The 67989-nt window shown below is 53.3% G+C and overlaps 4 protein-coding genes across 6 annotated transcripts in view; 3 read left to right on the top strand and 1 right to left on the bottom strand.

The window, feature by feature from the left end:
- Window positions 1-10132, top strand: part of CREB3L3 (cAMP responsive element binding protein 3 like 3) — a 10580-nt gene extending 448 nt beyond the window's left edge. The window contains exons 2-10 of one of the 2 annotated variants that reach the window (XM_059697151.1): window positions 188-316; window positions 705-1002; window positions 1902-2011; window positions 4050-4187; window positions 4740-4846; window positions 7198-7266; window positions 8758-8842; window positions 9059-9155; window positions 9355-10132. In XM_059697151.1, coding sequence (XP_059553134.1) covers window positions 188-316; window positions 705-1002; window positions 1902-2011; window positions 4050-4187; window positions 4740-4846; window positions 7198-7266; window positions 8758-8842; window positions 9059-9155; window positions 9355-9668 — 1347 coding nt within the window. In that variant the 3' untranslated portion in view covers window positions 9669-10132. Of the gene's footprint in view, window positions 1-187; window positions 317-701; window positions 1003-1901; window positions 2012-4049; window positions 4188-4739; window positions 4847-7197; window positions 7267-8757; window positions 8843-9058; window positions 9156-9354 lie in introns of both variants that reach the window. The other variant, XM_059697152.1, reaches the window with a different exon arrangement.
- Window positions 10133-10763: 631 nt separating this feature from the next.
- SIRT6 (sirtuin 6) lies at window positions 10764-21234 on the bottom strand. Of its 2 annotated transcripts, XM_059697150.1 has the most exons (9): window positions 21106-21217; window positions 19219-19257; window positions 18583-18704; window positions 16423-16611; window positions 14401-14460; window positions 12589-12684; window positions 12425-12505; window positions 11748-11871; window positions 10764-11660 (listed from the first exon to the last, which is right to left on the bottom strand). In XM_059697150.1, exons 4-9 carry the CDS (start codon window positions 16581-16583, stop codon window positions 11319-11321), a joined length of 864 nt encoding a protein of 287 aa, XP_059553133.1. In that variant the 5' UTR covers window positions 16584-16611; window positions 18583-18704; window positions 19219-19257; window positions 21106-21217; the 3' UTR covers window positions 10764-11318. The 2 variants fall into 2 exon arrangements, with proteins under 2 accessions (XP_059553133.1, XP_059553132.1); XM_059697149.1 differs by lacking the exon at window positions 19219-19257 and having other exon boundaries at window positions 21106-21234.
- Window positions 21235-22230: 996 nt separating this feature from the next.
- Window positions 22231-49969, top strand: ANKRD24 (ankyrin repeat domain 24). Its single transcript, XM_059697148.1, has 22 exons — window positions 22231-22660; window positions 24506-24577; window positions 33305-33391; window positions 33503-33633; window positions 33715-33803; window positions 34775-34839; window positions 35360-35417; window positions 36906-36976; window positions 37174-37280; window positions 37413-37600; window positions 38089-38117; window positions 38692-38772; window positions 38911-39018; window positions 40663-40707; window positions 40796-40894; window positions 41985-42057; window positions 42273-42391; window positions 42562-44079; window positions 46320-46487; window positions 48976-49101; window positions 49501-49566; window positions 49668-49969. Exons 1-22 carry the CDS (start codon window positions 22415-22417, stop codon window positions 49743-49745), a joined length of 3624 nt encoding a protein of 1207 aa, XP_059553131.1. The 5' UTR covers window positions 22231-22414; the 3' UTR covers window positions 49746-49969.
- Window positions 49970-51236: 1267 nt separating this feature from the next.
- Window positions 51237-58854, top strand: EBI3 (Epstein-Barr virus induced 3). Its single transcript, XM_059695262.1, has 5 exons — window positions 51237-51767; window positions 52721-52841; window positions 53882-54060; window positions 55123-55280; window positions 58700-58854. The coding sequence occupies exons 1-5, from the start codon at window positions 51701-51703 to the stop codon at window positions 58850-58852; spliced, it is 678 nt and encodes a 225-aa protein (XP_059551245.1). The 5' UTR covers window positions 51237-51700; the 3' UTR covers window positions 58853-58854.
- The last annotated feature ends 9135 nt before the right edge of the window (window positions 58855-67989 follow it).

Genomic DNA, 67989 nt, shown 5'->3' with positions numbered 1-67989 from the left:
ACTGGCTCTCACCCCCGCCCCACCCCCCCAACTCTGGGTCAGCCCCTCAGCACTGATTTGGAGGTGGAAGCCAGCCTAGGGATTGAGTGGAGATTGAACTTGAGCTGGGCAGGCCCAGGTGGTATGCAGATGGGAGATGGGGAGGGGAGGGGCTGTGTGACCCTCATGCCTGCCTGTCCTTCCCCAGATGGCTTCCTCCACCTGCCTGGTGGGCCCCATCGACAGCCTGGAGCTCCTGGACCTCCTGTTTGATCGACAGGATGGAATCCTGAGACATGAAGATCTGGGCGAGGACTGGGGCCACGCTGGAGACCAGGTGAGGCCCCCACTGCAGACAGAACTTCCTTCAGCTCGGTAGCATTTCCTGCTCATGGTGTGTGATTTCAGCAAAGCACACTGTTGCACTGAACCTCGCAGCTGCCCCAGGGGGCGGGCAGCATCGGCGCCTGAGAAGTGATGACTACGAGGTCCAGTCGCTTGTCTGGGTCACACAGCCGTTTGGGTCCAAACTCAAACTCAGGGCTCGTGCCTTGACCAGGCTGGAGGGTGTTCTCACGGTACATGATTGTGTTCGAGCCCCACAAGCCTTCATTCTGGTCGGAAGGACAAGGGAGGCCCAGAGAGGGTCAGGGGCTTGCCCACAGCCACACAGCAATCCAGAGCAAAGCACAGACCTCCTCACTCGCGCCCCCTCCTCCCAGCAGGTCCTGCCAGCCCCGGACTCTGAGGAATTTCTCAACTGTATCTTGGGTTCTGGAGGCTCGGTGCCAAGCTCTCCTCTCTGGTCTCCAGCGGACAGCGACAGCGGTATCTCCGAAGATCTGCCCTCCGACCCCCAGGACACCCCTCCACACAATGTGCCCGCCCCCGCCCCGGGTGGCGGCCATTTCTCGGAGTCTGGCAAGGGGCTCTGCCCCTCCTACCTTCCTGTCCCCCACAGCCCCAACAGGCCTCTTGGGCCAGCGGCCCAAGTGCTCGAGGCCTCCGTGGCCATAGACCTGGGTGAGTTCTGTGTCTTTTCTCACTGCCCTTACCTCATTACGCACATACCCACCCTTTTGAGATGGATGCTCTCATGGGCCCATTTTCCAGATGGTGAAACTGAGTTCCCATGAGGTTAAGCAACAAGTCAAAGTCACAGAGCTGGGATGCACCCACGACAGGCTGGCCGTGGCACGAGGTGTCACGCCGCCAACCTCGTCTTTGTACCTCCCAGGCCTGGGTCATAGTAGATGCTCCGTGACAGTGAGAGAGGTCATGGATCCCAGTGGCGAAGGCCTCCTCTTGGGGGTGGGGGGGAGGCCTTATGCAGAAGACACCCCAGCAGGGCATCCTTTGTCCTCTGAGCCTTGCAATGGAGTGGGAGCTCTTGTGAGTCCCCTTGGAGAGCTGAAGAAATTGAGTCTCAGAGAGGTTTAGCTACTTACCCAAGGGCACACGTTTCACGCCTTGAGAATGAGACTCTAAGGTTTGTGTTCTGGAGAGCAGCTCACTCACAGTGGGCCGGGCACAGGTGGGAGGGAGCCAGAGGTGAGTCAGACCTGGTCCCTGCCCCAAAGGCAGATAAGGCCTGGCTGGCTGCAAATCTGGTCGAGAATCCTGGGCAATAAGAGCCTCTCTCTCCTGATTGGCTCTACCCCCAGCTCCTGAGAGGGTCCCTCGACTATGTCCTGATGGATTTGGGTTTCTACCTTCCAGAGAGGGGAGACTGAGGCACCAGCCGGCTGGTGCCTCAGTCTCCCCCCTTCACCCCAGGCCTCGGGGCCCCAAGTTGTACCAAAAATCCTTAGCACATTGAAGCCAATCCTGGAAGCCTTGGTGGAGGAGGCAGGTAGAAGCTGGGAGGTCAGAGCCCCCCACCTGACACTCTCCCTGTCTTTGTCCCCGTCTGCCCTGGTTAGAAATGTGGAACCCCGGCCTCTATCCCGAGGAGCAGGCTGAGCTGGCAGTGTCGCCCCCAAGCTGCAACCTCACGGTGAAAGACCTCCTCCTCTCCGGCAGTGGCGACCTGGTGAGCAGCTCTAACCCCAGCTCCCAAGCATCAGAGCTGGGAGGGCCGCTGGGGTGCACGGAGCCCCAACATTCCCATTTCAGAGACTGAAAAACTGAGTCACAGACAAAGGCTGGATTCGTCCAGGGTCACATCCAAAGCAAGTCTGTGGGTTCCAGTCCTGAGTTCTCTATCTCCTGAGCTGGGACATTTTCTACTATAGTGGTAGTAAAAAATATAAAAATAAAAAATCTAAAACTTACTGAGCACCTACTACAGGCCAGGCACTCTTCTACATGCTTTAAATGTATAATATTTTAATTCACAATAGCCCTGAAGATGGGGGATCATATTATATATTTTTAAAAATAGTTTTTATTGATTTCAGAGAGTAAGGGAGCGGGAGAAAGAGCTGAGAATCATCTATCGGCTGCCTCCTGCACTCCCCCTCCTGGGGATCGAGCCTAAAACCCAGGCCTGTCTGTGCTCTGAGCAGGAATCAAACGGTGACCTCCTGGTTTATAGGTTGACGCTCAACCACTGACCTACCCTGGCCAGGCAGGGACTCATATTATCTTAATTTTACATCTAAAGAAACGGGCATAGAGAAGTTCATTTGCCTTTAGCCACCCAGCTGCTGCAGGCTCTATCCCTGGGCTGGCCTGTTGGGCCTGTTGGGCCCATTGAATGCTGACTGAGGGCTTCAAGTACCTCTAAACCAGATCTAACAACCCAATTAGGGCCCTCATTCCTCAAGGCCCAGAGAAAGTCAGGGCCCAGAGAGCTTAAATCCAAGTGCCACAGCAAACAAGTAGCCCAGGAGGATTTGAACTCCAGTTTGTCTGATACCAAAAGTCATCCTGACAAGCTCTAGGCTAGACCAAAATGCCCCTCCCAACTTGAAAGATGTGGGGTGAGCACCGGCTGTGTGCTCAGCCTCTGGGGATCTCATGAAAGTGTACCAACAAGGGAGAGAGGCTGGAGGGTCACTGCAGGTCCTGGAGGGCATCCTAGAGGAGGTGGAATCCTAGCGGCCTTGAAGGATAGGAAAGGGGAATGATTGCGTTGGAAACGCTAACTGGGTTTGGTAAATGCATGAAGTTCAGTATCATTGTTCTTCATGTCAACAACCTTAAGATGTGGGAGACCTTATCCCCATTTCACTGATGAGCACACTGAGGCTTGGACCCCGGAGAGAAAATGGTTGGACTAGTCAATGAACTGGAGTTCTAGGTAGTGGAGTTTGATCCAAAGAATGACAGACTGCCCCCAAGCTCCACCTTTATGCCTGAGTCTCTCGTTCCTTAGAAATGTGACATTGCTAAGACTTGGACATTCTGATGACAAGATTCGTTCATTTTTAATGTTTATCTTGAATAATTTAAATTTAATTGAAACTATTCTGAGTAGGGAAATGCATTCACACAGTCCAAGTTCCAATGGAACAAATGCATAGATTGGGAGACCCACCTTCTCACCCCAGTTGCCCAGACACCCAGCTCCCCACACAGGTTCAATTTTTTTCCAAAGAGATACCTTAAAAAAAAGTTTAACATAAAAAGTAGTGGGCCACATGCAACAATGTTTTGCCACCCACCCCCCTTCTTTTAAGTTGACAGTTTATTATGGAGATTGCTCCATAGCATGACGTGGAGAGCCGGCTCTTTTCAGGGTTGTGTAAAACTCCATTGTGCAAACGGGTCATGCCTTATTTGCTGGATATTTTTATGCTTCCAATGCTTTGCCATTGCAGACAGTGGTACAATGAGTGTGCACAGCCCAGAATGGTGCTGGAATGTAGTAGGTGGCTATAAACAGCTGTCTCAAGGCTTTGTTAAGTGAATGAAAATCCTGTATGTCCCTGCTTTTGCATATGTGGGAGGGCATCTCTGTAAGATCAGTTCTTGAAAGTGGAGCTGCTGGGTCAAAGGGCTGTGTGCCGGCCAGTGGGGACTCTACAGCAGATGGATTGATTGTTGCTCAAATCTGATCCCTCTTTCATTTCCCAAAGGCTGTCCCTCTCTCTGCCCCCAACGCAATTCCCCTGGTTTTTCCATAGCAACAGCATGCCTTGGCCGCCCCCCACCTGCTGAGACCTGGGACTGGGCACTGCCAGGAACTAGTGCTGACCGAGGACGAGAAGAAACTGTTGGCCAAAGAAGGCATCTCACTGCCCACCCAGCTGCCCCTCACCAAGGTGAGTTGGTGAGACCCTTGGCTGAGTCTTTCCCCCTTCCTGCCGCCAGCTGCCTGTGAGTCTCACCTATAGGCCTCCCACACTAGAACGGTTGGGCGTGTCTACCACCGGAGTAAAAAGGTCATCCACAGAGCCAACTTAGTGGGACCTCTCTCTCTCGCCACAGTTCTCACCCAGCCCTTTCACGTCATGTCAAACACCCGGGTTTGCCCTTCCAATTGGAAGACATTAGTGTTGGCATCAGCTGGCCCCATGAAAAGCACTGGTCTCAGATATGACCAGAAGGTGGCGCAACTGCACCATACACAGAGTTTGGTAGCAAGTTACTAACTGGGAATAGGAGCTGGATAGATTCCAGGACCCAGGACTCTCCTAGAGACTCTGCAAGAATTTAGGGGGAGGAAAGCTGGACTTGAAATCATCAGGAGTCTGCCCCCACGTCCCCGGGCCTGGGATGGCTCCCCTGGGAAGAGAATGGGTGAAATTGTGGGGTCCAGACAGCAGAGTAGACCCTCTAGCCTGACTTGGCCTGTTCCCCATGTCACCTGGCAGTATGAGGAGCGAGTCCTGAAAAAAATCCGCCGGAAAATCCGGAACAAACAGTCAGCCCAAGAAAGCCGTAAAAAGAAGAAGGAATATATCGATGGCCTGGAGACTCGGTAAGGCTGGGTCCTGGGCACACTCGGGGGAAACTGAGGCCCAGAGAAAGGGATGCAATGGGCTTGAGGTCACAGTGTTTAAGGCCTGGCAAAATTAGAGTCGTCTTCCCTCTCCAAGAGAGACCTTTTTTCATGTGAGTTGCAAGGATGGGATATGCCTAGAGTTGGCTCAGGGCAAGGGTTTCAGGGCCCCTTTGTCCTCAGAATATGTGGTACCAAGAGAGAGGGAGGTATTACCCATCTTGTCTGGCTCCGTGCCAGAACATGGGGTATGGGATGTGTACGCCCCTGGTTGAGATCACTGGTCCCAGAGCTGTCGTGACGGCCAAGGATGACTTTATGGACTGTTACAGGTCTATTTGGGTCTCCTACTTACTCCTGGGTCCGTTTTGGGATGTTATATTTTTCTGTGAAGATGCCGATTTCAAATTTATTAAGATAAAATGGCTTCTCGTTCTCTCCCATTATTTTAAAACTAGGGGCCCGGTGCATGAAATTCGTGCACTGGGTGTGTGTGTGGGGGAGTGTCCCTCAGCCCAGCCTGCCCCCTCTCACATACTGGGAGCCCTCAGGCGTTGACCCCCATCACCCTCCAATCGCAGGATCGGCCCCTTGCCCAGGCCTGACGCCTCTGGCCTAGGAGTCCGGCCTGGGCAGCGGGGACCCACAGCTGCAGCGGCCCCACGATCGTGGGCTTCGCTTTAGGCCCAGGCAAGGGACCCCTAGCTCCTGGGACTGCCAGCTTCGACCGTGCCCAGCTCCCATCGCTGGCTCCACCCCTACTTCCTGCTATCACTGGCCAGGGCGGCAAAGGCGCCTGATTCTCCAATCATGGCTGGGGGGCAGGGCAAAGGCGGCCCCAGGGCCGCCTTTGCCCTGCCCCCCAGCTCTTAGCTCCCCCCTGGGTTTCTGATCACTGTCAGTGGCAGGGGGCTTCTTCCTGCTTTCCCTTTCGCCTCCCTGGATTGTGCCTACATATGCAAATTAACCGCCATCTTGTTGGCAGTTAACTGCCAATCTTAGTTGGCAGTTAATTTGCATATAGCCCTGATTAGCCAATGAAAAGGGTAGCTCGTACGCCAATTACCATTTTTCTCTTTTATTAGTGTTGATGTTTTTATTGATTTTAGAGGGAGAGGGAGAGAGAGAGAAACATCAACATCGATTGGCTGCCTCCTGCACGCCCCCCGCTGGGGATTGAGTCTGAAATCCGGGCCTGTTGCCCTGGCCAGGAATCAAACTGTGACCTCCTGGTTCATGGGTCGATGCTCAACCACTGAGCAACACTGGCCGGGCTATAATTCTGCCCTTCTTAATAATTCGTTGATTTGTGCCTTCTCTTCCTTTTTTATCTTTCTGATCAATCTTGTTAGAAGTTTGTGTATCTTATTATTCTTTGCAAAGAATGGGTTTCTGGCTTTCCCTCCCATCCAATTGTATTTTTCTCTTCCCGTTCTTTCATCTCTACTGCAAGCTTTGTTATGTCCTTAGACTGGCTTTTTGTGTGGGGGGTGGTGGTGGTGGATTTTATGCTGCTGTTTAGCTCATCGAGCTGAATGAAGCCTATAATTCCCCTCTCAGCACCACCTTAGCTGCGTCCCACACATTTGATTGCACTGCTGTCATTGCCATGTGGACCCTAGGTGTTCTCTGATTCTTCTTTATCTTGGGAGTTATTTAGAAAGAGGACCTTTCAGAGAGGGAGTTTCTTCTCTTCCCTGGTTGTGATGTGAGGACTGACACATCCTCCTGCTGTGATCTGAGGATTTAGACTCCACATCTGAGTGGTCTGGGCCACGACCACGTTCACAGATGGATGCAGAGGGAAAGGTGTTCCATCAGAACCCTAGATGGAACCATAGTCATTGTCTTGTTCCTCAAATGCAATCTGCCAAGCCCCTACTCAACTGTGCTTCATGCCATCCTCCCAGCCCCTCTGTGAACTAAGTAACTGTAACCCAACTTTACAAAGGAGAGGCCTGAGGTTCGTCAGAGAGCCGAGTGGCTCCAGGTCGCAGGGATGGTGAGCGGTGTCACTTGGTTCTCCTTGGACGCCCAGACTCCCTGCTATTTCATCCTCTGGAAGCATCACTGCCTGACTTCGGCATTCCGTTCCAATCAGGGGGCTCAGGCTTGAATGAAGCCCCCACACCAATGCAGAGATGGGGCCTAGGAACCTGGCAGACACGGGTTCACTCCTGGCCCTCGGACTTGCCAGGGTGACTTGGAATAAGTGACTCCCCTCTTTGGCCTCGGGTTCCCTGCCTGTGAAGGGGAGCCTCACAGGAAGAGGCGATGGGACCATTGGTGACCGGCATACGCTGAATGGCACTGTGACATTGTCCCTGCAGGATGTCGGCCTGCACTGCCCAGAACCAGGAGCTTCAGAGGAAGGTCTTGCATCTCGAGAAGCAGAACCAGTGAGTCTTGGTCCAGCCAGGGCAGAGGACAGGGGGAACCGGCCCCCAAATCCCTTGCAGGAGAGGTGAACATTGTGGGGGAGGGGGGCAACTTCTGTGATGGCAGGGCAGAGCCGAGGGCAGGGGTGTGGGGGTGGGGGGTAAGGATTCCACCTAGAAAGGAGGCAGGCTGCATAGCAGAGGAGATTTGGATCTGGGGTCTTAAAAGATGTATAAGAGTTCATGGGGGAAGCTACTCTCCGTAGAGGAAATGGCATATGAATGGCCTGAGGCTAGGAGCATGGTGTATTGGAGAACTATACATAATTCCACCTAAGGGGTGCATCCACTTAGTCGGTTTATTTAGCATCTATTCTGCATCAGACATAGTTCCGGGCACTGGGACCACAAATGAACAAAGACACAGTCTAGGGGGAGACATACTCAAGACAAACAAAAATATATAAAAGATCACACAAATAGTGATAGTTCTTAGGAAAAAAACAAAGTAGGGTGAAGGGCTATTTTATATTGATTTGAGAGAAACATTGATTTGTTGTTCTGCTTATTTATGCATTCATTGGTTGATTCTTTTTTAAAAAATATATGTTTATTGATTTCAGAGAGAAAGAAAGAGAGAGATAGAAACATATATATGAGAGAGAATCTTTGATCGGCTTCCTCCTGCACGCCCCCTACTGGGGATTGAGTCTGCAACCGGGGCCCTTGATTGGAATTGAACCTGGGACCCTTCAGTCCCCAGGCCGATGCTCTATCCACTGAGCCAAACTGGCTAGGGCCTTTGGTTGATTCTTGTATGTGCTCTGACCAGGGATCAAACCTACAACCTTGGAAAATCGGGACGGTGCTCTAACCGTCTGGTGCTTTGTTACCCAGCCAGGGCTGCGGGGCTATTTCAGATAGGAAGGTCAGATACAGTGTTATTTGAGATGAGGCCTAATGGGATGAGAAAAAAACCAGCTGCCAAGAGACCTGGGGGAACAGTGTGCTTAGAGGGAATAGCCTGTGCAAAGGTCCTGGGGCCAGCATGCTGGAGGCATGGTGAGGAGGCCAGTGTGGCTGGAGCAGAGTGAGTGAGGGCGAGGGAGGGAACAGGGGCAAGTTGTGCAGGGCTTCAGCTGCAGAGCGGGCTTGAGGGAGGTGGGAGCCCTGAGAGGGTTGGGAGAAGCTGTTTACATTTGGAAAGCATCCCCCAGTTGCTGAGTGGGGGCAGGAGAGGCAGCGGGGCAGGGGAGGTAGAGCTGAGGGGGACCAGAGAGGAGGCTTGGGTTGGCGTCCAGGTGAGCGATCCTGGAGGCCTGGATGGGGTTGCAGAGAAGTGGGTGGGATGCCTTTGGAGATTTACCAAAGCAAATCTGGGACTTGTAAGAGCAGGGGGACCTTGAGGGGTGGACAGAATCCAGACATCAGCCATGCTGGGGAACCCAAGAAATGGACAGAGAGCCAGGTTAAGGCCTGTAGGGCTCAGTCAAGGCTGCTCCTTCCACTAAGGTCCCTGTTGGAGCAGCTGAAGAAACTCCAGGCCATTGTAATCCAGTCCACCAGCAAGTCAGCCCAGGCAGGCACCTGCATAGCGGTGAGTCCTACCCCCTGCTCCGATGGCCCCCAGGATAAAGGGGTTCTTCCGCCTTGACAGACTGGCCTGTGGGAGGGGGAAAGGTGTGCGTAGCATGGCCCTGGCCCCAGTTCAAGCATAATCCAGTCTTCTGGGCATCAGTTTCCCTGCCCAAAAGATGGGTATGCTTGTAGGGATGGTGGAGGGATGGGGTGACCCCACCCCCATCTCTGGCAGGTCCTGCTGCTCTCTTTTGCCCTCATCGTCCTCCCCTCCATCAGCCCTTTTGCCCTCAACAAAGCCGAGAGCCCCGGAGACTTCACACCGGTGCGAGGTAGGTGGGCCAGAATCCCTTCGGGGTCCCCTCTGGGCTGCATCATGGACATCCCCATGGCTCCTCACGTCCCAATACTGGGCCTCTGGGGGAGGGGGGAGGAGCCCCCCATGCAGCTGCTCCCTGAAGCTGGGAGACAAGGAAAGAAGGAGCACCAGTCTCCCCACCCCACCCCTCATGAACCCCAACCCTCGCTCAGTCTTCTCCAGAACTTTGCACAACGACGCCGCTTCCCGTGTGGCCCCCGACACCACGCCAGGTTCCGAGGCCCCAGGACCTCAGGCCGAGGCTGGCGCACCTCAGGGAGGGTCTCCACGCAGCCCCAGGGTGCACTGGAAATCCCAGGACATACTGGCTCTGGAAAACTCGACAGAGGAGCTGAACAAGTCGACCCTGGTCCAGGGCAACTGGGCAGAGGAGCTGAGCCAGGCCACCCTGCTGGACTGGGCCTCATCTGAGCCAGCACTCAGCCCAGGTCTGGTGGGGCTGGAGGCGGTGGGGGAGGAGCTGTGAGTGCCACCTGGATGTGACTCCAGGCCCCTCTGCTCAGGGGCACTGTGGTGGGCGCTGCAGTGGAGGCAGGGGGTTGGAGGTGAGAGAGGCCCCTGTGGAGATGCCAGGATGGAGATGCACAAACACACAGCTACATACCCAGGGACCCAGACACAGGAGCAGAAACTGATGCTCAGACCCAGGGCAACCCTGAGGCCACAAAGCCTGAGAAGTACACACAGGCCCAGGCACAGACCGGACAGGCAGACACAGTGATCCATAGACCCTGACAGACAGACACACAGCATGCCTCAACAACTGCGCTGCCTGGGGACTCCTCCCCCTCCCTCACACACAGGGAGGAAGTGACTGAGACTGCAGAGGGCCTGGCCCCTAAGCCTGGCTGGGCTCTGAACTTGGGATGGCCATGGCCACCCTCCACCTTCTCTGACTGCCGTGATCCTTAATAAAATATTGTGACAGAACGCAGCTGGTCTGGGAGTGTAACTGGGTAGAAGCTGGAGTGTGGGGCTCCCCAACCCCCAGAAGGTGGGGCTGGGCGGGCCTGGGATGGGGGAGTAAAGAGGGGGGGGATCTCAGGCACCCAGGCTGGAGAGGCGGCCCGAGGCGCCAGGCATGTCTTCAGCACCGTGGAGAGCGGCAGCCGCCGGAGCGCGCGGTCCTGGTGTCGTTGGCGGCCTCCAGAGGCCCTGCCAGAGCATCCGCCTTCCTTCCGAGGGGGCCGGGCTGCCCACCCTGCTCGCCGCACCCCTGAGGGCCTAAGGTTACCGCTGGGTTGGGTTGGGGTGGAACCCAGTTTCACCTGAGCTCTTAGGGGTCACCCCAGCCCTGCCCCTTTGCGCAGGTGTCCCAGGGCTGCAATCGCAACCGAAGGATCTTTCCTTGCGCGGCTCGCAGCCTAGCAGCGAGGCCAATATTAAAACCACGCAGACAGGCGCACAATGACAAGCTGAACGTTTAAGAAGCGCCAGCAGCTACTGCCCTGCGTCTGGACTGCATGGAAGCCAGGCTGACGTCCTGGGGGCGGCGGGAGCCACACATTCCTTCCCGGCCCAGGACCTGGTGCAGGCTGTGGGTGTTACACACAGACCCAGATGCGAGAAATAATGCTTTTATTGCACTGAAGACTTTTCTGGAAGCCTGGAGGGAGCCGGGTGGGCCCTTCTCCCTTCAGTCCAAGGCAGTGCCACACTCTACTGCCTGTCCCACCAGGAAGTTTGGCTCTGAAATGGAGGGTCGGCCCCTCCCCCTCTGGAGGGACTGTGAAGGCCATTTGGGGGAGGCAGGGGTTGGGGGTGTGAGGGCTCAGGGAGCAGAGGAGTTAATTTCTGTTTAGGCTGGAAACTGAGGGAGGGCGTGGCCACATCTCCCAGAAAACGTCCTGAGTCGGGGGCTGGAGCAGAGAAGGTAGTGCGGTGTCAGCTCGAAGGTCAGGGTCCAGGGCGGGGTGGCTCCTCCCCAGGCCCCGACCACAGGCCCCTGGCGCTAAAGGAAGCCCCCGTGGAGGGCGAGTTTGCCCTGGGCCTGCAGCACAGCGCTCACTGCCCTGAGACCTCCTGCCCCAGGACAGAGGCAAGTCACAAAGTGAGTCGGTAAGAAAAAGACAAACGCACGGTTTCTACAAAAAGCCCGCCCGCCCGCGCCCCCTGGTCAGCTGGGAAGCAGCTCGGTCTTCACCCTTTTAGGGGTCCTGCGGGGGGCAGGACTGTCCAGCTGCTCCCTCTTGGGGCTGACGGGCCCGGAACCATTGTGCTGAGCGGGGGGTTCGGTTGTGGGCTCTCGCTTGGGGCCGGCCGGCGCTGGACCGTCGAACTGGGTGGGGGCCTCCTCCTTGGGCTCCAGCTTGGGGGCGGGCGGGCGGGGCAGGGGCGTCAGTGCCCTCTCCACCACGCGGGGCCCGTCCCAGGCGGGGATCTCCAGGCCCAGGTGTTTCATGAGCCGGGTCATGACCTCGTCTACGTAGCCGTGGATGCGGAGGTCAGCCTGGCGGTCCTGCTGGGGCAAGGACATGTGAGTGGAGGCAGAGGGGCCATCGGGTCCTGGGCTGGGGGAAAGGTCAGGGGCGGGCTCAACACATACGTGCTTGGTGGGCTGGAGGTTGACGATGACCAGCCTGCCTCCGCGGCGCTTGGTGGCCAGCGGCAGGTTCCCGCTCGGCCGGATTTGGAGGGAGGTGCCTAGTGTGACAGACAGGTCCGCGATCCTGGGGCCGGGAGGCGGGGTTAGGCTGACCTCTCTACACAGTTTCTGCAGCCCTCCTCCTGCCTCACCCTTGGGGGTGGGGGTCTCAAACTCTACCGCAACATGCCCAGGTGCACCCCAGGAGGCCCAGCTTCCCTGAATCCTGCCCCTGTCGCTTCCCTCCCACTGTTGGCAGAGGGGAGTTGCTGATGTGGGCCGGAGCTCCACACCTGGACTCCTGGGTTGAATCCTGGCTGGGTAGCAATGGACAGAGGAGTCACCTAGCTAAAGTCTCAGTTTCCTTGCCTGTGAAATGGGCCCGGTGTAGAACCCCCTGGGCTGTGGTGAGTACCGTGTCTGTGAAGCCCCTGGCCCAGGGTCAGGTATGTAAGAGGGCTAGTACCTAGCAGCTGCCATTATTAGGGGAAATCAATGCCCAAATAGGGTTCGAGCCGCCTCCTCCAGGAAGCCTCTCCTGACTCCACCTCTGAGCTGGAGCTTGCCCTGTGCGGAAGCTGGTTGTGCTTTTGCCCCTCTCCCTGCCTGCCCCACCCTGGGCTCATCTGGGGTCTGACCTGCTGGCTTCATCAGCAAGAGTGAGGTCCCGTTCGGGCAGGGCATCCTCCCAGTCCAGGATGGTGTCTCTCAGCTCCCCCCTGCGATGGTGAGGGTTAGGGGGAGTCAGTATGGAGACCTGCCACCTCCCCGGGAGCCCAAGGCGTGGACAGGGGTCACTCACCTGCAGGCCCGCAGGCCCCTTGCCTTGGCCATGGTGCAGAGCCGGCCAGTGGCTTTGAGGCCCATGGTGCCCACCACAGCGTCCCGGACATATTGCCTACATTGGAGAAGGAAAGAGGGATGGTGGGGCCTGGTCAAGCCCACCACCTTCCCACCTTAGGGCCCCACCCAGTGGTCCTTGTTCTCCCAGGGAAGTAGGGGCTACATGACTAGAATCTAAGCACAGGGAAACACCCAACACGCCCAGAATGCGGGGAGGGAGCCTTCCATGAACAGCTGCTTCGCAACATCAACAGCATGGGAACAGAGCAAGGCCAGGAACTTTCTAGACAAAGGAGACTAAAGAGAAGTGACAGTGACAGGCAAAGTGTGACCCGGCTTGGATCTTGGACGAGGAGAAAAATAGCAACAATGGGAGCACGGGGAATATTAAGTGGAGACGGAATCATCGTGTTACGTGGTTTTTACATTTCCCAACTTTAACAACTTCACTGTGGCTGGGGAAGAGAATACTGAAGCTTGAGGGAGATAAATGTCTTAAGGGTTTTGGGGCAAAGGATAAGGAAGCCTGCCACTTATTCTTGAACAGCACAGCAAACCCTGGTAACAGAGAAGGGAAGACAAATTGTGGCAAAACAGTAATATTGGGGAATCTATTCAGGGGTCAGCAACTATGGCCCCAGGAATCAAATCTGGCCCTCCTGTTATGTTTTTATAAATAAAGTTTTATTGGCACATGGCCATGCCGATTCCTTTATGTCATTTATGGTGGCTTTTGCACTACAACAGCGGAGCCGATGGTCATGAGAAAAACAGTCTGACCCACAAAGCTGAAAATATTTCCCATCTGGTCCTTTACAGGAAGGTTTAACTTCTGGTCTAGGTTAAGTATGAGTTCAGCATACATTCTTGTGAGTTCCCCATTGGTGTGAACATTTTTCAAATATGGAGGAAAAATTTTTTATAACAAGTGTAAGTGTGGGAAGGGGGGGTCTCAATTGTGCCCCAGTCCCCAAGAGCCCGCCTACAGGAGGTGGGCAGGGTCACGCTCCTGCCACTGACACCCACAGTTATCCATATCTGTGAGGCTCCCCCACAGAGCAAGACACGCCCAGAGCCCACCTATTCCAGGAAGGGCTCTGGCTCAGCCTTCTCGGACCTGGGGTCACGCCCGTCAACCCACAACCCTGTTATGGGTTGAATTGTGTGCCCCATATGATATGCAGGAGTCCTGATCCCGGTACTTTAGAATAGAATGTGACCATATTTGGAAAGAGGGTGGCTGCAGAGGTCATGAGTTAAGATGCAGTCACAGTGTAGTAGTGTGGCCCTGGTCCCACACTAGTATCCTTGTAGGAAAGGGGACACAGAGGAGACAGGCATGTGACAACAGAGGCAGAGGCTGGAGTGATGCATCTACAGCCAAGGGACACCCAGAAGGTCAGAAACCGCTAGAAGCCAGAGCAGTCGGAAGGATCCCCCTGCGGTTTCAGAGGGAGCATGGCCCTGCCAACACCTGGATTTTGGACTTCTAGCTTCCGGAACTGCGAGGACACACATTTCTGTTGTGTTAAACCACCTGGTTTGTGATTACATGTGGCAGCCACAGGAAATGAATACACCTCCCCAGCAGGAAGATGTGCCCTGCTGCCCCCCACCCCCAGGGTCACACCCCAGTCCTGTCCCCCCACCCTGGGTCTCTTGGTCTCAGATTCAACTCCTAAGGCCCTTTTGCAGAGCCCAACCTGGAAGGAACAAAAAACGGGCCTGGGTCACCATACCCTGCCTGCCCCCACGCCCCCGTGACACTCACGTCTTACACTTGACACATTCTTCTACAAACATGTTCCCATGAAGCTCTGCCAGCTTGTCCCTGTGGGAGGAGAAGACATTTGGTGGTGCCGTGGGCTCCCTGAATCCTGAGGCTTCGGGTCTGGTGCCCAGTCCTCCTCCTCCAGGAAGCCTTACCTAAACCCTCATCCACAGGATCCATGGACTCCCTCCTTCTGGTTTCTCCAGGTGTGCAACCCTGGGCAGCTGGCCCAGCCTCTCGGAGCCCAAGGAATCATTAACCCCACAGCTGACCCCACGTCCATACCTGGGCAGCCCATTCTATTAACAAAATCCACCCATAAGCATGGTGGAACCTCCCAATGTCACCAGGTCTGAAGGATGGGAATTCTAATTCCCAGTTTGCAAAGGAAGAAATTGAGGTGATAGGTGGCTCTGGAGCATGTGCTTTGACACAGAGGAATATGAAATCAACTCCTAGCACTGTTGCCTCCCTGCTGTGTGACCTTGGGCAGGTCACCTAACCTCTCTGTGCCTGAATCCCCATCTGTGAAATAGGATGAGTGTCCAACTCTTAGGATGTTTGAGGGGACAATTATTAGGCCTGGAAGGCTCTTTCCTATGGCTCCCTCTGTCACCTCCTTCATGTCCCTACTCAAATGTCATAGCCACCCTGACCTCCCTGTTAAAAGCTGCAACTCCCCACACAGTCCTCCCTGCACAACCCTCTCTTTTTCTTCTGTGGCAATGATCACTGTCGGACATAGAATTTAATATGCTTATTTATCTTGTTTGCTGTCTGTTTCCTTCCCACTATAGCATAAGCCAGGAGGGCAGGGCTTTCTGTCTGTCTGGTATGCTATGTCCTGCCTCTAGAACTGATATGGCATGCAGTAGGTGCTCAATAAATAGTTGTTGAGTGTGGCCCATTTTGCTCCTACCTGTACCCAGGTGGTGTTGGGGGATTGGTGTCTCCCCAGTTTGCGCACAGAGACTGGTGTCACTGAGCAGTGAGCAGTGGGTGCTGGGAGTGGCCTGGGTGGAGGCGAGGGAGCTGACCGAAAACTCATCAGTCAGGAAATTGAAGGCAGAGAAATCCCCAAATACACTCCTGTCCCCTCCCCACAGCGGCTCCCTCTATCTCTGGGTGGCTTTGTCACATCCACCTACACACCCCAGCTCAACGCTGCCCGGGTGCAGGGACCTGGACTTCTGTGTTTTTGTAGAAGCCTTCAACACCCGTGCCACAGGAATGTATCTGCTATACGTTTGCTTTTATTTCTACAAACGTCTACACGGGCCATAAGGGCTAGGTCTGCAGCCACCTACCTAGTGAATTACTCTGCTTGGAGGGACAATAAGGTGCCCAGCAGTAACAGCTCCAATAGGGTCACCCAGCCAGGAAGGCTGGGGTCTTCCTTTCTCAGGTATTTACATGTTGAAATGGATGAAAGCCCAGGACTTGGAGACATTTCTAGGTCAGAAGAGCTGTCTGACTCCTGGAGAAATTTTATTTGTGCCTGAGGCCTGGAGTTAGGACTCGGCCCATTTCAGAAGTGCAGAGGACGGCTGCCTCAGTCTCCTTTGCAAGCAGAGACAAGTCCTTTCCCTCCCCCCTTGCCTGGAGGGCCTGGCTACTTGTATGAACTAACTGGGGCTCTCATTGTCCCCAAGGGTAAGATCAGGGAAAGTGGGTAGGGAGGGAGATACACTTGGCATTAAGGAATCAACCTTTCTGCCCAAAACCAATGTTCACATTCAGAGTAAAAGTTATAAAGACGAATATTAAAATGCAACTGCAAATCCTAGACCCTGACCACCCTCCTCCCCGCCTCACGGGAGATTGCAGACACCCTGGGACCTGAAAAAAGGGGACCGAATTCTTGAGATGTGCCCAGGAAGCACTGACAAAGACAGCTCTGGTTGGAGAAGTCCTATTCGGTGTCAAGTGCTGTCCCCTGTGGCCTCCCGAGGGAGGAGCTGCCACCAACCTCTATTCTGCAAATAAGGAAACGAAAGTCCAGAGAGAGGGAGCTGGTGTTACCTAGGAAAGCCAGAGCGCACGTGCAGCCCATCCACGTTCTGGCTGACCAGGAAGCGGAGAAGCCCCACGCGCTCCAGCTGCACCAGCGCCATGTGCGTCTGTGTGGGCCGCGCACTCTCGAAGGTGGTGTCGAACTTGGGAGCCAGGCCCCGCTCCTCCATCGTCCAGACGCCATGGGGGCCTCTGAAGGTAGCATGTGGGGAGAGATGCAGACAAAGAGTTTAGGGATCAGAGCAAGGGGGGGACATAAAAAGAGACAGACAGCCTGGCTGGTGTGGCTCAGTAGTGAGCGTTGACCCATGAACTAGGACAGTGATGGCAAACCTATGACACGCCTGTCAGAGGTGACACGCGAACTCATTTTTTTGGTTGATTTTTCTTTGTTAAATGGCATTTAAATATATAAAATAAATATCGAAAATATATATCTTTGTTTTACTATGGTTGCAAATATCAAAAAATTTCTATATGTGACACGGCACCAGAGTTAAGTTAGGGTTTTTCAAAATGCTGACACGCCGAGCTCAAAAGGTTCGCCGTCACTGAACTAGGAGGTAACAGTTTGATAGTCAGGGCACATGCCTGGGTTCCAGCTCGATCCCCAGTAAGGGATGTACAGGAGGGAGCCAATCAGTGATTCTTTCTCATCATTGATGTTGCTACCTCTTTCTCTCTCCTCCTTCCTCTCTCTGAAATCAATTTTTTTTAAAAAAGAGAGACAGACAACCCTGGCTGGGTGGCTTGCTTGGTTGGAGCATCTTCCCGTACACTAAATGGTTGTAGGTTTGATTCCTGGTCAGGGCACATACCTAGGTTGTGGGTTCAATCCCCATTCAGGGAGCATTCGGGAGGCAACTGATCAATGTTTTTCTCTCTTTCTCTAAGAATCAATAAAAACATATCCTCCAGTGAGGATTTTTTAAAAAAGAGAGACAGAGAATTGAAGATAGACAGAGAAAGACAGAGAGAGAGAATGAGACAAAGGGGGAAAGCGGGGGAAAGAGAGACGGAGAGGGAGGAAGAGGAGGAAGAAGAGAGAATAGGTACACCAAGGGCAAAATCAATTATTCAATTCAACCAGGTTACTGTCGCTGCACTGAGCCTGGCCCTGTGCTGGGTGATGCTGGGGACCGAGCGGAGCCAGGCCCTGCCCGAGGAGTCCGTGATCTTGTCAGGGGAGACACTGTGGGCACAGACCCTTCAGCCCTGAGGGCTGGGCTGGCCGGTGGAGGCGGTGAGGGCTGTGTGAGGACTGTGGGAAGGCTTCCTGGAGGAGGCTGAGCTGTCCCTTACACTGTAAGAGGGAAGGCGGGCAGTTCAGGCAGAAGGGTAAGCAAAGGCCTGGGGTGCTGGCAACAGCCTGTGCGTTTGGGGAAATGCAAGTGGTCTGGGGGCTACAGCGGGAGCGGGAGGTTGAGGAGATAGCCTAGGGCTGGGTCGGGAAGGGCTTGGAACTCCTGTGGCGCCATGGGGAGCCATGGCAGGTTATGGAGGAGGCGGGGGGAGGGGATTCATGCCTTAGAATTCTAACATTCCTCCAAGGAATCTGATCTTCTGCTACTGGGGGCCCAGGAACCTGAAAAACAGTATAAATGCAATAGGCCTGCCCTTTGGGGCAGGGTTGCAAACTCAGCAACTACAGGAGCAATTTGGGGGCCACCAGGTTGAGAACCTTGCTTTTCAGCTACAAAATTCTTGTCACACAGGCTGCCTGGAGTGTGGGTGGTTTATCAGATTTCACACCCTCAGTTATGGGTGAGGAAACTGAGGTCCAAATGGGTAAGCCCCTTGCCCGGTACCAGGTCTGATAGAAAAACATTTGCGAGTGTGGAGCTAACTGACCCTGACATGAACCCCCGTTTTCTGGGTAATAGTACCCTGATCTTTAGCTATGCACAGTGAGCCCCGCATCCCTTGTAGCTAGGAATGGACAGGTGACCAAGTTTTGGGCTGAGTGAAATGCTGGGTGTGATTTAAAGGGACAAGTCTGAAGGGAGGGGTCTTTCCCATCCCAAATACCCAGGGGGCGGAGGATCACGACTCAGCGAGGGGAAGGCAGCAGGATGGATTCCAATGCCGGGGTATCTGTGCCTCACAGGGAAGCCCTCAGCAGCTAGCAGGTCCTGGCTAGACTGCCCCTCCACACCTACAGACCTGAAGTCAGGGATGCCCGAGGCGGTGCTGATGCCAGCGCCCGTGTGGAACACCACATGGGAGGACTGCCAAACCAGCTGTGCCAGCTCCCACACCTTCCGCTCCAACTCCTCAGGGGGGTCGAAGATCTGTTGTGCGAGAGAGCAAAGGGCAGTGATGTGATCAGAACCTGTCCCACAGTTGCAAGGCCACTAGCCACAGACCCAGCTGCCCCTGCTTCGACGGGGGTGAATCTGAAAAGGCAGCTTGTCATCATGTCCCTGCTCTGCCCACAGCCCTCCAGGGCTCCCACCTTCCTCGGGCCAAAGCCCCAGTCCTCCCTGTGGCCCCAAATACTCCTTTCCTAGCCTCCCTCATCTCTTTTAGGTCTTGGTTCAGAAGACACCTCATTTATACACCTAGGTTCACAGTAGCATTACTTACAACAGCTAAAACATAGAAGCAACCCAAGTATCCGTTGATGAATGAATGGATAAACATAATTCTGACACACGCTACAAGGTGAATGAACCTTGAGGACATTGTTTTGAGTGAAAGAAGCCAGACACAAAAGGACAAATACTGCCCCAGCTGTGCTCAGTGGTTAGAGCGCCGGCCACAGACTGAAGGGTCTCAACTTGGATTCCGATTAAAGGCTCATACCTCAGTTGCAGGCTCGATCCCCAGCCCCAGTCAGGGCACCTGCAGGAGGCAAACAATCTATGTGTCTCTCTCACATTGATGTTTCTCTCTCTGTCTCTCCCCATCCCTTCCACTCTCTCTAAAAATCAGTGGGAAGAAAAATCCTCGGGTGAGGTTAACAAACACAAAGGACAGCCCTAGCCAGTCTGGTTCAGTGGATAGAGCGTCGGCCTTCGAATCAAAGGGTCCCGGGTTCGAATCCGGTCAAGGGCATGTACCTCGGTTGCAGGCTCCTCCCTGGCCCAGGCCCTGGTCAGGGCTCATGCAGGAGGCAACCAATTGATGTGTTTCTCTCACATCAATGTTTCTGTCCTTCCCTCTCTCTCCCACTCTCTCTAAAAATGAATGGAAAAATATCCTCGGGTGAAGATTAAAAGAAAAAAAAAAAAAAGGACAAACACTGTGTGATTCCACTTTATGAAGTTCCTAACGGAATCAAATCCATAGAAACAGGAAGTAGATGATGGGTGCCAGGGGCTGGGGGAGAGGGATCGGGAGTTACGGGTTTAATGAGGTCAGAGTTTCAGTTGGGAAGATGAGAAAGGGCTGGAGGTGTGTGGTGGGGATGGCTGTGCAACATGGATATACTTATGCCACTGACTGTAAGTGCACGGTAAGATGATAAGTGTTATGAAAGGTGCACTTCGCCATAACAGAAAACACTGAAAAAGCCACCTCAGGGATCCTCCCAGCCACCTGCTCCATGCAGCCCCAGCGCTCATCACCGCCAGCTTCCTTTCCTCCCGGGGCCCTCTCCTTAGCTCACTTCCTATATTTACTTGCTGCTTCTCTCTTTCCCCCCTGGAACGAGGGGGTTTTGTCAGTCTTGTTCCCTGCTGTGGCCCCAGGACCTAGAAAGTGCCTGGTGCACAGTAGGTGCTCAATAAACAGTTGAGGCCGAAACCGGTTTGGCTCAGTGAATAGAGCGTCGGCCTGCGGACTGAAGGGTCCTGGGTTCGATTCCGGTCAAGGGCATGTACCTGGGTTGCGGGCACATCCCCATTAGGAGATGTGCAGGAGGCAGCTGATCGATGTTTCTCTCTCATCGATGTTTCTAACTCTCTATCTCTCACCCTTCCTCTCTGTAAAAAATCAATAAAATATTTTTTTTAAAAAAAATAAATAAATAAACAGTTGAGGCATGAAGCCAACACAGGCAGGCGAGGAACCGGGCTTCCAGAGGAATTCGCACCATCTGAGAGCTCCTTGCATGTGTGTCTGACTCAGAACGAACCGAGCAGCTTTTATGGGATGAGGGCAATCTCCCCGCAACCCCCCAAGTTCACAGAAGGGGAGACTCCTCTTCAGAATGGAGGTGATAAGTCCGAGGTCTCAGGATGGGGGGGGGGAGGACTTCTCCCGGAGTAGCTGGAGGGAACATCCATCCATCCGAGGTTCCTGCCCAGCTCACAACCTGTTCCATCGCCCACAGGACACAGCCAACTCCCCAGGCTGGCACCGGGGGCGGGGGCGGGGGGCTGGCATGGGGGGCTGTCCTCGCCTGCCTCTAGCTTACTCTGTCCCCGAGCGCATCTATCCCGCCCCCGCCCCCGCCTTGGCCCCTGCAGCGCCTTCCGCCGAGAACTACATCCCGGGCAACCCCATCAGAACTTCAGGACTTGGCCACGCGGCCCCCCTTCGGACCAGCCCCGCCCGCCCGGGCTGGGCATCTTCGCGCCCCCGGGCGCGCTGGGGGGCGTCACTTCCCACCCATCCTCAGGGGGAAGTCCCTCCCATTGTCTAGCTTCGGTGCCTCCTGGGAGTCCCCCTGCCCCGCTGCCGCCCGGCCCCCCCCCCGGCCCGCGGCCACGGAAAGGGCGGCCTGCGGGGCACCCCGGCCATGCTCACCTCCGGGAGGCCGCACTTGCCCTTATCCGCGTACGGCGATAGCCCCGCCGCGTAGTTCACCGACATCCTCGCCCCCAACGGGAACAATAAAGTTTCCCTTGTTGAGGCCACTTCCGCCGGAAGTCGGGAGGGACGCGGCAAAGGCGGGGCCGCCCGGCCTCTCCCTGCAAGGCGCATGCGCCTCTCGCTGACGCCTCAGGCGCCATGTTAACTGCTGGCAACCGAGGCCGGCGCGCTTCCCACCGCTCGCGGGGGGCGGGGACGGGGCTGTGAGCCCGCGGGACGCAGGGCGGCCGCCCGCGTGAGTGTTCTCAGTCGCCGCTGGTGCGAGGGACACAGCCATTGCGCCTTTTCATAAATTAGTAAACCGATGCCCCGCCTCCGCCCCCACCCTGCGGAGGATGCAGTCACAGAGAAGGGTCCCGGGACTCGGACTTCCAGCCCAAGGTGCTTCCCACCGCGCATTTCAGCAGTTTATAAAGTTACAAGTGAAGGGCACCCGAGGCGGGAGCCTCACTAGAGAGAACTCTGGGTGGCACTGTTACCTGACTATCCAGGTGGGTGATGATCGCTCGGCAGGATGGTCCCGTTTAGGACGCACTGAAGAAGCACGTGCTGAGCGGCCCCCACGCCTTGCTTCCCATTTCTCTCTCAGTCCTCTCCCCACCCCCAAGTTCTAAGGGTCCCAGAGACTTGCAACCAGGGAAGCAGTGGGCAGCGGCAGCTCATCCCAGGCTCACCCCTGAACCTGTCTCCAAGGCCCCCTTTTCTCTGACTTTTCAGTGAGCCGACAGCAGCCCCACCACCGCAGCTCAGTTCTTCCTATAACAAGCAGTTCCCCACACCCCCACCCCCCAGGTTCTCTGCTGTTGCTTCTTCTAGGCTAAGCCCCTCCTTGTTTCAAGGTCCCCAGCTTTAATAAATGTGCTCTCAGAACAAACAAGCAAAAACCCCAACACGTGTTGAGCACCTACGCCTGTGTGCTAAGGAGACACCGGGAACAGAAGTGGCGCTTGTGGCTGACAGTGCTACAAACCAGTGCCCGGCAGTGGTGACAGTGTGACCAAGGTGCCATGAGGAAACGCAGAGGAGGCACCGACCCAGCCGGGGGCATCCAGACAGGCTTCCTGGGGGAGGGGATGTCATAGCCAAGATCTGAAGAGTGAGCAGAGGTGAGAGGGGGAGAACGATCCAGTTGGGGGTGACATGGGGCACAGAAAGAGCGCTCCTGGCAGAGGGAACAGCAAGTGCAAAGGCTGGGAGGAGAGGAAGAGAGTAGCTCATTCCAGAAACTGAACTAGGGCCAGTGATGATAGGGAAGAACGTGGGTGTCTTCCCACTAGATCCCGCTGGCCAACGGGCAGCCCCGCTGCCAACCTGCCTCCTCCCTCAGCTCGTCCCCGGCCCCCTGGGGCTGCGGCCCGCTCAGCTGATCGGGTGTCAGAGCCGAGTGCACAGTGTTGCTGGTGCTCGCGGGTGGCCCCGCAGGGAGCCGGTAACCGGAGCCAGCAGTGAACACAGTGGCCTGGTGCTGGAGTCGCTGGGACTGCAGGAGGTAGGAGAGGAAGGAGAGAAGGGAGGCCTGGGATGGGGGCCCCGTTAGGACCTCAGGTTCCTGGCCCCTGGGCCCTAGCATGTGGGAGAAAGGAGGGGCCGGAATATATCCCAGCCACACCGAGGGACTACCCAGGCACCTTGACAGACACGCACTTGTGGGTGCATGCGCCTCCCACTTCTCAGCCTCCGTCCGTCTAGTCTCGGGTATGTACCCTCCTTTCCTGCTGCTTAGTGTCCTGTCTGGCCTTCAGGCCCTGCTTTTATATCATCGCCTCTTCCGGGAAGCGGCTCCCTAGATGCGGGCACTTCCCCCTCCCCCAAGCCCACAGATTCCCACCTGCTCAAGCAACCTGTGGACTCCGCTCTGTGGGTGTCTCATTACACTCTTCTCTGGGTGTGATTGAGTCCTTCAGACAGGGGTAAAGAAAAGGATGGGGTGGGTGGTGAGCAAAAGGGGTACATTGAGTGAATGGAATAAATTGCAGAGGTGAATGAACGGATGGGCACTAGATGGATGAGTGGGTGAATGGATTTATAGAAGGGTGGATGGATGGTTAGATGGTAAGTTGATAAGTCAGTGTAGGGTGGATGGACGATGGATGAATGAGTAGATGGGTGGGTGGGTTTTGGATGTTTAGGTGAGTGCATACATGGGTGGGTGGGTAGATGGGTGCGTGGGTGATGGATGGGTAGATGGATAGGGGGTGGGTGATGGATGGAGAATGAAGCATGGTTGGAAGGTGCTTGAAGGACCACGAGAAGATGAGTTGGGCGGGTGAGTTGGTGGGGGGATATACAAGTCCTGAGGTAGGAAGATGGATGCACAGGTGGATGGGGAGATGGATTTAAGCATGGATTGGCGGGGGGGTGGGGGTGGGGTGAAAGACACACCTTCACAGAAATCTCAGACATAGGAAGGGGTCCCGAGCCCCACATCTAGCAAAACATCCCCTCGAGGCATACCTGTCTGACCTGCCTATTCCTGCACATGCATGGAACACAGAACAGGCCAAGGTGCACAGGCATGCATGCACACACATGCCTCCTGCTTGTGTGAGCATATGCATGCACATAACCATCGACCCAGACCTCCACCCCCTGTGGGTGACTTTCCTCCATGCCTTCAGTTGTGTGGAAGCCAGGCTGGTAAAAGGGGATTTCGCTGCGAAGATGTTCTCTCTGACTCTCCAAGAAACATGCCTCTGTGCTAAGAGCCTCCGCTCTGGGCCTGGCCCCCAAAGAGCCCCTAACTATTCAGAATTCTATGATAGAATTAGCCCAGACACTGAGCTCATGGAGCCAGGGCTGGGTTAGAAGAGACCCAGGCAGGGCTGAAGGAACCAAATTTGGTGAGTTAGAGCTCTGCCTACTCGTGAGAGGCAAAACTGATCAATCAGAACATGGGATTTTGAATCTGGGCTGCATCGGATGAATAGGAGTTCACCAGAGACGGAATAAAGAAAGGAACATTTTAGGTAGAAATAACTGCACAGTCAAAAGCTTGGAGACCAGAAAAAACCTGATCTTCTTGGGCTGCAGGAAATAGTGGCAAAGTGCATTTTGGAGCCCCTACTGTTTGCTGACCCAATGCTACAGGCCTCACTGAAAACTAACCATGAGTTGGTCAAGAGGGGATGTCTTCCTTAATTTAAGGGTGAGAGATGTGAAACTTGGGGCAAATGCCCAGCTGAAGGACTCACGGCAGTTAGGAGATGGGGCATGTCTGTGTCCTGCTCAAGGGGCCAGGGTGGCGCAGGAAGGAGGAAGTGGTCCTTCTGAGGAGGGGAAGGCTGCTGACCCTCCTGCTCACCAAGACTGATCCCCTTCCCCCGTCCTTTCCCAGGGGGCCTGGGTTGCGGAGAAGCCTTGTGTGCTGGCCATGAAGACTCTCCGGGCTCGATTTAAGAAGACAGAGGTAAGTCTGAGGCCACTGAGCTGCATGCTGTCCCCCACTCTCAGGTGGCTGTCCCCCAAGCCTGGCTGAAGATGCACTGGGCCTTTGGGCCGTTATCCTCTGCCCAGCAGATTCTTCTGGCCGCTTCCATAGGACCAGGGTCCTCCCTGTTCAAAACTCTTCCATAGTTCCTCACCTCCCACCGGCGCCAGTTTACCCCTTAATTTCCTCTCTACTGCCCCCTGCTGTCACGATGTCCTCACGGTCTCCTGCTCAAGCTTTCCAGCCACCACGCCTTTGCCTAAGCTGCTCCTCCACCTGGAATGCCCACTCCCAGAATTGTTGCCTCCCACACCCTTCCCATCCCTTCTGATTTGGCTCCAATAACACGTCTTCCAGGAGATCTCTGTTCTCCCCAGCTACAGTGACCACTTGATTTTCTGAGGACTCACTTTCTTGGGGACCTTGATCTCTTTTTTTGTTTTTAGTAGGCAAATTTTTTATAGTTTTCATACATCAGAGCAACTTCACAGTCAAGGAATTTAATTGAGGAAAAAATACAATTCAGCCCAGTCGGCGAGGTTCAATTGGTTAAGTGTCGTCCTGGGCATTGAAAGGTTGCCAGTTTGATTCCAGGTCAAGGCACATAGCTGGGTGGTGGGTTTGATGTCCGGGTCTCTCTCTCTCTCTCTCTCTCTCTCTCTCTCTCTCTCTCTCCTTTCCTCCCTCTCTCTCTCTCATTTTCTTCTCTCTAAGCATCTACTCAGATGAGGATTAAAATCAACAATGCTGTCATTATCTACATATTTTTACTGTCACATATTAGGTACTTTTTCAAATCACATTTAATTGTCAGTATTTTACATGATAAATTTTTTCCTTGGGGAAAAAATTTATTGAACTTATTGAGGTGACATTGGCTAATAAAATTATATAGGTTTTAGGTGTACAATTCTATAATTCCTCATTTGTATATTGTGTGTTCACCAGATCTCTTGCTTTTGACTATCTATTCAGCAAACATTTGCATCAGGCACTGTTTGGGCATAGAACAAACAGCAATGAATAGAGCAGACAGAAATCTCTGTCATCAGGCGCTAACAGCTGGGTGGGGAAGATGAACACGAAACAAGATAAATGAGTGGAAAGGCATATTTTGTGCCATTGAGACAAAGAAAGTAAGGAAAGGGGATTGGAGTGTAGGCCTCTAGGGAGACAGTCAATTGAAACTGAGCTGCAATTTTATTTTTATTTTGAAAATACTTTTTTTAGAGAGAGAGAAAGAGAGAGAGGAACATTGATTTGTTCCACTTGTTCATGCATGCATTGGTTGATTCTTATGTGTGCCCTGACCCATCGAATCTGCAACCTTGGCGTATCAGGACAATGCTCTAACCAACTCAGCTACCCGGCCGGGGCTAGGTTGCACCTTTAAACCCGTTGTCAGCAAAAGCCTTTCCAAGAAGCTGATATTAGAGCAAAGACCAGAAGGGAAAGAAGGAGGGACTTGTGTGTTTACCTGAGGGAACTGCATTTCAGGCAAAGGGAATAACCAGTGCAAAGGCCCTGAGGTGGGGTTCAGCTGGCTTCCCTTAAAGCTAGCTTTTTTTTCAATCCTCACCGGAGAATATTTTTCCATTAATTTTTTCCTCCCATTGATTTTTAGAGAGAGTGGAAGGGAGGGGGAGAGACAGAGAGAGAAAAACATCGATTGGTTGCCTCCTGCATGCACCCCAACCAGGGCCGGGGATCGAGCCTGCAGTGGAGGTACGTGTCCTTGACCAGAATCAAACCGAGGACCCTTCAGTCCTCAGGCTGACGCTCTATCCAGTGAGCCAAACCAGCCAGGGCTTGAAACTATATCTTGGACTGTGTACCTCCAGAGGGAAATGCTGCTTCTTCAGTCATCCCCACCCCCTCCTGCCCCCCAGTTCCTGCCAATGTGGGGGCCAGCCCAGGGCGTAGATTAAGAGACCTCAGTGAGGATTTGCATGTAGAGTCAGAGTGCCCCTTTGTGCTGACCTTGGTCAGGCGTGACTTAGCACTTACAGCACGAAGAAACCAGGCCCAGAGAGGTTACCTCCCCTCTGCCAGTCACAGAGCACACAAAGCCAAGTGGTAGCATGAGGTTCAAACACACATGTGCCTGACTTTCCACCAAGTGATAGGGCCTTCTATCGGCAGGCATAGCTCAGAGCAATCAGAGAGGCTGCCTGGAGGAGGCAGCGCTGGAGAGGAACCTGGAAGAAGGATGGGGACCAGCATGGGCAAAGGTTTAGAGCAGTGGTTCTCAATCTTGGCTGCACATTTAGAATCACCTGGGAATCTTTTTAAAATCCTGATTTCTGGGCCTCATCCTCCGGAAATTATTTCTTTGTTATGGGGGTGGGGCCACAATATTAGTAACAAAGAAATAATTTCTGGAGGATGAGGCCCAGAAATCAGGATTTAAAAAAGATTCCCAGGTGATTCTAATGTGCAGCCAAGGTTGAGAACCACTGGTAAAGGCTAGACCGGGCCTGGTTGATTTAGGGACATACGGGATTATAACAGCGGTTCTCAACCTGTGGGTCGCGACCCCTTTGGCGGTCGAACGACCCTTTCACAGGGGTCTCCTAAGACCATCCTGCATATCAGATATTTACATTACGATTCATAACAGTAGCAACATTACAGTTATGAAGTAGCAACGAAAATAATTTTATGGTTGGGTCACAGCATGAGGAACTGTATTTAAAGGGCCAGAAGGTTGAGAACCACTGGATTATAAGCAGGCTCCTCTGGCTGGAGCAGAGAACATAAGGGGGTGCTGAGGGCAGAGAGGGCCCAGCCAGAGGAGTCCTTGAAAGCCAGAAAACGGAGGCAGGGCCGCAATCCTGGTTTCCAAGTCAGGTGGCTCTGGGTTAGAATCCTGCCCTGGACAAGCTGGGTGATTTTGGATTTGTTGCCACCCATTCTGTGGGTTCCCTCAGTTTTTTCAGCTTATTTTGTTTTATTTATTGATTTTAACATTGCTTTTCATTTTTAATTAATTTTAATTTTATTATTCATTTTTAATTGAGTATTATTGAATTCATTTTATTTTATTTGTATTCAGATGCTATAAATATCTTACCATGTATTTTTTCTGATGTTAGTGCATTTAATTCTCTTAATGAAATGGTAGCTTTCACTATCCCCATTTTATATATGAGGCATGGAGGCCCAGAAAGGTTTAGGAATTTGCCCAAGGTCACACAGCTTGGAACTGAGGCACCAGACTTCCTTCTCCCAGGCTGTGTTGCTGTGAACATGATCTTGGCTTTTTTTGGGGGGGGGGGGGGCGGGGGGCAAGTGCATTGATTGAAAAGAAGAGAGAGAGAGAGAAATAGAGAGAAAATAATAAATGACTCATTAACCTACAAAACATGACATAAGCTCAGTTTCATGTACTGCGGAATGACCCTAAATTTTTACCTCCAGTTTGGAATCGATTCCTAACTTGAATTTTTCACATTAGAATTTCTGAGAAGTTGTCGCCAGTAGTTAAACCAAACAAATAACTTTAATTTCAAAAGCAGACTTATTTTGAAATAAAGTCTTTCAAAAAGTTTTGTGCAACCAAATAAAAAAGACTCCTAATTCAGGGCATGGGTGTGTTTTGATAGGTGTGTGGCACAAAGTCAAGGGGGAGAGAACGGGGACGGGAGGGTGTTAAAATGTCCAATTGGGTAGGGGGGTCTCTGGGTGTCTGGGGGGTGGGAATAGTGTTTGCTCTGAGCAGGGAGGCGCCGGGGTTGGGCTGGGGGAACTGGAGCTGTAGCAGCAGCTGGGAGGCCTGGGGGAGTAGCTTGTCCTCCATTCCCCCCCCCCCCCCAACACACACACCAGGCATCTGCCATCTCTCCTTCCGCCCCGGCTCCAGTTTCTCAGCAGGCAGCAGGAGTCAGGTTCAGCCTTTGTTCAGCTCCCCGAGGGAAGAAAGCAAACACCCGTGACTGCAGAGATCCCACCTCAAGTCTCTGCGGACCTTTATTCCTCTCTTCTCAGCACACACGGTCCAGCCCTCACACCTTTGCTCCAGTCCTTCTCTGCTGCCTCCCGCTCCATTCTGCTCCCTCTAATACCAGCCTTTTCTTCAGGGCCCCAGCAGGTGGCAATACTTGAGCTGGGCCTTGCCCAGCCCTCTCTGCGCCTCGGTGTTCCCATCCATCAAATAGGAGTTAACTGGGCCTGGTCTCCCACCGACCTGCTGCCCTTATTTCAGGTTTTGGAAAATCCCACAAGAAAGAAGATTGGGGTGTTAGAGATTCATAGACTCCCAATGCCTTAATGCAGGGGTCCTCAAACTACGGCCCGTGGGCCACATGCAAATACAAATATTGTATTTGTTCCCGTTTTGTTTTTTTACTTCAAAATAAGAAGTGCATAGGAATTTGTTCATAGTTTTTTTTTTAAACTATAGTCCGGCCCTCCAACGGTCTGAGGGACAGTGAACTGGCCCCCTGTTTAAAAAGTTTGAGGACCCCTGCCTTAATGCTTCCTGGAAAACCAATCTCTCTCTTTCTTTCTCTCATATTTATTCAACAAACATTTATTAAGCACGTACTGTGTGTCAGGCCCTGTTTAGGTTCTTATGTGGTTTAATGCTCTGTTCTCACTATCCTGAAATTATTATTTAAACATAGTCATCTTTTTCTTAAAAAAAAAAATATATATATATATGTTTTTTACTGATTTCAGGAGGAAGGGAGAGATAGAAACATCAATGATGAGAGAGAATCATTGATTGGCTGCCTCCTGTACACCCCCTAATGGGGATTGAGCCCATAACCCGGCCTGTGCCCTTGACTAGAATTGAACCTGGGACCTTTCAGTCTGTAGGCCGACGCTGTATCCACCGAGCCAAACCAGCTGGGGCTATTTTTTTCTCTTTATTTTATTTTTCCCTCCATCACCATTTATCCCTCTTATATCGTCCTCCACCTCCACCCACCCCTTACCTTGAAATTCTTTTTTCTAAATATATTTTTATTGATTTCAGAGAAGGGAGAGGGAGAGAGATAGAAACATCCATGATGAGAGAGAATCATTGACCAGCTGCCTCCTGCACACCCCCTACTGGGGACTGAGCTGGCAACCTGGGCATGTGCCCTGACTGATTGAACCTCCTGTTCATAGGTCAATGCTCAACCACTGAGCTACACAGGCCGGGCTTATCTTGAAATTTTTTTTTTAATATTTATTTTTTTTTTTTTATTGATTTTTTACAGAGAGGAAGGGAGAGAGACAGAAAGTTAGAAACATCAATGAGAGAGAAACATCGATCAGCTGCCTCCTGCACGTCTCCCACTGGGGATGTGCCCGCAACCCAGGCACATGCCCCCGACCGGAATCGAACCTGGGACCCCCCAGTCCGCAAGCCGACGCTCCATCCACTGAGCCAAACCGGTTTCGGCTTATCTTGAAATTTTTTGTTGTTATTGTTAATCCTCACCCGAGGATATTTTTTCTGTTGATTTTAAGAGAGTGGAAAGGAGGAGAGAGGTAGAGAGAAACATCGATATGAGAGAAACATTGATTGGCTCCTTCCCACACGAACCCCAACTAGTGCCAGGGACCAAGCCTCAACCAAGGTATGTGCCCCTGACCAGGAAATCAAACCTGAGACCCTTCGGTCTGTGGACTGATGCTCTAACCACTAAACAAACCGGCTAGGCTTACCTTGAAATTCGTAATAATATTTTCCCTTGGCACTGGGCCCTGCAAAATCTGTCACCAGTACCTGCTAGGGATACAGCAGTAACCAAGATGGACCAACATCCCTGGGAATGACTTTCTAGGGGAGAGGCCAAGAAGAAACAGAATGGAAGAAGAAAAAAGAAAAAGAAACCATGTTTTCAGAAAGGTACACAGTATGACATCAGATGGTGACAAGAGCAATGAAGGAGAAATACACCCTACGAAAGGGCTAGAGAGTGACAGGGTGGTCAGAGCAGGCTGTCTGAAGGAGTGGCTTCCAGTGCAGACAGTGGTACAGGAATCAGCCACGTGGGCCAGAGGGGCGGGTGGCGCCTGGAAAGGAGGCTGGGCCAGGGGAAATAACGTAGGGGGAGATGCGCTCAGGCACCTGACAAGGGGCGGGGTGTTTAGAACAGGGGTGGGCACATTTTTCCTGTTCAGGGCCAGACAGTAAATATTTTTGGCTTCTTGGGCCCTCCGGCCTCAATTCTGCCATTGCAGCTTGGGGGCAGCCATGGCCGTCTTTAATGGATGGGTGTGGCTCTGTCCCAATAAAACTTTATTTATGGACCCTGAAATGTAAATTTCACACAATTTTCACGTGTCACGAAATATTATTCTTTTTCTTTCCCCCCAATCATTTATAAGTGTAAAATCCATTCTGAGCCCTTGAGCCTGACAGACCAGGCCGGGGTGGGGTTTGGCTGAGGATCATCACTGTGTGCAGATCCTGCCACAGGACTCCCTGGGCCTGTGAGCAGTCTGCATTTTATGCAAGTGAGATTGCTGGATTGCATGTAACATTATTATATTTAAAATCGTTTTTCTTTAAATATTTTTTAAAAATAGAAATAATTTTAAAAAGACACCTTGGGGGGTGGGAGGGGAAGACCGTGAGAGGCTTTGGAGCAGGAGAGAGAAAGAGGAGATCTGATGAAGGCTTTAGGAAGCTGGTAGACAAGGAAAGGGGATCGGGATAAAAGCTGGAAGTCCAAATAGAACCTTGGTGATGGGGCTGGACCACCAGCGGGAAGGGGTGGACTTGAACATAGTTGACATCCGTGGGGTTGGCTGGTGGCCTGGGTGTGCAGTGAGAGAGGGGTCAGATGATGCCAAAACTTGGCTTGGGCCCCCAGGGGGACGGCATGCCCCTGGCTCACCGTGGGGGCCTTCCAGGAGGAAACCTGAGGCCTGAGCCAGGAGATCCATTTCAGGCTCTTCTCTGGACAAGCCAGCCCCTTGGAGTTAGAGCCAAAGGCTGTGTCTTCTCTGTCTTTCAGACTAAGCACCGCTCTGTCCTCCACCCCCAGGACTCAGCATTAGCATGCACACAGGCCCAGCCACACCTTTTTTGATGAGTGCCCCACATTTATGGCACATGTACTATCTGTCGTGCACTGTGCTGAGTGCCTCGCATATAGTATCTCATGTGGTCCTCCAATAACCCTCTGCAGTAGCTACTGTTTATTCTGGAACCCATTCCCCAGATGAGGAAAGTAAAGTCCAAAGCAGGTAAGTGTCTTAGTGGAGTCACATGGTACATGTGGCGGTGCAGGAAGTGAGGCCCTGGGTTCAAATTCAGGTTGATCAAGCTGCTGATCCCCACTGGGGGTTGAGTGAGTGAATGAGTCAGTGAATGAATGACGGGTGAGTGAATGCATGAATTGATGAGTGAGCTGGGCTGTCAGGGCGGCAGTGGGAGGCTCTGTCTGTCCAGGGCTCAGGCCAAGAGTCTCCTGCCAGCCCCGGCCAGCTTGAAGGAGGTGGAGAGCACACAGGAGGCAGTTCCTGGGGGAGACAGTGGGCAGCTGCAGGGAAGAGGGAGCCGAGCCCCTTGGCTACATCTCCTCAGGGCGATCAGGTCAGGTCACCCCTCCCCGCCCACCCCACCCCTCCCAGCCCCCCCCCCGCCCAGCCCAGCCCCCTCCCTGCCCCGCCCCCCCGCCCCCCCCCCCCACATTGAGAGAGAGGACACCAGGAGGAGGGCAAGCAAGCGGGTAAGGCGGGGAGGAAGGGGCGGTGCTGGGTTTGGCCCCCCCACTGGGCCAGATCCCGGAGCTCTGGCCGTGCCTGCCCCTCCCTCCGGCCCCTCTGGCTGAGGGCGAGGGTGCCATGAAGCAGCTGTGTCTGTGCGCCGCCACCTCCTCTGCGGTAGGCCGGGGGCGGGGCCTGGAGCCAGGGACTCGGGTCCTAACTCTCCCCCCTGCCCGCCCCTCCCCACCCCCTGACCATGGGGGCCTGATCACACAGGGGCCTAGACCCCCCACCCCCAGACCCGGGGAGGATGAGCTGGGAGGGGGCAGAGGTGGGGGATGGATGAGGCTTTTGGGAAGACAGATGGGGACTTTGAGGACAGATAGGAACACAGGATAATTGAGAGGGCATTTGAAGGGACAGTTTCAGAGAACATTTTCAGATGGGTTCATTTGGGGAGATAATTTGGATGCTATTTTGGGGGACCATTTTTGGGAAAAGATTGACATTTGAGGAACAATTTCAGAGGACATTTGAGAGATTTTGTAGAGGATATTTTTGGGACAGATGATGGGGTCATTTGGGGGGACAGTTTTGGAAAACACGTCAGGAACTTTGGGGAGACATTTTGGAATGCATTTCAGGCTATGGTTTTGGGGAACAGATCTTGGAGGACATTTGGGTGACAATTGTGGTATTTCAGGGGTAGTGCTAGAAGGATAAATGGCAAAGGATGGTTATGAGGGACATTTAAAGGGACATTTTAGGGGTTCCGATGGGAGGACTTCTGAGGGTAGTTTGGAAAGATGTGTGGATCAGTTTGACAGCGTGATGTTGGGAAGATGGCTGTTCACTAAGGGACAGACTGGGGTCCGGGCATGGGGGGCAGTTTGGGGAAAGACGCTGGGGGCTTATCTGGGATGGCTTAGTGGGGGGCGCTGGCACCGCGTATTGGATGAACCGTCGGGGCGATGGGCCTAGGGACAGGTGCTGGGAGGCACAGGCTTGGAGGACCCTGTCTCAGACTCCCACCGAGACCACCTCCCCCCACAGCTGCGGCTCAGCCCCACCGACCTTGGCTCCTGCCCGCCCTGTGGTCCCTGTCCCATCCCGAAGCCGGCAGCCCGGGTCAGACGCCAGGCAAGTGCCCAGGGGCGGGTGGTGAGAGCCCAGAGCCCCTGCCAGGGGGAGGGGGGAGGGGGAGGGGGCGGTGGCTGCCCAGCCCCATCATCCCCTGGGTGTGCCCCACAGAGCCAGGACTGGGGCAAAAGTGATGAGCGGCTGCTGCAGGCCGTGGAGAGCAATGATGCCGCCCGGGTGGCCTCCCTCATCGTGCGCAAGGGTCTGGTGCCCACGAAGCTGGACCCTGAGGGCAAGTCCGCGTGAGTGCCCATGCCCGGGGCGGGGGTATGATGGCTGAGGGGTGGCCACCCTGCTGCTTACCCCTCACCTCTGACCTCCAGATTCCACCTGGCAGCTATGAGGGGTGCAGCCAGCTGTCTGGAGGTGATGCTGGCACACGGCGCCAACGTCATGAGCACAGACGGGGCAGGTACTGCGCACCAGGCCCCAGGGGAGGGAGGAGGAACTCAGACCAGGTGCTCCGCTTGGGGGTCCAGCCCGGCCCTGCCTCATGTCCTTAGTGTCTTGCTGAAAAGGGGGGAGGGGTTCCCTTTAGTGTCCACAGGGAGTCACGGGGGCATGCCAGGCTACCGGTGCCCAAGGACAGGGACCATGGCTATCATCAAGCAAGGTGAGTTAACTTGTAGAGGAGGAGTAGCTGGGACTCAGGTAGTGGTTGAATCAGAGGAAGTAGTTGGGACAGAGGAGCATATGAGCTTGAGATGTAGCTGAGGGCATGAGAATAATAACTAAATTTGGAGGGAGTATCTGAGTGTGTGGAGTATCTGGGGTTTATAGGTAGCTGGAGCTCTGGGAATAGCTGGAACAAAAGGAAATTCTGAGTTTATGACTTAACTAGGGACCTGAGGGGAAAACTGAGATATACTTCACAGCCAAAAGGAGTAGTTGGGGCTCAGGGAGTAACTAGGCATGGAGCATAGTCATGTCTGAAGCTTCCAGCAACAGGCATTGTGCCAGGATGTGTAGAGTAACTGCGGATTTGTAGAGTATCATGGCAGGGACATAGCTGGCACATGTGATAGCAAGGGTAGATGGATTAGGTGGGACATACAGAACAACTGTGGATTCTGAGGGGCATAGATGGTGCTTCACTGTAGCTGAGCATGTAGAGTGGCTAGGGATATGGGAAGTAGCTGGGGCAGTAGGGCTTGAGGAGTGGGTGGGTGTGGAGTGTAACTAAGATGAGATTGTCTGGGACATAGACTAGTTAAGGCTTGGAGAGTCTGACCACAGGGAGTAGCATGGTTTTGAGAAATACCTGGGTTTGGGGACTTGGTAGATACAGGGAAACTGAGTCATCACAAATACTTGACCCAGTTTGGGGAGCAGTCAGAGCTTCTTGAGTATCTGGAGCCCTAGTAAATCCTCTCTTCCTTTCAGGTTACAATGCCCTCCACCTGGCTGCCAAGTATGGGCAGCCACAGTGTTTGAAGCAACTGCTCCAGGTCATTTCCTTTCTTATCTCAGATACTCCCTGAATGCCCAGATACTCCCATGCCCTGATTATTCCTGAGTTACAGCAATTCCCTGAACCCCCATATATTCCCTGAATCCTAGATATTCCTTGGCCTCTTTTACTCCTGAGCTACTCCTTCGATAACTGGATATTCCCCGAGTGTCAAGATACTTCCTACAAGATACATTCCCAATATCAGATATTTCCTGAGCCCCAGTTTCTCCCAAACCTTAGGTACTTTCTTGGCCACCAGTACTCTTAGAGCTCCCATCCACTCCCCAAACCCCCAGCTGCGTCTGAGATCCTAGCTATTCCCTTTTTCTCACAAATTTTTATAATAAAGAGTTACTCAGAGGCCCATGAGACAGGCTCCACCGAGCAGGTAACTGGGAGGGGAGAAGGGGGTGAAGCAAGGAGAGTGAAATAGCAGAGCCAAGGAGGGGCAGTTCCTATAGAAACCAGAAACAACGAGGATTGGCTCCTCAAGTGACCTGTTCCCCCCTCACCAGGCATCCTGCGTGGTGGACATTGTGGACAGCAGTGGGTGGACGGCCTTGCATCATGCAGGTGGGTGCAGCCCAGCTTGGCCTGCTAGGCGTGGGGGTAATTCTACCCAGTTCCCTGGGGAGCTGCCTGCCTTCTCTTTCTTCCTTCCTGAGCACCTACTGTGTGTCAGCACTGGGTCTTAGCAACTCTTTGAGCCGTGGTGACCCCATTGGACAGACAAGGGGACTGAGGTTCACCCGCAAATAGTTGGGAGGACCCAAGCCATCTGACCCCAAAGCACAGCCTCCTGCATGCCAGTCCTGACGGGGGATGACCAGAGTGTGATTTCCTTGGAGGAACGCTTAGGGGGTCTCAGGAAGGCCGAAGGCCCAGGCAGCCTTTTAACTCATCAAATCCAAAATGTCCGTCACAGAATAAATTTGCGTCTGCTTTAGAGTTTACTTTCTAGGTCCCTGTAGTTGGAGTATGCTGCCACCTAGCGGCGGCCATGCCTTTGGTCACACTATGGAAGCTCGTTGGTTTTTTTCATTCAGTAAATATTGCTAGAGAACCTGCTATGCACCAGGTTCTGTCCTAAGCATTAGGATTATAGCAGCAAACAAAATCCTTACTCCCTTGGGCACACAGCAGGTATCACAGCATGTTGACTTGTCCAGAGACACCTCCCAGCAGAAAGCCCGCCCTCCCTTCCCTTTTTGAGGCTCCGGACAGCCATACCTTCGACAGCCATACCTTCGACAGCCATACCTTCCTCCACGTCAGCCTTACCAGCTTCCACCTTAAGACCTTGCCCATGCGGTATCCGCTGCCTCCCCCTTTCACCTTCAAAACTCACAGCTCAGGCCCTCGCTGGCGTGACTCAGTGGATAGAGTGTCGGCCTGTGGACTGAAGGGTTCTGGGTTCAATTCCGGTCAAGGACACATGCCTGGGTTGCAGGTTCGATCCCCAGTGGGAGTGTGTGTGTGTGGAGGGGGGGAGGGGCGTGCAGGAGGCAGCCGGTCAGTGATTCTTTCTCATCATTGATGTTTCTCTCTCTCTCCCTCTCCCTTCTTCTCTGAAATCAATAAAGATATATTTTTAAAATTAAAAAAAAACCCTCACAACTCAGATTAAACCTCAAGAAGCCTGCCACACCTCAGCTGAGACCCGATCCCTCTGGTAAACAGTAACACTCTCTGTACAGAGGGTTTGGCACCTAGTCGGTGCACAATCAATGCTAGGTGAATCAAAGAGGACAAAGACATGAAAATCAGCCCCGAGTTCTACCTTCAGGGAGAGCCACAATGGAAGGTAGAGAGAGCTTGGGACCGGGAGCTAGCAGACCTGGGTCCTAATCGTGGCTCTGCCTCCGACCCCCCTGAATGACCATGGACCTGGTTGGGCCTCAGTTTCCTCAACTGTAAAATGGGATTCATACCTTGGTTACTGACCTTTCGGGGGAGGTGGGAATTCCTCATGAAATAAAGATAATCACACCCAGACAAAAGGCTCCCAGGAGATGTCTAAGCTTTGCCCTAACTACCCCCCATCCTCTTCTCTCTCTCCAGCGGCTGGTGGCTGCATCTCTTGCTCAGAAATGCTCTGCTCCTTCAAGGCACATCTGAATCCCCGGGATCGGGTGAGCCTCTGGGATCTTTAGGGGAAAGATACTGTGCTTGACTCATGCTGCCACCAAGTGGTAGCTTCGCAGGCAGGCAGGCAGCCTTTGAAAAGTGTGGGAACGTTTCAGGTGACGCTCAGGGGCAGTTACACAGGGGCTCCCCCACCTCCCAGGGCCAGCCTCTGACGTCTCATTCCTCCCCTAACTCCCACCAGTTGGGTACAACGCCCCTCATCATAGCAGCTCAGATGTGTCACACCGACCTGTGCCGCCTCCTCCTGCAGCAGGGGGCTGCCGTCAACGACCAGGACCTGCAGGGCAGGTGAGCCTCCCTCCTCTTAAGGTGTCTGGTTGGGGGGATCTTGGTGGCATGCTCCTTCAACCCAGGCTGGCGTTGAAGGCGGGGAGGGTTTGAGGATGTCCTTACCCTCTCAGTAGCCCCTTCTCCTGGTAGGACAGCCCTCATGCTGGCCTGTGAGGGGGCTAACCCTGAGACCGTGGAGGTGCTGCTGCAGGGCGGGGCCCAGCCAGGCATCACCGACGCACTGGGCCAGGACGCTGCTCACTATGGCACCCTGGCAGGGGACAAACTTATCCTGCACCTCCTGCAGGAGGCGGCCCAGCGCCCCTCACCACCCAGCGGTATGCAAGCCCCGCCTGTAAGCAATTTCGGGCACCCCCCTTCTAGGCAGTTTCTTGCTACCGCTCTCTCTTCCTCCTATGAATAGTTTTAAGGTATCCCTGTGTGCTGCATTATAGGAGGTTTCTTGGCTTCCCTGATCCTAATCAGGACAGTTTCAAGGAGCACCAGAGCTTTTAGAATAGTCTAGGGGTCCACCCTGCTTTCCTGGGTCATCTATATTCTTGGGTCTTCGCCTTTTCTAAGAATTGGTGTCCCACTTGCTCCATCCTGGAGATGCCACTGTCCTCTCTTTTTGAGAGTTTCAAGGCCCCTCAGCGTTCTGCCAGCGTGGTTGGTTCCCAACTTAAAAGTTCTGGTGCTTGGGCAATCAGGAGCTCCCCCTCCTCGGCACAAGTCCCCTGGGTTCACTAATGCCCTTCCGAGGGTGGGGGGCGGAGTCCGGGAACACCCAGCCTGACCCTGCTTTTCTTTCTCCCCGCCCTCCTAGAGGAAGACTCGGGGGAGGCATCGTCTCAGGTACGGTCTCTAAGCACTGACCGAGCCCCCCTCCCTGTGCTCACTGCCTCCCTCACCCTAAGCTCTGTGGGGAGAGAAGGACGAGGTGGGCCCCTGCCCCGGGGTTCTGACTCAGGAGGACCTGTCAGGACCCTTGCCACCAAGTGACAGCATCACCCGCAGCGTAATGCCCAGAACTGGCTGAGGCCCAGAACTGGCTGAGGCGTTGTGGGGATGAGGTCAGATCCTGGGGCTGGGGGGGTGGGGAGGACAGCGAGGTTGGTGAGGGCTGATGCAGTCAGGGAAGGAGCAGGTCTTCCCTTCCCCTCTCCCGGGTTGCAGCACCTCAGCTCCAGGGAAGGATCGCTTGGAGACAGTTGGTCCAGGTGGGCCAAGTCCTGAGGCACGGAGCTGAGCAGAAAGTAGAGCGAAAGATCTGGAACTCTCGGGGAACATGGTCTCATCCCCTTTGATGCTGGATAAGTGAGGACCAGACAGGCAGGGTCACACGGGATGTGAGGGCAGAGTTCAGTGGGCTGACTTACCTGGTGGGAGGCTAGCAGGTCTCCCATGTGCACCTCCTCCCTCCCACCAGAACTCTGTGTCCAGCCATGAGAAGCGGGGGGCTCCCAAGAAGCGGAAGGCACCTCAGCCTCCCACCAGCACCCCGATGCCGGTGAGAGATGCCCTGGCCGTGGAGAAGAAGGGGGCCCTCAGGGGTGGGAGTGGGGGGAGGAAGCTCCTGCCCAAATACAGGACGGGACAGCCCTTGAGCCTCAAGCAAAAGTGAGGGGTCCTGGGTTCGGGGGAACAGGATGATCGAGATGCCTATGAGGAGATTGTGCGGCTGCGACAGGAGAAGGGCCGCCTGCTTCAGAAGATCCGGGGCTTGGAGCAGCACAAGGAACGGAGGAAGCAGGAGGTAAGGAGGAACACAGGCCTGGGGCTGAGCCTGGGGTGGGGTGCAATTCTGAGGGGAAGAATGCTCCTACCTCCCCAGCCTTACCTCCTCCCCCTCTCCCCCTGATCACTCTGCTCTAGCCTCCTGGGCCTCCTCACTGCTCCTCCAACTCACCAGGCACAATCCTGCCTCAGGGCCTTTGCATGTGCTGTGCCCTTTGCTTACAACACCCCTCTCAGATCTCTCCAGCCTCCCTCCTTTCCCTCTTTCAGGTTTTTGCTCAAAGATCCTTTCCCTGCCCACCTTATTTAAAACTAGAGGCCCGGTGCATGAAATTCATGCGGGGGAGGGGGGCGTCCCTCAGCCTGGAGCCTGCACCCTCTCCAATGTGGGACCCCTTGGGGGATGTCCGACTGCCTCTCGCAATCTGGGACCGCTGGCTCCTAACCGCTCGCCTGCCTGCCTGCCTGCCTGCCTGATCGCCCCTAACCACCTCTGCCTGTCTGCCTGATTGCCCTTAACTGCTCCCCTACCGGCCTGATCACCCCTAACTGCTCCCCTGCTGACTTGATTGCCCCTAACCGCCTCTGCCTCACCCCACACCCAGGACCCAGGATTCCCTCCTCTGGCCGGTCGCAGGCACCTGGGACCTGGGCTTCCCTCCCCCTGGCCAGCTGCAGGCACCCAGGACCCGGGGCGGCTTCGCCCGGGCCAGTCACAGCCGCTGGGGACCATGGGCGGGCAGCTTTGCCCAGGCCGCAGCCACAGGCGCCCAGGACCGCGGGGACCATGGGGTGTGCAGCTTGTCCTCTCCCAGGCCACAGCCTGGCTGGTCCCCATTCCTCTCTCGAGAGCTCATTTGTGCCTGACTGGTCCCCATTCCTCTCTCGAGAGCTCATTTGTGCCTGACTGGTCCCCATTCCTCTCTCCCCAGTGTTGAGTGTCTGAGCAGTTAGGCATGATGGTGTGAGGGCGTGAGGGCATGATGACCATTTGCATATTAGCTCTGTATTATATAGGATTGTAACACTCTTCTGTTGCTTCTCAGTTCACTTTACTTTAAAAAATATATATATATTATTATTATTTTAATATATTTTTTTAGAGAGAGAGGAGGGAGGGGGAGAGAGAAAGAGCAATCAGCTGCTTCCTGCACGCCCTCCTACTGGGGAAGGAGCTTGAAACCCTGGCATGTGCTCTGTTCTGGAATCGAACCAGAAACCTTTTGGTGCACGGGACAATACCCAACAACCTGAGCCACACCAGCCAGGGCCCTTTATTTTTATGTAAAGCACTTACTGTTATTGGACATACTATATGTTTTATTCATGTTTACCCATTCGATGGTAAGCTCACGAAGGAAGGCATAGGTAATGGTGCCTGGCTCACAGTAGATGCTTGATAAATATTTAGAGGATGGACAGATATTGAATTGGTGAGTGAATGGGTGAGTGAATGAGTGAGTGAATTAGTGGCCAAAAATGGGGTCTGGCACAAAGAAGGCACTCAGTAAGTACTTAGTAATGAGTGAGCGGGTAGAGCAGTGCTGGGTGTGCAGTAGATGCACAGCAGATGTCTGTGGTTGGGACAGAGGGCTACTAGCAGGAGGTGGGCCAGGAATGCCCCCAGCCCAGATCCAAGTCCTGTCCCCACTTGTTTCATAAGCTGCCAGAGGCGGAGGCCAGCTCCCTGCACAGCCTGGAGAGACAGGTAGGTGGAAGGTCGGGGGAGAGCCGGCCACCCAGCTGCCCAGTGTTTCTTCCTGGAGACCCGCTGAGCCGCCACCACCTTCCTCCAGGTGCAAGAGCTACAGCAGCTGCTGGCAGAGAAGCAGGAGGAGAAGGAGAGTCTGGGACGGGAGGTGGAGAGTTTGCAGAGCCGCCTGTCCCTGCTGGAGGTAGGCGGGGTGGAGAGTGTGGGCAGGGCCTCTCAATCAGTTGCATGGCAACCACACTAATATACAGTCTCACACACATGCAAACACACACACAACAAACATACAAACACAATCACATACAGCTAACACACACATAAAAGACACTTCCCAAAACACACAATCACACACACTCACATACACAAGAGATGGACAGCCACGCTCATATACATGTGATATAACAGGCAAACAGACAACAAACAAATCCATGAAAGCACAATCACACACACATCACAAATATGTGCATACAGCAAACACTTCTCATTTAATCATATACGCAGATGACACCCCCCAAATACATATAAACACACATTTCTCAAAATACATGATTACACAAACATTCATATACACATTCAGAATGCAACCACACACACACAACAGACTAAAACACAGGTGCAGAATCACACCGTCACAGGAACTCACACAGGTGAGGCAAGGGCCACTGCACACAGGGCACACACACACACATGCACACATGTGCTCACTGCAGACCCACAACCTCACACCCTTGCCAGGATGGACCCACTGTCCCCCTCCCAGTCCCAGGTGTCCAGGCTGCACATACAACCCCAGTCATTGGGGTTATGGTCACACACTTGGGCAGTGATTGGGCCATTTGCTAATTTTCCTGGGAGGCCAGCATCGTCCCGGGCACACAGTAGGCACTCTATACTTGTGGGCCAAACACAGCCAGTTTGATGCTTGTGGGGTCAAATAAATCCATGAACATTTCTTTTTTTTTTTCTTTTTTTAAAATATATTTTATTGATTTTTTACAGAAAGGAAGGGAGAGAGATAGAGAGTTAGAAACATCGATGAGAGAGAAACATCGATTAGCTGCCTCTTGCACATCTCCTACTGGGGATGTGCCCGCAACCCAGGTACATGCCCTTGACCGGAATCGAACCTGGGACCCTTCAGTCCGCAGGCCGACGCTCTATCCACTGAGCCAAACCGGTTTCGGCCCCATGAACATTTCTGTCCACTCTAGATTCCTGGGGGTTCCTTGGGGTGGGAGGGCAGGACCCCAAGACAGACATTGGGCCCCTTTCAGAATGAGCGGGAGAACACCAGCTATGACGTGGCCACGCTGCAGGATGAGGAGGGTGAGCTGCCCGACTTTCCAGGTGAGCCCCTGCTTGTCCTTCCCCCGTGCACCCCACCACCTGGTCCCTGGGGTCCCAGGAGACAGAGCTTCTGCCCACAGGCATGGAGTTTGAAGCTGAAAGGAAGGTTGGCCCTCAGTTGTTATTTATTTCACATGCCCCGGGGGCCCCCAAGCACCCCAGCTTCCATCCCCTGCGGTTTGGGACCCCCGGGTCTGACTCTGTTTCGCTGCCAGGGGCCGAGACGTTGCTCTCCAAGCAGTTAAGCCCGTCAGCCCAGGAGCTCTTGGCCTCATTGCGGGAACAGGTGGCCACGCTCACCAGACAGAACCAGGAGCTGATGGAGAAGGTTCAGGTGGGGAAACCAAGGCCTGGTAGAGGGGCTCTGGGCCGGGGACAGATCTGAGGGGGTTGGGATGGGCACGTGGCTGAGTCCATGGGCAGGGAAGGTGGCAAGACTGCCGTGTGCCCCCACGGCCACTTCAGCTGCCACTGGTTCCCTCTCACCCCCACTCCCACCTCCAGATCCTGGAGAACTTTGAGAAGGATGAAATGGAGGCAAATGGATCAGCCGAGGTCGTCCCTCTGGCCCTCTATGACTCGCTCCGGGCTGAGTTGGACCAGCTGCGCAGGCAGCATGCTGAGGCTGTGAGGGTGCTGGAGCAGCAGGAAGTACAGGGGACCCCCAGAGAAGAGAAGGGAGCCCCTGGGGAGCACAAGGACACAGGAGCCAAGACCACCCAAAATGGCCCAACGGAAATGGAGATTGATGGCATCGTGGCTTCAGAAACAAAAGTGAATGGAGCTGAGGCCACAGATGATGAGGCTGCAGAAGCTGGAACCACTGAAGCCAGGACTTTGGAAGCAGCATCCACAGGGACCGAGGTCATGGAAACTAAACCCACGGACAGTCAGGCCACGGAAACAGAGGGCGCGGGAGCCGAGGCTTTGGAAACAAAGGCCACAGGGGCTGAGGCCACAGAAACGAACGCTCTAGGAGGAGGAGGAAACCTGGAAACACAGGCCACGGGAGCAGAGGCCACAAATATGAAAGCAGAGGAACCAGAAATGAAGGCCAATGGAGTGAGTGAAGTGGAAGGAGAGCTCAGAGGCACAGAGACCACAAATGTGGAGGCCACGGGAGTGGAGGCCACCACCCCTAGCGTCCCCACTGGCCCCGTCCTACACCCTGGTGCTGCCGAGGCCTCGGAAAAGCTGCAAACCGAACTGGAGACTAGGATTCGTGGCTTGGAGGAGGCCCTGTGGCAGCGGGAGCGGGAGGCAGCCACCGAGCTGGAGGCAGCCCGTGGCAAGTGGGAGGCCACGGAGGCTGAGGCCGACCGGCCGGCGGAGCGGGGTGGTGAGGCTGTTGGTGGTGGCAGTGGTGACATGGTCCAACTGCGGGCAGCCCTGGAGCAGGCCCGGGAGGACCTCCGAGACCGGGACTCTCGCCTCCGGGAGCTGGAGGCCACCTTGGCCTGGCTGGACGAGGCCCGAGCGGCCAGGCTGCTGGCCGAGGAGGAGGCTCGGGGCCTGCGGGCAGAGCTGGCCCAGCGGGAGGAGGTGAGGCTGGAGCAAATCCGGGAGCTGGAGGTGCTACGGGAGCAGCTGGCCACTTCCACGGCCACTGAGGAGCAACAGCGGGCAGCTGCCGCCGAGCTGAGCCAAGCGCGGGAAGCCGCAGAGGCCCGGGCTGCTGAGCTGGCCGAGGCCTGCGAGGAGGCTCGGCGGGGCCTGGCAGAGCTGCGCGAGGCCTCCGAGGTGCTCCGCCAGTCCGCAGTGCCAGCCTCGGAGCACCACCGGCTGCAGGAGGAGGCCCTTGAGCTGCGGGGCCGGGCGGCCAGCCTGGAGCAGGAGGTGGTGGCCACGGGCAAGGAGGCTGCCCGGCTGCGGGCAGAGCTAGAGCGGGAGCGAGTGGGCAGTGTGTCCCGCTTGGAGCACGAGCGCATAGTGGGCGCACTCCAGGCCGACGTGGCCCGGCTGCAGGGGCAGCTGGAGGAACTGGGACGCCGCCACGAAAAGACCAGTGCTGAGGTCTTCCAGGTGAGCATGGCCGAGCCCCTCCCAGGCACACCCAGCAGCCATCTGTTTTGACCCTGCAGCCAAAGGATGTTTCAATCCCATAGATTTCAATCCTATAGACACTAGAACCTGCCAGTGTTTCTGGGTCAACCTTTGACCCTGTGGCTATTCTGACCTCCTGGATGTTTCAACTTGCCTTTTCTTCTTCCTTTTTTTTCTCTCTCTCTCTTCTTTTGTTTTGTTTCTGTTTTCTTCTTTAAATCCTTTTGGCTATTTCGACCCTATCTTTTTTTCCTAATAGTTACCACTTTTTGCAATCTTTTTATAAAACCTGCTTCTATCCTGAAGTCATGGAGAAATTCTCCTGTGTTTTCTGCCAGCATCTTTATTGTTTTTGTTTCACAATCCTGTTTATGCTTTGGCTCTAATTGTGTGTATGGTGTGAGGTGGGGATCAATGTTTACTCATAGTTTTTGCAAGCAGTGAGTTGGAGGTTTTACCCTGATGTTTTTACCAAACGTCCATTTTCTCTGCTGGTCAGAATGACCCTATGTTGTTTTTTTTCTCCAACTGGCTCTTTTGAGATTGTCATTTTATCTTATGGTCATTTTGATGCTTTAACCCCTTCTGGAGGAGGAACTCGTGCACAGGGATTTTTAATCTAATTTGTAATCCAGTAGATTTTTATGCTGAGTTTTTTGTTTGTTTGTTATTCATTTTGTCCCTGATGGTGGACTCCATCTTTTTTCTTAAATTAAACAAAACTAGGAACTGTTTTAACAAATATGTAAATGAGAAGCTACATTCATTACTTGTCAGGAAAGCATTTTCCTCTCTGAGCTTCTGTTAACGCACCCGTATAACGGAGATAATTATTCCTAGTCCTCATATGGAAATTAAGTGGTTTAATTTATGTTAGCTACTTAGGACAGTGATGGTACAAGCAATCTGTAAATGACAGGCAGAATTATTCTTTCTCCAAGAACAACCTCTTTTTTTAAAAAAATATTTTTTTATTTATTTCAGTGAGGAAGGGAGAGGGAGAGATAGATAGAAACATCAATGATGAGAACCATTGATCGGCTGCCTCTTGCATGCCCCCTACTGGGGATCAAGCCTGCAACCTGGCATGTGCCCTTGACTAGAATCAAACCTGGGGCCCTTCATCCACAAGCCGATGCTCTATCCACTGAGCCAAACCGGCCAGGGCGATCACCCTCTTTTTAAATTTATTTTCCCCATTTATTGCTTTTCAGAGAGAGAGGAAGGGAAAGGGATAGAGAGATAGAAACATTGATGAGAGAAAAACATCATTGATCAGCTGCCTCCTGCACGGCCCCTTCTGGGGATTGAGTCTGCAACCCGGGCATGTGCCCTGACCAGGAATTCAACCAGTGACCTCTTGGTTCATGGGACAATGCTCAACCGCTGAGCCACATCAGCCAGAAGAAATCCCTCTTTTAAACCAGTTAAACCCTTGGTCACAGTCCAACCTAAGTATAACCATCTTTATGGATGTCTTTGCAATTTTACCTTCCTTGTGATCACTTCTTTTTTGGGTAAACTTTACAAGTCTGATTTGATTTATCAATCGGTTTAGGATTTATTTAAATAGTTAATGTGTACCAATCTATACTAATTGAAACATCTAGTTATTATTCACTTTTCCCTGGAGCTGTTATTTCTATAAAGGTCAGTGTTTTCTCTAGGATCGATTTTTGCAAATCTCACATTGCTCTGATCTTGATATTTTTGTGAAAATGCAGTCATCAACTTTTGAACATCTGTTTGCTTTTCATCCAAATTCTTCTAGTTTTCTTTCATTTTGTAAGAAATCTACAAACCTTCAACCACTAGCAGAGAAAAGAACATTAGTGGTAATAATACCACCAACTCGAATATAGCACTTATGTGTGCCAGACACGGTTCTAATTGTATTCCATGCACTGGCTCATTTTATGCTCACAACCACCCTATGAAGTGGGGAGCTGTTATTATTTTCATTTCACATATGAGGAATCTGAGGCACAGAGAGGTTAAGTCCCTTGTCTAAGGCCACACAGCTAGCAGATCAGAGGTCTTTGGCAGGGTCAGAATGTTTATCATGCCCTGTGGAGTTGGGACTTCCCTGAATCAAACTCCTCAAGGTCAAAATGGGCTTGAAGGTCCTCAGGACAAAATAGAGGGTCAGAGGAAGTCTGGGGTTCAGGCATTTTTGGGGTCCAAGTGTCCTCAGGGTCACACGTGGGCTTGGGCCGCAGGTGCAGCGTGAGGCCCTATTCATGAAGAGCGAACGGCACGCAGCTGAGGCCCAGCTGGCCACGGCAGAGCAGCAGCTGCGAGGGCTGCGCACGGAGGCTGAGAAGGCCCGCCAGGCCCAGAGCCGCGCCCAGGAGGCCCTGGACAGGGCCAGAGAGAAGGACAAGAAGGTGGGTCTCCTTTTCCTGTGCTTCGTTGGAGGTCCCCACCCAGCAGAGATTGGGGGGCATCTAAGAATGTCCCCCTGAAAGGGTTCTGGGAAATGAGCCCATTTTCCAGAGAGGAGACTGAGATAGAGAAGGAAGGGGACAACTCGGACACACAGGCTACAGATTACTAATTACTTCCACAGTAACATTTATTAGCTGCTTATTGCATGTCAGGCGCTGTGCTGTGCATTCAATATGGATCAATGCATTTATTTTTTAATATATTTTATTAGTTTTTTACAGAGAGGTAGGGAAAGGGATAGAGAGTTAGAAGCATCGATGAGAGAGAAACCTCGATCAGCTGCCTCCTGCACATCTCCTACTGGGGATGTGCCGGCAGCCAAGGTACATGCCCTTGACCGGAATCGAACCTGGGACCTTTCAGTTCACAGGCTGATGCTCTATCCACTGAGCAAACCGGTCAGGGCTATTTTTTTAAAAATATATTTTATTGTTTTTTTACAGAGAGGAAGGGAGAGGGATAGAGAGTTAGCAATCTCGATGAGAGAGAAACTTCGATCAGCTGCCTCCTGCACACCTCCCACTGGGGATGTGCCCGCAACCAAGGTACATGCCCTTGACTGGAATCGAACCTGGGACCCCTGGGTCTGCAGGCCGACGCTCTATCCACTGAGCCAAACCAGTTAGGGCTGGATCAATGCATTTAATCCTCGCATTAAGTTCCAATAAGATCGCTGTTTTTATTGTCCCATTTGAGGAAACTGAGGCACAGAGAGATGAAGCCACTTGGCCACAGTCACACAGCTGTGCAGTGGTTCTTCCAGGGCTCAACCCCAAGTTCCCAAGTTCTTTTCTTAAATAGTAAGAATGATAACAGGGCCTCTGGTTATTACTGAGCTGTTTTCACACACCGTCACTTTTAATCTCACAACCCTAAGAGCCAGAAAGCGTTTTTATCTTCATCTTCCAGATGAGTAAACTGAGGTGCTGAGATACAAAGTGAATGACTCAAAATTACACAGCATGTCACTGGACAGTGAATGTGACCCTCAGAGCCCCAAGGGCTTTAGTGCAAAGAGTCACCCAGATAGGACTTGCTGTGTGACCTTGGATAAGTCCCTTGACCTCTCTGAGCCTAGTTTTCACATCTGTAAAATGAAGATAAAGCTGTAGTAGGGATTATGCTTTATTTGTATCAGAGTTTCTCTTTCTCAGCACTAGTGGCATTAAGGGGCAGGTCACTCTTTGTGGGGGGCTGTCTTGGGCACTGTGGGTTGTTGAGCAGCAGCCCTGGCCCCACCCACTTGATGCCAGGAGCACCCCAGACATTCTCATTGCAGGAGAAGCCATAGGTGTCCTCTGGGGGCAGCATGGCCTCTGATGAGAACCTCTATCCGTAGGAATAATGATGAAGTTTAGCATTATTGAGTGCCTGCTCTTTGCCCAGCAGTTTACACTTACTCACTGTTCAGAATCAGTGAACTGGTGGGAACCATGATTCTCTTTGCAGATGAGGAAACTGGGCTCAGAGGGGTTGAGTCGTCTTCCCAAGATCTCCTTAGAGAAAGGGATAGAGAGGGACCCAACCCCGGGCTGTCTGACAGCCACACCGGCTTCCCTCCCTGTTCCACCAGCCTTCCCTTTCCAGACTCCAGGAGGGGTGTGGCAGGGTCCGCAAACATTTACTGTAACGGACCCGAGAGGCAGTGTTTTGGGCTCAGGAGAAGCCATAGGTGACATGAATACGAATGGGCGTGGCCATGCACCAATTCAATTTTATGTATGAACACGGAAGTGTGAATTTTACCTAATTTTCACGTGTTGGAAAATAGCATTCTCTTTTTTACTTTTAATCCAGCCATTTAAAACGATGACAACCATTCTTGCTGAAACCGGTTTGGCTCAGTGGATGGAGCGTCGGCCTGCGGACTGAGGGGTCCCAGGTTCGATTCCGGTCAAGGGCATGTACCTGGGTTGCAGGCACATCGCCAGTGGGTGATGTGCAGGAGGCAGCTGATCGATGTTTCTCTCTCATCGATGTTTCTAACTCTCTCTCTCCCTTCCTCTCTGTAAAAATGAATAAAATAAAATTTAAAAAATTAAAAAAAATAAAACGATGACAACCATTCTTAGCCTGAGGGCCAGTTTGCTAGCCTCTAGAGCAGTGGTTCTCAACCTTCTGGCCCTTTAAATACAGCTCCTCATGTGGTGACCCAACCATAAAAGTATTTTCGTTGCTACTTCATAACTGTAATGTTGCTACTGTTATGAATTGTAATGTAAATATCTGATATGCAGGATGGTCTTAGGCGACCCCTGTGAAAGGGTCATTCGACCTCCAAAGGGGTCGCGACCCACAGGTTGAGAACCGCTGCTCTAGAGCCTAGGATGTGACCTTCCCTCGCAAGCCTCTGTCCCACCTCTCTCACCCCTGCTGCCCAGCCCTGAGCTCCGGGTCACCAGGGTGACCCCCCCACCACCACCCCAGATCACAGAGCTCTCCAAGGAGGTCTTCAGTCTTAAGGAGGCGCTGAAGGACCAGCCAGCAGTCCCGGGCAGCTCCGAGGTGGAGGCCCTCCGCGGCCAGGTGGAGGCACTGCAGGGGCAGCTGGAGGTGAGAGCCGCACCGGGCCGCAGAGACCCCGGAGAGGGCTGGGGCACGCAGGCGCCTGGGGCACACGTGCCAGGCATGGGAGGACCCCAGGAGAGGGCTGGGGGCACGCAGGTGCCTGGGGCACACGTGCCAGGCATGGGAGGACCCCAGGAGAGGGCTGGGGGCACGCAGGCGCCTGGGGCACACGTGCCAGGCATGGGAGGACCTCAGGAGAGGGCTGGGGGCACGCAGGCGCCTGGGGTACACGTGCCAGGCACGGGAGGGAAACATTGCAGCATTTTGTCAACTGGCACCGTCTCACTGGTCCATGCCATCGACATAGGGGCTGAGGGTCCGCAGGGGGCACTGTGGCACCTTGGGGTGTCTTGCTTTGCTGAGCGCCCATGCCCACATCCACAGGACGCTGCCAGGGAGCACAGCGCAGTGGTGGCCTTGTACCGGAGCCACCTCCTCCACGCCATCCAGGTGAGCCAGCCCTGGCGCTGCCATCCCCCGGCTGCTCTCTGGCCCCCGTTGCCCCGTCTGTACCGTGGCAGGCGCCCAGGCTCCCCTCTGTCCCCCCGCAGGGCCAGATGGATGAAGATGTGCAGCGGATTCTGAGCCAGATCCTGCAGATGCAGAGGCTCCAGGCTCAGGGACGCTAAGCCCCGGCACGCGGACCCTGCTTGCTGGGACCTGCACGGAGCGAGCTGGGCCCACGCACTGGCCTCCGGACGTGGGGATCGGCCTGGCTCCGGCCCGACTGTCCCTGGGTGTCCATTTCTCAGGCCCTGGCCATGCCTTCCCTCCCCCAAATCAGGGAATCTGAGTTCCCTGGCTCATGCCCTGTTGCCAGACACCAGCCCAGGAATAAAGCTCACTGAGCAGAGGACATGTGTGGCCTGATTGCTGGGGAGGGGGGGCCCCGATCAGGGTGAGGAGAGTGAGGCACCCCCTCCCGCACCCAAGTCTCAGCCCCATGATGAACACTGTGTTCATGCAACGTTTTATATTTTTTTAAATGTGTTTTATTGATTTTTTACAGAGAGGAAGGGAGAGGGGATGGAGAGTTAGAAACATCAATGAGAGAGAAACATCGATCAGCTGCCTCCTGCACACCCCCTACTGGGGATGTGCCCGCAACCCAAGTACATGCCCCTGACCGGAATCGAACCTGTGACCCCTCAGCCCCCAGGCCGACGCTCTATCCACTGAGCCAAACCGGTGAGGGCTCATGCAACATTTTAAGAAGTCAAATGGATGCCAGAAAGTTCACCCTGAACAGAGTCTCCCAGAGTTAAGGGAAGACAGGAGCCACGCCTGCGCTGACCTCACTCTCCTGACCCTGGGCCCAGCCCCTGGGAGGGAGAGCCTACCCCAACCCCCTGCCCTGGCAACTTCCCTGAAATCCCCTGGTGCTTCTCGGCCCTTCCCAGCCCGGGAGGAGGTGACTAAGACCGTGAACCCCCGTGTCCAGCCTGCCCCGGGGGTTTCCTCGCTCATCCTGGGCAGGCAGGGTGTCCAGTGGGGCTTCAGCCGCCGGGCATCCCCGTGGCTGGGAGGATGTCATGGGAGGGGCTGCCCCCAGGTCTGCTCTGTCCCTCTCTGGCCGGTAAGCGGGGACCCCGTCACAGTGGTCCCCGCGTGAATGGGCATCTGCCGTGTAGATGCCGGGTCTCCCTGTCCCCGTCTTCTTTTTTCCTAGACTTTGTGTCTCTATCTCTCCGTCTCCTGACTTTCTCTTTTTCTGTGTCTATTTCTCTATCTCACCTCTCCCTGTCTCAATCTCTGTCTCTCTCCTCTATGCCTACCTCCTGTCTCTCTCCGTCTCTATCTCTCTGTCTCCGCTCTTATCTGTGTGTGTCTATCTCCATCCCTGTCTCTCCTCTGAGTCTCCCACCCGCTCTCCTCTCCTCTCCTCTCCTCTCCTCTCCTCTCCTCTCCTCTCCTCTCCTCTCCTCTCCTCTCCTCTGAGTCTCCCACCTGATCTCCCCTCTCCTCTCCTGAGTCTCCCACCCCCTCTCCCCTCTCCTCTCCTGAGTCTCCCACCCCCTCTCCCCTCTCCTCTCCTCTCCTCTCCTCTCCTCTCCTCTCCTCTCCTCTCCTCTCCTCTGAGTCTCCCACCCGATCTCCCCTCTCCTCTCCTGAGTCTCCCACCCCCTCTCCCCTCTCCTCTCCTCTGAGTCTCCCACCCGCTCTCCCCTCTCCTCTCCTGAGTCTCCCACCCCCTCTCCCCTCTCCTCCCCTCTCCTCTCCTCTCCCCTCCTGCCTCTGTCTCTGTCTTGCTCCATGCGATCGTCCCCTCTGGGGTTTCCCCAGCCCCTCCTCACTGCAGCCGGAAGGAAGGACTGACTGTGCTGGGAAAGGCCACGGGGTCTCCACTTCTCCCTTTTGTGGCCTCTTCCCCCTGCCTCCACCTCAGAGCCTTCCGCACCCTTGGCCAGGGTGGCCAGCAACGGGACTAGCGGATCTGCTGCCCCTGCTTGACTCCCCTCGGCCCCACGAACCTGCCAGTGAGTCCAACCCAGAGAAAGGGAAGGGGGGAGCTTGGCAGGTCTGCGTGCCCCGCCTTCCCAAGGGGCCCCTTGCCCAGCGTCTGGAAGTGGAGCCCACAGGAGTCATGGCCCCAAGACTTCTCCTGGCCCTGGCCCTCTGGGCTGGCTGCTCCCCCTGCAGTGGGAGAGAAGGTATGGAGGGCCCCTGGGGCTGGGGGACAGGGCCAGTCTGGGGACTGGACTTTGCTGTGGGAGCTTCTGGGGTGGGATGGGAGGGGGTTCCACAGGTGGGAAAGTGAGACACAGATGAATCCTACTCGAAAGTGACACCAGGTAGTGGCAGCCACCGCCTGGAGAGAGAGAGAGAGAGAGAGAGAGAGAGAGAGAGAGAGAGTTAATTGCATGTACTCATGTGCTTCAAAACAGAACTGGAGCCCTGGCCAGTTTGGTTCAGTGGGTAGAGCGTCGGCCTTCAGACTGAAGGTCCCAGGTTCGATTCCAGTTGAGGGCACGTACCTCGGTTGCAAGCTCAATCCCCGGCCCTGGTTGGGCCACATTGGGGAGGCAACCAATTGATGTGTCTCTCTCACATCGATGTTTCTCTCTCTGTCTCTCCCCCTCCCTTCCACTCTCTCTCTAAAAAAAAAAAATCAATGGAAAAATCGCCTCGGGTGAAGATTAACAAAACCAAAAATCTGTAACAAAGAGGAGATACAGTGAAATATCCCCCCCGTCAGGTTCTGCACTACCGCAGTCTCCTCTGTGGCTTGTAACCCTGGAGAATGAGCCAACAGTCCCTACCTTTGCAGGTTGTAGGGGGGTGAGAGGTGACGTAGGTGCCTTTCACTCATGTACTCATTCCACCAGCCTATCAGGTGCCTCCCGTATGCCCGGCACTGGCTGGGGGTGCAGGGGGATGAACCCATGGGAGGGCTTCACAGCCCTGGTGTCTCGGAAATGGAGAGAATCAGCATCTTCCTGTTTCAGATTCCAGAGTCTGATTCTGTGGGCCTCAGAATGTGGGCATTCTAAGGCTGGAATGTGGAATCTGGGACTGAGCACCGAGGGTGGCTTTCACCCCAAACCCTGGGTACTTGTGGGTGGTTTGAAAGCTCACGCTCCTCCCTCCTCCCTCACCCCTGCAGCCCCCACCCAGTCCAGGGTGTGGTGCTGGGCCTTTAGGTACCCGATGGCCGTAGATTGCTTCTGGACCCTGCCACCGGCTGCAAACTCCACCAGGCCCACAGCCTTCATCGCCACATACAGGTCAGAGCCTGGAGGGCTTCCTGGAGGTTCCACAGCAGGACCTGACCCCTGGGAGGAGGGCGACAGCAGCCAGCGCGGACCTGGAGCCCTGCGAGTGCTAGGGCAGCGGGTCCTGTAGAAACGTGCCTCCTACAATACACATGTCACACCAGGGGTCACTTAGAATGTTCTAGAAGCCACATTTAAAAAGTAAGAGGAAATGGGTGAAATTAATATTTTATGTAAATAATATCTATATTTCTAAATATTTATCATTTAATGATTAAGCATAATGTAATTGAACATACTTATATTCAATGTATATATTTAAATTTAGAATAGAAATTAATATAGCAATAACTAAAATATTATCGTTATCATTACTTTAAAAATTAGATATTTTACATCCTTCCTTTTTACACGAAATCTTCAGAATTCCACATGTATTTTATGAATATAGTGCCCTTCAGTTCAGATACTAAACTTTCATTAGAAATTCTTGATCTGATTGGATTTCATAAAATTTGCCGTTGAAGCAATAAATTCATGCACCCAACTTGTTCCAAACAACTTTCCCAAGTGTTCTGGTAACTGGAGACATTACACTTAGATACACAGAATGAATCCCACTTAAAGCCCCACTCAGTCATGTAGCTGTGTTTCAAGCGCTGGACCCCACGGGCGGCCAATGACGGCTGCATGGGACAATGTAGAAACAGGACATTGTGATGCTGTAGGAAGTTCTATGTCTCAGAACCTTACTGTTTCCGATTCCGGAGTCTGTGACTCTGTAGACCTCAGAATGTGGGAATTCTAAGGCTGGAATGTTGATCTTCCAGAAACCTGTAGAATCTGGGACCCGAGCACCTAGCGTGCTTTTCACCCCGAACCTTGGGTACTTGTGGGGTCTGTGATGTCCCGTGAGTGCCTCCCCCGCGTGAGGGTCACAGAGCAAGAGCCGGACCCCGAGCCAGGGCTCCTCACTTCGGTCCCTGCTTGGGATCGAGGGCACGGCAGGGCCAGCAGGAGTGCTGAGGCCTCACAGTGCCACCCGTGTCCAGGCTGGGAGTGGCCGCCCACGGGGAGAGCCAGCCCTGCCTCCAGCCCACCCCAGAGGCCACCAGCTGCACCATCCCGGACGTCCAGATGTTCTCCATGGTGCCCTACATGCTGAACCTCACCGCTGTCCACCCCGGGGGCAGCAGCAGCAGCTTCCTGACCTTTGTCCCAGAGCACATCAGTGAGTGGGGCCATGGTTGGGGGGTGAGGGGGGTCCCTGGCTTGTTTGTGCTCTTCCCCCCATCGAGGTACCCCCACCGCCTGCCTGTCACACAGTCCTGACCTCTATCGCGGATCCTGTGGGATTTCAGAGAGGAAGGGAGAGGGAGAGAGCTAGAAACATCAGTGAGAGAGGATCATTGACCAGCTGCCTCCGGCACGCCCCCTACTGGGGGTCGAGCCCGAAGCCCGGGCATGTGCCCTTCACCGGAATCGAACCTGGGACCCTTCAGTCCGCAGGCCGACGCTCCATCCACTGAGCCAAACCGGTTTCGGCATGATCCCACTTCTTTACCGCCCACCTGGACCTCAGTCCTCTCGCCCGTTTCCGGTTCCCACCCTCTTCCCTCAGCCGCCACCAGAGGGCGCCTTCCCTGGATCAGCCACCAGAGGGCGCTGTGAGCACCCTAGCCAGGTCCCGCCCCTCGGCCCACAGCTCTAGCTCCCGCCTCCCTTGGGGTAACGCCCAAGTCCTCCTGTGACCTGACCCGCCTGCTCCCTAGCAGTAATGGGGGGGGGGGGGGGGGGTGGCTGCTAATGGGTGTGGATTTCTTTTTGGGGTGATGAAAATGTTCTGATTAAATAGTGGTGTTCATACAACATGGTGAATGTACTAAAAACCACTGAACTGTACACTTTGAAAGGGTGAGTTTTGTGATATGCGAATTATGTCTCAAAAAGTTGCAAGCCACTCTCTTCCTTGCACTCCTGAACTTTCTCCCCTACTCTTTTTTTTTTCAATGAGCAATAATCTCGCCCCGGATAAACCCCATTGGCTACGGTGCTGCCACTGCTAAAGCCCTTCCCTCCTCTTTATGATCAGATTTCCTTCTGGTCTCTGGCCTTCTGTCCTGTGGATTCAGCTCCAAAAGGAGTCGGGTTGGGTCTCTACTGGTCACTGCTGTGTCCCCAGGGCCCAGAGCATCACTGGACACACAGTAGCCCCTCAATTAATATTTGTTGGTTGTTTGCATGCACGCACGGAACTGCCCTCTGCTGACCCTGTCTCCTGTTTGTCTGTCAGTCAAACCAGACCCTCCAGAAGGCGTGCACCTGAGACCCCTCCATGGGCAGGGGCTGAGGGTGCAGTGGGAACCTCCCAGGACCTGGCCCTTCCCGGAGATCTTCTCACTCAAGTACTGGATCCGCTACAAGCGTCAAGGAGCCGCCCGCTTTCGCCAGGTGAGGAAGATGGGAGGCAGCTGGGGGGGGTGAGTCCCAGGTAGAGCAGCACGTGTAAAGGTGCACTGAGGCTAATGTGCAAAATGCAGGCAGCCCCGCAGCTCCACTGCTGCTCCTGCGTATCTGCCCCAAAGACTTGAAAGCAGGGGCTCAAACAGGATCTTCACAGAGTGCTAGTCACAATAGCAGAAAGGTGGAAACGCTCAAATGTCCATCCGCGGGTGAGTGGATTCACAAAGCACGGCCCATCCGCACACTGAGCATTGCTCAGCCGTGAAAGCACTGACACTCTCTGCAATGTGGATGAACCCTGAATGTGTGGATGCCCAGTGAGAGAAGCCAGGCACGCAAGGTGTGTGATTCCACGGATGTGAAATGTCCAGGACAGGCACATCCAGAGATGGAAAGTAGATCCAGGGTTGTCAGGAGCTGAGGAGGAGGGTGGGGAGTGACTGCTGAGGAAAACAGGGTTGGGGGGGGGGGGTGATGGAATTTTCTAGAATTAGAGGCGCTGGTTGCACAACATTGTGAATGTACTAAGGGATATGGAATTGTCCACTTTAGAATGGTTAATGTTATGCCATGTAAATTTCACCTTGATTGAAAACAACCTATATTGTTTTAACATTTTTTTAAAAAGATTTTATTGATTTTAGAGAGAGAGAGAGCAAGAGAGAGGGAGAGAGAAACATCGATCTGTTGCCTCCTGTACATGGCCTGACCTGGGGTCAAACCTGAAACCTAGGCATGTGTCCTGACGAGAAATGGAACCCACAGCCTTTGGTGTTGGGATGACTCTCCAACCGACCAGGGCTGTTTTAACTTCTTCTTTTTCTCCTTGTTCTCCTCCTCCTCCTCCTCCTCCTCTTCGTCCTCCTCCTCCTCCTCCTCTTCGTCCTCCTCCTCCTCCTCCTCTTCGTCCTCCTCCTCCTCCTCCTCTTCGTCCTCCTCCTCCTCCTCCTCTTCGTCCTCCTCCTCCTCCTCCTCCTCCTCCTCCTCTTCGTCCTCCTCCTCCTCCTCCTCCTCCTCCTCCTCCTCCTCTTCGTCCTCCTCCTCCTCCTCCTCTTCGTCCTCCTCCTCCTCCTCCTCCTCCTCTTCGTCCTCCTCCTCCTCCTCCTCTTCGTCCTCCTCCTCCTCCTCCTCCTCTTCGTCCTCCTCCTCCTCCTCCTCTTCCTCCTCCTCCTCCTCCTCCTCCTCTTCGTCCTCCTCCTCCTCCTCTTCGTCCTCCTCCTCCTCCTCCTCCTTCTCCTCTTCCTCCTCCTCCTCTTCGTCCTCCTCCTCCTCCTCCTCCTCCTCCTCTTCGTCCTCCTCCTCCTCCTCCTCCTCCTCTTCGTCCTCCTCCTCCTCCTCCTCCTCCTCCTCTTCGTCCTCCTCCTCCTCCTCCTCCTCCTCTTCGTCCTCCTCCTCCTCCTCCTCCTCTTCGTCCTCCTCCTCCTCCTCCTCCTCTTCCTCCTCCTCCTCCTCCTCCTCCTCTTCGTCCTCCTCCTCCTCCTCTTCGTCCTCCTCCTCCTCCTCCTCCTCCTTCTCCTCTTCCTCCTCCTCCTCCTCCTCCTCCTCTTCGTCCTCCTCCTCCTCCTCCTCCTCCTCTTCGTCCTCCTCCTCCTCCTCCTCTTCGTCCTCCTCCTCCTCCTCCTCTTCGTCCTCCTCCTCCTCCTCCTCCTCCTCTTCGTCCTCCTCCTCCTCCTCCTCCTCCTCCTCCTCTTCCTCCTCCTCCTCCTCCTCCTCCTTTAAATATTTTTTTATTGATTTCAGAGAGGAAGAGAGAGATAGACACATCAATGATGAGAGGGAATCATTGATCAACTGCCTCCTGCACGCCCCACACTGGGGATCGAGCCCGCAACCTGAGCATGTGCCCTTAACCAGCATCGAACCTGGGACCCTTCAGTCCACAGGCCGGCGCTCTATCCACTGAGCCAAGCCGGCTAGGGTTGTCTTAACTTCTTAAAAAATAAAAAATAACGGCAGTGTCCTGTGAGCATCCGAAGGTCGGTGGTGGCCTGGGCGGAGCCGGATCCTGGGCTGAGAAGCAAGCCTGCAGCGCGGCTTTTCACAGCCTGCCCCGCGGTGTGGGGGCCTTCGGTGCTGGGGGGTCTTCTCCGTCCGCTCCAGGACAGTGGCCATGAGCTACGGTGGCTGCCGAGCGATTCCAGTGTGGCGAGTAGCCCGGGAACTGGCTTTTAAATTTTACTAGTGTTCATTAATTTTCTTAAGTCTTTGCAGTTTTAAAATTGAGATTGAACTCACATGCCAGCAAAGTCACTGTTTTAAAGTGCTTAAGCCAGTGGCTTTGTGTATGTTCATAAAGTTGTGCAACCATTAAGCTAAATGTACAACTTGCAGCACCATATCGGCCTACGATATGGGACACTCAGGCAGAGCAGGGAAGGGAGCTAGGCAGGCCTGGGGTTGGGCAGCTGAGTGTGGGGGCTGGAGTGGGACATTCTGACAATTCAGTGGGAGATGGAAGGAGGTGAGGGCCGGGTCAGGGAGGGAGAGTGCGGAGCAGCAGGACAGGGGAGAAAAGATGGATGGGAGAGAAAGCAGGGAAGGCGACCCAAGTGGGTGTCTCATTCGTACCCATGGGACTCTAATCTTCGGAGGTCCCTGCGTGGGGACATGAGAGGCCAAGGCCATCGAGAGAAGAACTGACTACGTGTCCTGAGAGAAGGGGACACGCCGCGCCATGCGGGGCGTACAGGCAGCATCAGGACTCGGGCGGCTGGAGCAAGAGGGAGTGGCGAGCCAAGGCAGAGCTCTGCTGGGGTTTCCCTGGGGAAGGGGACAGGGTGGGTGCCTGCCGGGGGCTGGCGAGTGTGAATAATCCTGTGGGCTCTGGGCTACATGGGTGATCTCACGTTGCCTGGCACCTGGCACTGGGTGACTGAGGGCGGGAGGACTACCGGCCTGTGTGGGGGAATTAGAGAAAAGGGGGGATTGGTTGGTTTGTCTATGAAAGGCGTGCCCCTTTGCCATCTCTAACAACTGGCTGACCCCAAGAAGGGCAGTCCGTTCCCGGCCAGCAAGATGTTAAGACGCCAAAATATCCTAAGATACAAAAAATTAAAACATGGTTAATACAGTGAGACTGGGGGCGGTGGTTGGGGAGGGAGGCATTGAAGTCAATGATAGAAGCTCTGGTTCAGAGCCAGGAGGAGGGATGGGATTGGGGGGCGGGGAAGGTCTGGGAGTGAGGGATCTCACCACTGAGACACCCCTTGAAACGGAACCATGCCTCGGCGCGGTCCAGGCAGGATTCCTGAACGAGTTGGCTCTGGGACCAGCAGGAAGCCCACACAGGTCAGGACCACACAAGCCACAGCCTGGGAGGGGCTGTGGAGGGCGACCGGTTTAGGATGGAGCATGAGGATTGGAGGCTCAGTCACACCGACCCCACTGACCAGTCTTTCTGCTCTCAGGTGGGGCCCATCGAAGCCACGTCCTTCACCCTCAGGGCTGTGAGGCCCCACGCCCGGTACTGCGTCCAGGTGGCCGCCCGGGACCTCACTGACTACGGGCAGCCAAGCCACTGGAGTCTCCCTGCCACGGCCTCGGGGCCGCTGGGCCAGTAGCAGGGGCTGGTTCCTGACATCCCCTCCCCTCACCGCTACCCACTCAGGGGTGGATGGGACCTGACTGGCCTGGGGCTGCTGCTGAGTGGCTGGGCAACCTTGGACACGTGACTGCCTCTGACACTGAATTTCCTAATCTGTGAATCGGGGATGTGCTCTCTCCTTTGACTGCAGAACTGTGAATGTGACGTGTTATTTATTGTTTAATTAGACAAGGACCATTGTTACTAAAATAAAGACTCTTCCTCCCTTTGTTCAACAGACCCAGAGAGGAGTTAGGACAGAACAGAGCAGGACACACAAACAGTGAGTCCCCACTCCGTGGACAGGGTCAGGGCTGGAGAGGGGAAGAGACCGCAGCTTGAGGAGTTGGGGTGGGTGTGGAGGGGTTCTGCCTGGGACGGGATGGTGGGAGCCATTCAGTTCAGCAGTTTGGTTCCCCCATCGTCTCAAACGATGTGAGCCCCGATGTGAGTGGACACAAATGGGACATCGTTTGTTTGGGAAGATTTCTCTGAGGAGGGGACAAAGCAGCCAGGCCTGGAAGGATTTTCTCAATCCATGGGTTTGTTTGTGGATTTCACTTGGGTCTCATCTCAAAGGTCCCCTCCTCCAAGAAGTCTTCCCTGACCACATCATCTGTGGTAGCAGAATAATACCCTCCCCCCACCCCCCACCGCCACACAAAAGATAACCACATCTAACCCCCAGAATCTGTGAATAGGGTACCTTACCTGGCAACAGGGACTCTGCAGGTATGATTAAATTAAGAATCATGATAAGACTCCTTAATTTAAAGTTAATGATCTTTCATTAAGTTAATGAACACCAAGGAGAGTTATTATCCTGGGGCCCCAAGAAAATAACAAGGATCAGGCAGGAGCCCTGGCTGGTGTGGTTCAGTTGGTTGAGCATCGCCATTCACCAAAAGGTCACTGGTTTGATTCCCAGCCGGGTACATGCCAATTTCAGGCTTGCTCCCTAGGGGGCATGCAGGAGGCAGCTGCTCGATGTTGCTCTCTTCATCCCCCTTTATCTCTCTAAAATCAATAAAAACATATTTTAAAAACTGTTTTAAAGAAGGAGGCAGGAGATCAGAGGGGGACAGAGACAGCGATGTGACAGTGGAAACAGACGTCAGAAGGGCGCGGGGCCATAAACCAAGTGTTGTAGGCATCTCCAGAAGCTGGAAAAGTCGAGAAAATGGATTCCCCCCTGGCGCCTCCAGAAGGATCCACACTGCCACCCGTATCAGACTTCTTTCCGCCAGGACTCAGATAATCGCTGTGTCAGGACAGTGAGCTTGTGGTATTTTGTTACAACAGCCACAGGAAACACACCATTTCACTTTCCATAGTTACGCTGTTTTGTCTTCAGACCATTCACTAAACCAGAAAAGGTCCTTTTGTGTGTTTATTGTCCATCTGTCCCACCATGATCCCTGCGAGGACAGGAATCTTCGGTCTTGTTCTCTGATGTGTCCCTAGAGCAGCGGTTCTCAACCTGTGGGTCGCGACCCCTTGGGCGTCGACCGACCCTTTCACAGGGGTCGCCTAAGACCATCGGAAAACACATCTATAATTACATATTGTTTTTGTGATTAATCACTATGCTTTATGTTCAATTTGTAACAATGAAAATACATCCTGCATATCAGATATTTACATTACAATTCATAACAGTAGCAAAATTACAGTTATGAAGTAGCAAGGAAAATAATTTTATGGTTGGGGGTCACCACAACATGAGGAACTGTATTAAAGGGTCGCGGCATTAGGAAGGTTGAGAACCACTGCCCTAGAGGCTGAGCATATATCTGACACAACAAACATTTAGCCCTGGCCGGTTTGGCTCAGCAGCTAGAGCGTCAGCCCACAGACAGAAGGGTCCAGGGTTCGATCCGGACAAGGGCGTGTACCTCAGATACAGGGTCGATCCCTGGCCCAGGTGGAAGGAAACTGATCTATGTGTCTCTCTCACATCTATGTTTCCCCCTCTCTGTCTCTCTCCCTTCCTTCCACTCTCAACATCAATGGAAAAATATCCTCAGGTGAGGATTAACAAACAAACAAACAAACAAACAAACAAACAAATCATTTATCAGAGAAAGGGAGGCCCTGGCCGGTTGCTCAGTGGTTAGCGCATCCTCGCACACACAGAAGGGTGGAGCATTCTATTCCAGACCAAGGGCACATGCCTGGGTTGCTGGTTCCATCCCCAGCCTGTGGGGCAGAGGCAACCAATGGATATTTGTCTCAATATTTCTCTCTCTCCCTCGCTCTCTCCTTTCCTTCTTTCTACTCTCTCTAAAATCAGTGGGAAAATATCCTCGGGTGAGGATAAACAAGAAAATCAAAATACAATAAAAAGAAAGGAAGGAGGCTGGGGAGGGAATGGGGTGGGATTTCCTCTTTAAAAGGGCGTCTGGGCCCTAGCCGGTTTGGCTTAGTGGATAGAGTGTTGGTCTGCAGACCCAGGGGTCCCAGGTTCATTCCGGTCAAGGGCACGTCAGCACGTGCAGGAGGCAACCAACTGATGTGCATTGATATTTCTGTCTTTCCCTCTCTCTTCCTCTCGCTCTAAAAATCAATGGAAAGTATCCTTGGGTGAGGATCTAAAAGAAAGACAAAGGACATTTGGTTATGGGGGACATTGGAAGCCAGTGTGTGGTAGGGGAGGTGGGTTTGCAGCCTGGTCTTGAGTCTGCCTGTGGCTCAGTGTAAGGGGTGGGCGGTCAGGACGCTCTTTTGCCCGCGACCTGTGTAGCCCGTGGAAACTGACCGCAGTCCCCACGTGAGCCCTAAGGACACAGGGACCATGGGTGGGTTCCCAGAGGCCAGCACACGGGCTTAACACCCAACACTGAACATTTTATTTGCTGACTAAAAGAATGAACAATAGGGGGTATCGCGAACAACAGCTAGGTCGTGTCAGGAAGAAATTTTAACAAGCTGCTGCTGACCTCTAGGACTCAGCACCTCTTCGGAACCTTTGTTGCGAGCTAGCGCAGTTGCCGCCCGGGAGGGATAACAACCGGATTCAGATTTTAACAGGCGGGAGTCGCAGCCAATGACAAAAGCAGGCTGCGTAGGCGGCAGCCAATCCTGGAGGCTGAGGAATGACAGTATCGGAAGTGCAAGGACCGCGGGGAAGTCCAGTAAACAACAGCCCTAACCTGTTTTCTGGTACGTGTGGGAGGAGTGGGAGACAAAGATATCGGAGCGGAAAGTTTTAAAAGTAAGTGTTGGCTGTCTAGGGCTTTATACCCAGGGCGGCATATCTGGGAACTCTGGCCGAGGTAATCCTCTCTAATTGAAACTTTTTTTTCTAGCCTAACGGTCTCCCAGTCATCTTCCGCGAGAGGTGGGCTTTCGCTAAACTTTTCCCGGGAGTTACCCAATCACAGGCGGGGAGCTTAGACTATTTACCCAATCACTTCCCATAATTTGGTTTCCGAAAGAAATTATCCAATCACTTCCCTTGGGGGCGGGGCTTCCTTTAAAATATTGTTCCTTTGACACTCGTTCACCTTCGGGGGCGGGACTCTGCTCAGCCCCGCCCCTCCTGGGGTCTCTGGCCCATTGCGTTCCTAGAAGGGGTTCAGCTTTGCTAAAGAAACTCTTCTTTGGCTTCAGCGTCCCCTCAACTTCTCTTCCCAATTCTTTTGGGGTGAAGCCAGCACTCTTGGGTGGAGAGGGTCTTGGAAGAGCGAGCTCCGGAATTCTGAGCGCCGGTCCTCACCCCAGGAGAGCTGTGCTCCGGCCTGGGAGTGACTCCAAGATGTCAGGACCGACAGCCAGGAGCCCCGGTTTGAAGTCGAGGTGATGTTCTTTCCTGTGACTCGGTGCCTTCATCTTTTAAACACCGATGTTAGGAATCCAGCCCCAGCCTTTTCGCCCCAGGCTTTCTGTCCCTGAAAGTCCTTTCGCCGTGAGCATCCAACTGGGAGCCATCCATTTCTGTAATTTGCTATTAGATCCTTCTGTGTGCCATGCGGATCAAAGCCTCAAAAGTGGACGGGTTATGTCCATTCAGATGAGGAAACTGAGGCCCAGCGAGGATATGTTATAGCTAGAGAGTGGGTGCGTCAGACCCGGGCTCCTGGCTCTGTAACCTGTGCTCCTAGTCACTGTTCCACACCGTCTCCCCCAGAGTCGGGTCCTCAGGTCCGAATCCTGGCTCTGCAGTTCATGCTCTGTGACTGAGTATCTGGAACCGCCAGGACTGAGCTTCCTCTGAAATGGATGCATCACTCTCTGTCTCATGGAGACTTTGAAAGCTGTAAAAGGTGTTCCATGTGGTGCCCGGCACCCAGTAGGTGCTCAGACACACAAAGTGCTTTTTTTCCTGATGATCTGATATAGTTATTTTTCATAATCCAAACCCACTTTCCCTAGGTCTCCCATTTCAGGCTCCTATGCAGGAAGTTTAATTCAGCAAGTCAGAGGCTGCTGTCCTTAGAAAGGCCAGATTACAGGGTTGGACGTTGGCTGGCACCTGGGAACTTGAATTTCAGGATGGCTTCCACTGTTCCCTGGGCTTACACTGTTTGCACAAACAGTTATGCTGAGCACCTGCTCTCCTCCTGGAGTCTGGAATCGTGGTCCTGGCTGGGCAGAGGTGCCCGCATGACCGGTCCCCATTGAGAACTCTGGATGCCCGGTCTCCATGAGCTTCTCCAGGAGACTTTCCACACCTGTTGTGACAGCTCATTGCTGGGGGAATTGAGTACGCCCTGTGTGACTCCATTGGGAGAAGACTCTGGAAGTTTGTGCCTGATCTTCCTGAAGCTGTCCCACGTGCCTTTTCCCTTTCCTGATTTCTCTCTAACTTTTTGCTGTGATAGATGGTAGCCATGTGTATGACCATATGCTGAACCCCGGGAGTTCTACCAAATCATTGAACCCAGGAGTGGTCTTGGGGACCCTGACATGGCTCCCCAAAGACCAGCAGGCAGTACATGGTGCGGTTGATGGTTCCCTTCAACATGAGGTGAGTGCCCCCACATGGCCCCCCACACCAGTTGTGGCAGACAGATCCGATGTCTGGAGTCCAGGGAGTGGCTCATCACTGGCATTCAGACCAGGTCTCCAGTCCTGGCTCAGACATCTTCACAGTGAGCAAGTGACGGCTCCAAGCCCAGCTTTCCCACCATTCAGGCTTAGGCTCCCTGCCCTCCTAGAGCTCCCAGCCAGTGCCTGCCTTGAGATCTTGATCTTTGACGGTGAAAATGTGAGCACAGGGATGGGGCCCTGTACATACATGCACTTCCGCCGGCAGCCATGATTGTTCTTACCTCAGGACCTTTGCATACGCTGTTCCCTCTGCCTAGAAAGAACACCCTTTTGCTCTCATGTGACTCTTCTTCACCCGTAAGATCTTGGATTAAATCTCACTTCCTCAGAGAGCTCCTCTTGAACCTCCATCTAACCCATCCATTATTTCTCCTCTTGTCTTTTACACCATTTCTGAATGACCATATGTCCGTTGGTTGGAGCGTCCTCCCGACATGTCAGGGTGCTGGTTTGATCTTTGGTCAGGGCACATACAAGAATCAACTAATGCAGCGGTTCTCAACCTGTGGGTCACAACCCCTTTGCGGGTCGAACGGCCCTTTCACGGGTTGCCTAAGACCATCGGAAAACACATATTTTCAATAGTCTTAGGAACCAAGACACCACTCCTCTATCCGTCTCCAGGCGGGTCCGCCCACATGCAGATACGCCCACATTCGAGTACCCTGCGTATTAAAGGGTTGGGGCATTAGGAAGGTTGAGAACCACTGATAATGAAAGCTTAAATGTGTGGGACAACAAATCGATGTTTTTCACTCTTCTCTCTCTAAAATCAATCAATCAATATATATTTTTTTAAGTCATCCAATTTGTGTCTCTCTCTCTCACATCAAGTTTCTCTCTCTGTCTCTCCCCCTCCCTTCCACTCTCTCTAAAAATCAATGGAAAAATATCCTCAGGTGAGAATTAACAAGAACAAAACAAATCTCTCTTTCAAAATCAATAATTTTTTTTAAAAAAAGTCATCCAAGCCCTAACCAGTTTGGCTCAGTGGATAGAGCGTCAGCCTGCGGACTCCAGGGTCCCAGGTTCGATTCCAGTCAAGGGCATGTACCTTGGTTGAGGGCACATCCCCAGTAGGGGGTGTGCAGGAAGCAGCTGATCGTTGTTTCTCTCTCATCGATGTTTCTAGTTCTCTATCCCTCTCCCTTCCTCTCTGTAAAAAAATCAATAAAATATATTTTAAAAAAATAAAAATCATCATTCTCCCCTTAAAAAAAGAAAAAGTCATCCAACAAGGAGTTGTGAAAAGAGAAGGAACAGGGGAGGTGAGGCCTCTCTGGTGCTTGTTGGTAATCCTCACCTGAGGATACTTTTTCCATTGCTTTTCAGAAAAGTGAAAGGGAGGGGGATAGAGAGAAACATCTATGTGAGAGAGCTGCATCGACTGGTTGCCTCTCGCATGCACACTGACTTGGGGTGGGGAGCGAACCTGCAACCCTGGGATATGCCCTTGACTGAGATCGAACCCGAGACCCTTCCGGTGCGCAGGTGACGTTCTAACCACCACGCAACACAGGCTAGGGCCTCTGGGCATTTTTTCTCTTTTTTTCCTCTGGTGCATTTTGATTCATTCTTTTATTTATTTGTTTGATTTTTTAAAAAATATATAGTTTTGCCGAAACCGGTTTGGCTCAATGGATAGAGCGTCGGCTTGCGGACTGAAAGGTCCCAGGTTCGAGTCCGGTCAAGGGCATGTACCTGGGTTGCGGGCACATCCCCAGTGGGGAGTGTGCAGGAGGCAGCTGATCGATGTTTCTCTCTCATCGATGTTTCTAACTCTCTAGCTCTCTCCCTTCCTCTCTGTAAAAAATCAATAAAATATATTAAAAAATATATATATATATAGTTTTGTTGATTTCAGAGAGGAAGGGAGAGGGAGAGAGAAATAGAAACATCAATGATGACAGAGAATCATTGATTGGCTGCCTCCTGCATGCCCCCTACTGGGGATCGAACCCACATCCCGGGCATATGCCCCAGGCCAGAATCGAACCCAGGACCCTTCAGTCTGCAGGCTGATGCTCTGTCCACTGAGCAAAACCAGCCAGAGCTATTTGTTTTTATTTTTTTAAATATATTTTTATTGATTTCAGAGAGAGAGACACACACATCAAAGATGAGAGAGAATGATTGATGGGCTGCCTCCTGCACAGCCCCTACTAGGGATTGAGCCCCCAACCCAGGCATGTGCCCTGACTGGGAATCAAACCCTGAACTCCTGGTTCATAAGTCGATGCTCAACCATTGAGCCACACTGGCCGGACTTGATTCATTCTTTCAGACTGTTCCCTGTACTTCTGTCATACATTTTTTAAAAAATATATTTTATTGATTTTTTACAGAGAGGAAGGGAGAGGGATAGAGAGTTGGAAACATCAGATGAGAGAGAAACATAGATCAGCCGCCTCCTGCACACCCCACACTGGGAACATGCCCGCAACCAAGGTACATGCCCTTGACCGGAATCAAACCTGGGACCCTTCAGTCCCCAGGCCGACACTCCATCCACTGAGCCAAACCGGTTAGGGCACTTCTGTCATTCTTGATCCACCATAATTTTTGCCCTGTGCATGCACCGTTACTGTTATTTACTTACTATAATTAAGTAAAGGGTGTCCCAAAATTCACGCAAGAAGTAATTTTGATAGAAAACACAGGTTTATAATTAAAACTTGTAAATTTTTTATTGCCGAAACCGGTTTGGCTCAGTGGATAGAGCGTCGGCCTGCGGACTGAAAGGTCTCAGGTTCGATTCCGGCCAAGGGCATGTACCTGGGTTGCAGGCACATCCCCAGTAGGAGATGTGCAGGAGGCAGCTGATCGATGTTTCTCTCTCATCGATGTTTCTAACTCTCTATCTCTTTCCCTTCTTCTCTGTAAAAAATCAATAAAATATATTTTTTTAAAAAAGTTGTAAATTTTTTATTGATTCATAAAGAATACAATATAGGGTTATGTATGGAATAGCATGTTGGGTAAATGGCCTCCACGGCTTTGCTGGCACATGCGCACTCTTTTGTTATTTATTGCCTGAGCAGCCGCATTTTCGAAGAAGAATGGTCCGATGGTGCCTCCAGCCCCAAATCCGCACCAAACAGTGACACGTTGTGGATGCATTTGTTTCCCAACAATCACTCGTGGATTTTCTGAATCCCAAATGCAACAATTTTGTCGATTAACCAAGCCATTAAGATGAAAATGAGCCTCATCGAAATTCAGCCACATTTATGCAAAACTGGCATGGAAAATTGCAACAGAGTGCGCATGTGCCAGCAAAGCCGTGGAGGCCATTTACCCGATATGCTATTCCATACATAACCCTATACTGTATACTTTATGAATCAATAAAAAATTTACAATTTTTAATTATAAACCTGTGTTTTCTATCAAAATTACTTCTTGCGTGAATTTTGGGACACCCTTTATTAACCTAACTCCATTCTAACACATGGCTTAGTAAACTACAGTCCATGCAACACCTGGCCCATGGCCTGTTTTTGTAAATAAAGTTTTATTGGCACACTGGCTTGCACATTTGTGTGCATATCATGCATGGATGGCTGCTTCCACTCTCCAGTGGCAGAGTTGAACAGTTACAACTGACACTCCATGGCCTCAAAGCCGACATGTTTATAGAGAAGATTTGCTGGCCCGTTAGGGTCACCCAACTCAGCTGCCCACAGCCTCCAGGGGAGGGTGGCCAAGAAATCCCTTTCCCAATGTCTAAGCTCTCACTCTCCCTGCCGCTCTGCTGGCTGCTGTCATCTCTAGGGAAGGGACCAGCTTCCTTCTCCTCCGTGTGGCCCGGCGGATGGGGTACCCAGAGTCCATTTAATGAGTAACAACATCAGCTAACGTTTGTGCAGCACTTAGCATGGGCCACACCTTGTGCTAAGCTCGTTATACAAACTCACGTGTTTAGTTTCCCAGTGCAAGTATATTAATCCATTTGCGCATTCAAAACAATATTTTTTGAGCATCCACTATATGCCCAGCTCTGTCTCAGGCACTGGCGCTACAGCAGGTGAAGAAAAACAGTCTCCACTCATAAAGGTGACG

This window comes from Myotis daubentonii, chromosome 5, assembly GCF_963259705.1.
Source record: "Myotis daubentonii chromosome 5, mMyoDau2.1, whole genome shotgun sequence".
Classification (NCBI taxonomy): domain Eukaryota; kingdom Metazoa; phylum Chordata; class Mammalia; order Chiroptera; family Vespertilionidae; genus Myotis; species Myotis daubentonii.
This window is presented reverse-complemented; position numbering and strand designations above follow the sequence as displayed.

Excerpts from the sequence above, each read along its gene's own strand:
- SIRT6 (XM_059697149.1), bottom strand. The coding sequence starts at position 21,171 with ATGTCGGTGAACTACGCGGCGGGGCTATCGCCGTACGCGGATAAGGGC. Across the intron at positions 16,612-18,582 it reads ACCGCCTCGGGCATCCCTGA|CTTCAGAGGCCCCCATGGCG; the intron begins CTTCAGGTCTGT and ends CCCACATGCTAC. Across the intron at positions 12,685-14,400 it reads GAATGTGTCAAGTGTAAGAC|GCAATATGTCCGGGACGCTG; the intron begins GTGAGTGTCACG and ends TCTCCAATGTAG.
- EBI3 (XM_059695262.1), top strand. The coding sequence starts at position 51,701 with ATGGCCCCAAGACTTCTCCTGGCCCTGGCCCTCTGGGCTGGCTGCTCC. Across the intron at positions 52,842-53,881 it reads GCCTTCATCGCCACATACAG|GCTGGGAGTGGCCGCCCACG; the intron begins GTCAGAGCCTGG and ends ACCCGTGTCCAG. Across the intron at positions 54,061-55,122 it reads CTTTGTCCCAGAGCACATCA|TCAAACCAGACCCTCCAGAA; the intron begins GTGAGTGGGGCC and ends TTTGTCTGTCAG.
- ANKRD24 (XM_059697148.1), top strand. The coding sequence starts at position 22,415 with ATGATAGGGAAGAACGTGGGTGTCTTCCCACTAGATCCCGCTGGCCAA. Across the intron at positions 42,392-42,561 it reads AGCTGATGGAGAAGGTTCAG|ATCCTGGAGAACTTTGAGAA; the intron begins GTGGGGAAACCA and ends TCCCACCTCCAG. Across the intron at positions 46,488-48,975 it reads CCAGAGAGAAGGACAAGAAG|ATCACAGAGCTCTCCAAGGA; the intron begins GTGGGTCTCCTT and ends CCACCACCCCAG.